The sequence below is a fragment of the Nomascus leucogenys genome, chromosome 8 (assembly GCF_006542625.1).
Source record: "Nomascus leucogenys isolate Asia chromosome 8, Asia_NLE_v1, whole genome shotgun sequence".
In the NCBI taxonomy this organism is placed as follows: Eukaryota; Metazoa; Chordata; class Mammalia; order Primates; family Hylobatidae; genus Nomascus; species Nomascus leucogenys.
Genome location: NC_044388.1, coordinates 6,030,129 through 6,102,217, shown reverse-complemented (window position 1 = coordinate 6,102,217; position 72,089 = coordinate 6,030,129).

Sequence of the window (72,089 nt, the reverse complement as noted above, 5' to 3'; positions counted from 1 at the left end):
TTTTAACTCTTGTGATGAAGTGGCAGTAAAATAGTTATGGGGAGAAACGGAGGAAGTAAATGTACAGTAGTTTGCTCTCTTACAAAAAAGAAAAGTTTCTGAAGATTTTAAACATTGGAAATCCCAAAATGTCTTTCCACAGTAATGGAGCTTCCCCAACTAGATGGTGGGAGCATTTAACAAAGTCTGTGATGTGAAATATGAGGCAAGCTACAGTCGAGGACACAGCCTGCCTTGACTGTGCTCCTCTTCTCCTTCCTTGGTGTTGGATACAGAATATAGAGAGGAAAGAAGAGGAGACAGAGAATCACAGGTCCTCAAATTGTGTCTTAGTTGTGGGGAGTTAGTCTGTAATCTGTGATAAGGGACAGAAAAATTCACTAACTGTATCAGATAAAAGAGAAATAAATGAACAAGGTTATTTAAAAGGTCAAGATTTTTAAAAAATGAAAGAGAAATCTACATTGTCACAAAAAACAAAAAAATCCAACTCAAATAAATAAAAATAAAAAAACAGAAGTAATTTTTTCAGATAGTTTTTGTTCTGTGGAATGAAACATGAATATGAATTCAATAGAAAGAATATATAGCTAAAATAGAAATAGAACAGAATACATATTTAAAATATAAGAAAAACACTTATGAACAAAATACATTATTATTAAAATGCTGAAAAAATTTAAATGACAAGAAGTGTAGAAATTTCTGAAAATTAAATTACTTATATTTAATTAAGACTCAAGATATCACTGATTATGTATAAAAAATACAAAGAAATTAAAGCTATCAGCAAGAAGCAGAATCATATGGAAGAAACAAAAATCTATACAACAGAAGCATTATTGAATTCCCAAGAAAAGAAACCAGAACATATGGATCAAAAAATAGAAATATAAGCAAATTTCCCTTCGGTAAAGAACTAATCTGTAGTTTGGAAAAGCATATCTAGTTCTAGAAAATTTTCATATATAATATGTAACATATTTTATACAAATTTGTTAAAATTTATTTATGAAGAAACAATATTTTGGATATTCATGTAAAGAAAATAATTATTTTAAGGAAAATAGTAAAACCAGAAGCAACATTCAATGCCCAATGCATTAGAGTACCAAATCTTTGTTTCTTTCACAAGAAAGAAATCCTGCTAAGCTTAGCTAGTGTGTAATCTTCATTTCCTAGAAGAAAAACTTACACAAGAAAGAAATAAAAAGTGATATCTAGCAAACAGGGTACAGTTCAATTATAAGGTAAAAGTGAAAGAATTCAAAGTAGCCAGGCCTTTTGGAGACAAGAAAATACCTTATTAAAAAATCAAAAGAAATGTGATGTGATCATTATACATTGTATGCCTGTGTCAGAGTATCTTATGTACCCCATAAATATATACACCTACTATGTGCCCACAAAACTTAAAAATCAAGGAAACAAACACTACATTAAAAAGGTGTGTGTAGACCATTTAATTTTCTAGAAAATAGAAGAAATTTTTATTAGTCCTGTGAATCCTGATCCACCACAAGATGCAAATATTATAAACTGGATTCTACAAAGCTGTAGTAGAACTAACAAAAAGTAAGAAGCTATTGTTCCACCTTTCATAGGAGGAAGTTAATAATTGCTGTCTATAATTAAAATTAATACTTAAAAACTAATGACCTCAATACCTTAAAATAAAATATATTTTCTCAATTTTATAAATACTTTTAAGAAATATATCTATTGGTGAGGATACACATAAAGAGTATATCTTATAGATATTTTAGAATTCTAAGAAATAATAATCAGCAATATAGAATGTACATTTATTATTATGTATGCTTATGCCAAACATAGCAAATCTTAGGAAAACACAGCACACATATTATTCACACTAACGAGGATCACACATAAGCATATGGCATTCTCATTGCAGCTAAGGAAGTTCAACTGCATTAGTAAGATCAGTAGCTGCCCCTTGACCAGGTAGTTCCTATTATGACAGAGTTGCTGAACTCTCTTATATTTTTTTTCCCTTGTTCATCTGGTTTATATAAAATCATATAAATTTCCTGCTAATTCTGAGCCTGTTCTGCTAACTTCTTATGAAGGCTATTAGCCTCCAAAATTGTTCTAAACATTTCCCCCTCACTTCAATTAACTAGAGCTGCTTTTATTTTTGGAATTAATGGACATTGAATCAACTGTAGTCCAATACTCTTTTTCCTTCCCAGTCTCTGAAGAGCCATCTCACTGAATTCAAAACTGTTCCCACAAATAATCAATTTCTCTTCCTTCTCCATCTCTAGGAGTAGCTTCTCATTTCTCTTGTGAAATAATGTGCTCCTAGAAAAATCTGGGAGGAGGTTTTTCTTCAGCTTAGTCCTTTCAATATCAACTAACTCATTTCTTCTACAACATCAAGAACAAGACTGTAAATCACTTTTCTACAGGTTATACACTTCTTCAACAGAAGTATGCTTATAATGCCCTTCAATTTTAGGTCAATAGATTGATATATATACACATCAATTATGGAAAGAAAGTTGGTGATAAATAGGATGAAGAGCAGATACTAAACTCTGAAGAAGAGGTAGATTCAAAGATAGGTTTTTGCATAGAAAAATGATGGGAAAACAGATCCTTCGAGTGAGCACCTATAAATAGTTTATCCCAACAGCTGATATAAGAACTAACTACTATTAATTGTCCCTTTTACTAAAATAGAAACATTGGATAAAATATTTGCTTACGTAAAAGTTAAGCTTATTTATCCGCAGTAATATATTGCATATCTTAAATAGCTTCACAATATTTTACAGTGACTAAATTTGGGCCCCAATATAACAGAAATGGGCAAGTAAGTTATCAAATTACACGACATAGAACATGGTTAAAATAGTGTTACTTCAGAAAAGTTTTCTGAAGTTGAAACCAAATTTTTGCGATTAACCAAAACCTCAGGGTGGCATTTATGATCCACAGCATCTCATACTCTATTCGCTTCTCCCCCTGTTCCATCCACACTGGCTTTCTTCTAGTTTTTTAACCATGCACATCCACTCTCCACTTTGTCTTGTGTGTTCACTTGGTATTGAATGCTTTTCCACTTTATTTTCTCATGATGGGCTTTCTTCTGTACTTCAGCTTTCATGGTCAACTTAACTTCTTCAGAGAGATATTAGCTTGACCCCCTATCCTAGAAAGCTTCTCAATCACTAGCACATGAATATTTCTCTGTAAAGCACTTGTCACCACAGAAACTCTTCCTGCTTACTTATATACAAATGTATTTACTTACCATCTGACTCCCCTTACTACAGTGTAAGAGTTTTGAAATTATGAGATTTTGACTGTCAGATTGCTAGAACTTAGAAAGATTTAATAAATATTTGTTGCATCAATGAACAAAATTAATTTTCAGCTATATAACACAAGTCCTCTCTTTAAGACAAATTCATTAGAAAATAACCCCCCAGAAACAAGAATATATTGACTTGTTACATAAAGTCTTTAGATATAAACCAGTTAAATATTGAAAGACACCCATCAAAAATATAATTATATATCGTTTAGAGTAGTTGATTTCTGGACTTTCTTTTGCATCGTATTTAATAGACTATACTTATTTCGGATAAGGTCATATAGTCCTCACTTATTAGAGTAAAACTATACAAATATATAAAGAGGGTTGCTTTTCCTCGTATTTCCTACTAAAGGGATGTGATTATAAATCAAGGGTATCAAGTGTTCAGCTGTTCCTATAAAATATTGTCAGTATCCTATTAGATATTTTTAAGATGCAGATTTCTCAGAATTGGTTTTGTAAAATAAGTTCACAATGAGCATCTATAACCAGGGATCATAGCGAATTCATTCAGCATGGCACATATTAGATCCTGGCCACCGAGTTCACATCTTAGGAAGGCCCATTAAAAGCCACAAGTCCCCTTTCTTGCTTTCGGAATAATCCGAGAGTTAACTGAGAAAGAGAACAATGTTATGATGAGATAGTTATGCCTAACTATGTCACCTTCTTCTTTTGTGGGACATTGGCCTTAGAAGCCCAATATTACAATTTATCTAGTGGAAAACGTGCATAATGAGCTAATTGGTTATAATGAAGGAAACAAATAATTGCCTTATTAAAAAGTATGATATGGTGTTGGACAAAACAGATATACCTAAAACAGGTTGAAATGATAATTATTGAGTCCATTGTTTAATGCTGTCCATAAATATTTCTAGAGGCAAGAAATATTTCTCAAGTGGTATATAGAGTTTGAAAATTTCTAATGATTTATACACTATTATAGGGTACAATAGAACTTATGTATGCATATTTTAAACCATTCAATTACATGGCACATAAACTCAGCAGAAGGGATGGTGCATAATAAAATACTGATGATGTAGTTCCCCCAAGTAAGAAAAAAACATCTAAAAGTTGGAAACAGGGCAAATAGGTAGATGACATGTATTTTCTATCTATACAGGAGGATGAGCCCACCCAAGGTTTAGGAAAATATAATTTTCAATTGACTGCATACTGTTGCTTAAAAGCATTACTCAGTAAAGTTGAATGGCTCTTTATTGATTTTTCTGAAATAGATAGCTAAATAATTTGCATCTGAAAGAACACGTAAATCAAAGTTAGTTTACTGCCCCTTTGGACATTAACCAGTTTTTAAGCCAATTTAGCAATTTTAACAATCTTTTATTAAATTGTCTATTGCTTATAAACAACTTGTTTCTCAAATGTTAATGTTTTCTACATAAATTAGTTGAATAAAATATTTTTCTTGATTTCATTTTATGTTTTTACATGAGTTTCATAATTTTTCATTTGAAAAATTATACTTTAACAGCCCTAAATCCACACAGCAAATTAGTAATACCTTCTTAATGTTTTACCTCCTTAAACAGCTTCCCCTACTACCAAATCCTAGTGCTTTATCCATGTTGCTATTGCCTTAAATCCTTTTTGCCTACAGCATAAAACCCAAACCTTTTGTGAAATAATTCTAGTCCAGAAAATGTAACTTCTGCCTACTTCACCAACATTTTGTTTTGCTGCATCTACCCTCATATTCTACGCTCAAACCTACTGAGTTGTTTATTATTACTCTGACCATGCCCAGCTGTTTAATGGAAACATTCTGCTTTTGCTATTATATTATTTTTGTCTGGAATGGTTTTCTTCTGAAGAGCTGACCCACCCCTTACCATTTTTTACAAAAATCTCAAATATAATTTTCTTAAAATACAATATTTATGGACTAATCACCTCACTTTGCCCCAGGTAAAACTGGATTTCTTCCACAGTTTCCTCATTCTAACTTAATAGCTCTCTGAGTGCACCTGAAATTCTTTATTACACTTATCTGTGTAAATGTATTCCTCCATTTACCAAGCTCTATTATTCTTAGGGAGGGTTGTGTGTTATATAGTTTTGTATATCTTAGCAATTCTGTTGCATAGTTCTCTGATGCACAGAAGGTACCTCATCCATGATTATTGAAAACTAAAACAGTGACAGATATGGATTGGGGAGACATTCACCCCATTTTGTTGTGTGGCCTAACATAATGGGGTGAAAGCTGGGAGGGATTTTATCCACCAGCTGGCTTAGAGTTTCTAAAGAAATTATGGTCTGTATGAGTAAGCCATGTAAATTACACATTTTAGGCATAAACAAAAGAACATAGAAAAATCTGTTTACTTGTTGAGAAACACTCAATAATGCCAGTCCTTCATTTCGTATGAAGTTGAGGCCCCCCAAATAAGCAAATTGTCCATGGCTATACAAATCCATTTACTGACTTTGGATTAGCTGCTTTGTCTTGAATCCCAAAGTATTCTAACAACTAGTACTCAGGACCTGAAGTAGGTTTTACAAGGTCTTTTTTGGTTTTGATAATGAATTAGCTTTGCCTTTAGAAACTGCGTTTATAAGCAAAGTGAAGCCTGCAAAGAGGAATATGACTCCCTTACACCACATTGCTTTTTCACCACCCCCAAAGACACTCTGACCTTTCCATTTCAGTTTCTTCACTCTCTATGACACACTACATCCTCCTCAGAGTAACATCATAGGGTCATTTCAGTTTTCTTCTGAGACAAAGTAACATTACACAGCACAGCTTTTGCTAATAACTTGACCTTTCGATTCAGTGATGCTCATATTGATAGCATAAGAGATTTCCTTAAGAAAGAAAGAAAAAAGGAAAATATCAAGAGGCTTATGTTATTCAGTTAGTTAGAAATTCTGGCCAATTTACTACCATGGAATACACTTAGAAAGCCTAACAAAGCTCATTTTCCTTTTTGTATGCAGTACTACAAAACATATTTTGTTTATTTTAGGCAAATAATGACTAAATTAAAAAAATAAAAATATTTGCCTGTAATCCCAGCACTCTGGAGGCCGAGGTGGGTGTATCACTTGAGGTCGGGAGTTTGAGACCAGCCTGAGCAACATGGAGAAACCCCATCTCGACTAAAAATACGAAATTAGCAGGGTGTGGTGGCGTATGCCTGTAATCCCAGCTACTTGGGAGGCTGAGGCAGGAGAATCGTTTGAGCTCAGGAGGTGGAGGTTACAGTGAGCCAAGATCTCACCATTGCACTCCAGCCTGGGCAACAACAGAAAAACTCTGTCTCAAAAAAAAAAAAAAAAATGCTCAAAGCAAACAGATTTTTTAAATAACAGAGTAAGGAAGAGATGATTGGAACAGTCTTAACAAATTGCATGGAGAAAAATGGTCATCATTATTTACACAACAATAATAATTACAGACCTGAAAGCAATTTGTGATGAAATCATATTTTAAATAATAAAATATTTTTTCAAAATATATTATACTAACATTTAAAATGTCTAATTCTTGGAAAGAAAGTTTCTTGGGAACAAAACATGACAATATTCATATTTTTTTTCCTTTTGAGAAACAGATATGGAAGGTAATGTGTTTAAAAGAAAGAGACATGTTTACCAACAGGTAGTGCAATTTGCCATTCTTAGAATGCAAAATATTTGTGATTCATTTTTCTTCTCTTCTCTCTTCCTTCTTTAATCCGACCTCTTTTCTATACTCCTAATTATTTAACTGTTCAAGAATGGCATTTTTGCTGTCAGTACATTTCCAGAGCAAATGAAAGGAGAAGGGAATAAAGAAACAGTAATTATTTTATTTAAGAGAATAATCAAAGATTTCACGGTTGCAAATATATTCATCTGTAAACTATTTATTCTGTTGGCAAGATACTAACTAAAATCTAATCATATACCACGGAGAATATTGGATTCATACACTGTGATGTAAGTGGATTTGTAAACAAGATTATTTTTAAAGTTGTATTGACTTCATTGATTTTCATAGGGTGTATACTGCCCTATGTAATGGAGTTTTTATTGCAATTTACAGGTAAACAGCTGAAATACCTTAGGGCATTTTTTTTCTTTCTGTCATAGCAGAAGCTAAAGGTGGAATGTGTCACCATTAACCTTGAGACTATTGTGTATTACAGGCTTGTATTTCAACCATCCATTATTTAAATATGTCTGTGTGGTTATAATATTTACTCAGCTCACAAAAGACATTATGAATCCTATATTTCAGGATTTATTTCAAGAGGCCTTTAAAACAAAGGATACATACTTTTTATGTGTTTTAATAATAAAAGTTACTTTTTGTCCTGTAATCTGGCCTGTTTAAAATGCCATCATTGATTTAACATGCGTGCACCAACATCCACACATTTACACACATACATTCCAACTGCGAAAGCCCCAGCAAATATTAAATTATTTCACCATTCTTGCTTTCTATGGTCACAGCCTTTTGAGAAAGAATGATTACTTTACTAGGAGGCTTCTACAACTTTAAGCTGACATCTAGTTGCTGAAAGTTGATTCTCCTCGCTCAGGCTCTTCTATAATTAAATATCTCAATATTTAAAGTGCTTTGGAATGAGACAAAGTGGTGGCTTTTAGATAATGTAATGATGGATAATCTGCTTGAAAACATGAAATGACAAAACCCCATTTGTTATATGAGAATAGAACATATATAAGAATCTGAGCTAGTAAGTCCCACCTTAATTTCAGCCAAGATACTGGGATGAATTATTATATAAGTAGTTTCATACCTTCTACTTTAACTGCTTCTACCTAAAGCTATGTCTTGACGCCCTGTAAGGCAGGACCAAAAATAAAATGGAAAGATCTGACTACCTGTGGACTTAGATAGCTAGATTTGTATACTAGGCTTAACTTTCTAGATGAACGCATTTCATTTGAAAAGTTAAATTATTTCCCTGAATCATTTTCCTCATCTATAAAATGGAGATAATAATAATTTCTTCCTCATAGTTATTGCAAGGATTACATTAATTCACATATGTAAAACACTTAAAAAGTTGCTAGTATATAGTAAGTGTCTAATAATATTTTTTGTTATTATTACTGTGGTAGGCAAAATAATAAACCTTCAAAGAGGTCCGTACCCTAATCTCCAGAAATGGGGAATGTGTTACCCTACGTGGTAAAGGGGACTTTGTGATATGATTAAGGTTACAAACCTTGAGATGGGGGTATTATACTGGAATCTCCTGGTGCGTCCAATCTAATCACATAAACTCTTAAAAGCCAAGAGAGAGGCAGAGGAACGCATCAAAGAGGTGAGAGAGAAGAAGGAGAGATTTGAAGCATGAGAGAAATTGACCCACAGTCATTTCCTTTGAAAAGTAGGGGGACTCAGGCCAAAAAAAAAAATGCAGGTGACCTCTGGAAGCTGGAACTGGTCCTGAGCTGACAGCCAGCAACAAAACAGGGATCTCACTACTACAGCTTTAATGATTATATCAATAATCCGAATGATCAAGGAAAAAAGTCATCCTTTAAAACCTCCAGAATGGAATGCAGCTTTGACAGCACCTTGATTTTATCCCAGTTAGATCCGTCAGACTCCTACATACAGAACTATACGATGACACATTTGTTTATTTTAAAACACTAAATTTGTGGTAGTTTGTTATGGCAGCCATCAAAATAGACACAATTACCATAATAATTATTTTTGTTAACTTTTAAGTTTGATCATGAGTAATTTGAATGAACACCTGCTGCTAGACAAACCTCAAGAGTCTGTATTTCCAGGGATACAACTGATCTGCAAATATTTGCTTTCAGAACCTGTGTTTTCTAATAAGTCTCCAGGTTTTGCAAGAACAGGAAGATATTTGTAATTCATGTTGATTTTATGATGTTCACTCACGTAGAATGAAGAGCAATGTGTCACATTACTAAGTCTCTTGATAGGGGCAGTATACTCCTCTCTTTTAATGTTATTTCTGCCAAATTTGTAGTCTTGTAATCTTCTCTTCATTTATGGAGAAATTAGAAACAATAATTTTTTTATACCAAGCAGCTTAAAAACACATGAGAATATCTCGAGAAAATAAAGTTGGACTATTTTTTATATACAGAAGCACAGTGCTAAATACACTATAACATGTATTGTTAGACTTCAGAAAGAATGGAGTTGGTTTCCATGGAGCTCATACAACATCAATTATTCATATTACAATTTTTCTAGGAAATCTTCATGAACTCACTTGTTAGGGGCATCCATTAAAGTGATATTTATAATTTATATTTAAAATCAGAAGATGGAAAGAATTTAAAAATCCTTTAAATATCAAAACACAATATATTATAGAGGTGAGTAATAACTGCATATTAGCTATCAACACATTTTATCATTGAGAATGCTAAAGCTGGAATAATTCTCGATTACACACACACACACACACACACACACACATACTAATTGCAAGGTGTCAATTCCAACATCACTTGAGTTTATTGGATATTCTTTTGTATGACTGCCATTGTGCCGAAATTACTAAGAAGCAGCAGCTAGTATATATAAACTCCTTTCTTTCATCTTTTTATGAAGACGAGACATAAAAAATATATTTTTTTATGTGAAGTAACTCATGTAACATTTCAATTATTTTTCTGTACTTAGTTTTAAGTTTAGCTATCACTTTTTACTATATGAGAAAAGTTTCCCACTTTTTTTTTCTAGTCAAAGTATCACTGTGTCTCCCAGGCTGGAGTGCAGTGCTGCGATCTCAGCTAATTGCAACCTCTGCCCCCGGGTTCAAGTAATTTCCCTGCCCCAGCCTCCTGAGTAGCAGGATTACAGATGCGTGCCACCACGTCTGGCTAATTTTTTGTATTCTTAGTAGAGAACGGGGTTTCACCATGTTGGTCAGGGTGGCCTTGGACCAGTGACCTCAAATGATTCGCCTTCCTCAGCCTCCCAAAGTGCTGGGATTACAGGCATAAGAGGGAGGGAGAGCATCAAGAAGAATAGCTAATGGATGCCGGGCTTAACTGTGCAGCAAACCACCATGGCACACATTTACCTATGAAACAAACCTGCACATACTGCACATGTACCCTGGAAGTTAAAATAAAAGCTGAAGAAAAAATAACATAAATTATCTACATTTAGTAATGTTAAGCCAAGTTTAATTTTTAAGTCTAAAACTACTTGTTTAGGCACTATAATAATGCTCTAAATTATTTTAAAGTATTAATACAAAGTAAGACGTTATACAAGGTTATATCAGAAAGAGCAGTTGAAGACAGACTAAGGGAAAAAAAGTAATATGTGCCCCTTTTGTTTGGTGATATTATCAAATCCCCACCATCACTGCAGATATCTACAATTTCTGCATATTTTTCCCAGTTTTAAACACACGAATACTTCAATTCTCATACAAATTAGCCAGAATATCCAGTGGTATCTCACGCAGAATAAGTACCCTCTCAATGTCCAAGTATCATTTGCAAAAAATTTATCAGAGGTCACAAACCCAATCCAATCCTTTGATAATGAATCAAAATTAGTGCCTATAAGTTATTTGCCTCTAATCCTTTTATTCCCTTTATTTGGCTGCAAACTGTTTGATTTTTAAAAGAGAAACAGCTGTGAATATTGCCCCTTTTAAAAATATGCCAAAAGTCACACTGAAATGTTCTTACCTAAAAATCTTTAATCTTTCATGATTATCACACTAAACAGAAGCAGAACTTCACAGGAGAGACGTTCGCTACTACATAGAAGAAGTCTTACTTATCTACAGAGCGACTTGATTTTTAATTCTCTAATCTGAGACGTTATACCATGCTACACAAGATTCAGGCAAAGAAAAGATGAAACTGTATCAAAAAGAAAAGCTATTCATTTACTTTTTTTTTTTTTTCCCCGAAATGGAGTTTCACTCTTGTTCACTCCACCCAGGCTGGAGTGCAATGGCGCGATCTCGGCCCACCGCAACCTCCGTCTCTCGGGTTCAAGTGATTCTCCTGTCTCAGCCTCCCGAGTAGCTGGGATTATAGGCATGCACCACCACACCCGGCTAATTTTGTATTTTTGCTAGAGATGGGGTTTCTCCATGTTGGTCAGGCTGGTCTCAAACTCCCAACCTCAGGTTATCCACCCAGCTCGGCCTCCCAAAGTGCTGGGATTATAGGCGGGAACCACTGTGCCAAGTTCATTTATAAATCTTAACCATTTCAACTATTGAATATCAATGATACAAAGTTATTTTTCATTACGCTTTTGGTCAAGGAATATTTTTGTATTTGACTATCTTATTACAGTGTGAAATAAACTAAGACTCATTTAGAGATTTACCTACAAGCTAAAATGAGTCTTATTTTACACTGAAATAAAATAGTCAAATATAAGAATATTCCTTGACCAAAAGTGTAATGAAAAATAACTTTGTATCATCAATGTTTAGTAATCCGGCATACATCTTTTTCCAGCCCATATCGCTACAAAATTTTGTACACAAAAATTCATACACCACGACATATAAAGTTTCTACTTAACCATATAAAATTCTAGAAATCAATGTTACATGCTTTCTTTCAATTAAACGGATTCTAATTAAAAGCAAAGTATATTTTTGAGAAGTTTGATTGGAAAACTGCAGGGAATTTACTATTTTTTATCATTCACTTTCTTTTACAGTTCCCCAGAGTCATTAAATATATCATTAGCCTTTCAAAGTAATATATTCCCTTTTATGTTGTGTAGCTATCAAAATTTTCATCCAAATTTAGTTTCTTTTCTCATATACTAATAAGTTGATAGCTAATCTTAAAACAATTCAGCATCTACAAGCCAGTATTTGCTGGCAGAATATTTGACGGTTCTTTCTCATTTGTTAATTTCATTATTTTCTAATACAGAGTCAAATTTGAAATTGAATTTAAACCAAACATGGTCCATATTTGTGTTTCACCAAATCTGTTTCTATCATTGCAGGTATTCAAATGAAATCTGAAAACTTTATGCCCAAATTGAGTTGAGTCCACATATTCAAACATGAGTTCATGTAAATGCAATCATGAAGTTTAAATGTAACATCTCTATCTTATTATTGTCCACAGGTTTGTCTTCACAAAAAATAACAAAATCTATAAATTTAATGTCATTATAATTTTAATTCTCACATAATACTAACAGTCTAAATAAATACCATCTTAAACTGCAAATCAATAACAGTAAGGGTCTTCAAACCCCACCCTCAACAATGAACAGAACATACAGACAGAACATTCATAAAAACAAAAAACTGGAACTTGAATTACATCTCAGAACAATTAGACCTCAAGGACATATATAGAACATTTCATTCACGTGGTATTTGTCTTTCAGTGCCTAGTTTATTTTGCTTAACATAATGTCCTCCAAGCTCATCCATGTTGCTGCAAAAGATAGAATTTAGTTATTTTTTTAAGGCTGAATAGTATTCCATTGTGTGTGTGTGTGTGTGTGTGTATATATATATATATATATATATATATATATCTCACATTTTCTTTTTCCATTTATCCATTTATGAACACTTAGTTTGATTCCCTATTGTGGCTATTGTGAATTGTGCTGCAATAAACATGGGGTTACAGATGTCTCTGACATACTAATTTCTTTGTACCCAGTAGTGGAATGGCTGGATCATATGGTAGTTCTATTTTTAGTTTTCTAAGGAACTTTCATACTGTTTTTCATAATGGCTAGATTGCTTTACATTCCTGCCAACAGTGTAAAGTGAGTTCTTCTTTCTCTGCATCTGCATCAGTATTTGTTATTTTTTATCTTTTTGATAATAGCCATTATTCATTATAGCTGGGGTGAGATTATATTTCACTATGGTTTTGACTTTTGACTTTTATTTCCCTGATGATTAGTGATGTTGACCATTTTTAGGTATATCTGTTGGGAATTTGTATGTTTTTGTTCGAAAAAATTCTGTTTAGCTCATTTACCTGGTTTGTTAATTTTTTTATTATTTTCTTTTTCTTTTTCTTTCTTTTTTTTTGCTGTTGACTGCTTGAGTTCCTTATATAGTCTGGATATTAATTCCTTGTTGGATGAATAATTTGCAAATATTATTTCATTCTTCTTGGTGTCTCTTTACTCTGTTGATTGTTTCCTTTGTTGGGCAGAAGGTTCTTAGTTTGATGTAAACTTATTTGTCTATTTTTGCTTTGTTGCCTGTGCTTTTGAGATTTTCATAAAATCTTTTCCCAGACCAATATCCTAAAGCGTTTCCCTTTGTTTTCTTGTAGTAGTTCCATAGTTTTTGGTTTCATGGTTGAGGCTTTAATGCATTTTGAGTTGATTTTTATATGTGGTGTGAGATTAGAGCCTATTTTTATTTCTCCTGTAGGAGGAAAAATATTTTCCCCAACACTTTTTATTGAAGAGACTGCCCCTTCCGCAGTGAATGTTCTAGACAGGTTTGTCAAAAATCAGTTGGCGATAAATACAAGAATGTATTTCTGGGTTCTCTATTCTGTTCCATTGATCTATGTGTCTGTTTCTATGCCAGTACCACGCTGTCTTGATTACTATAACTTCATAGTATATTTTGAAGTCAGGTAGTGTGATGTCTGCTGTCTTCGGCTTTGGTTTCTTTTTTTTTTTTTTTTTTGGTCAGGATTGCTTTGACTATCTGGAATCATCTGTCCTCCCATATGAAGTTTAGGATTGCTTTTTCTGTCTCTATAAAGAATGTCACCGGAATTTTGATAGGGATTGCATTGAATCTGTAGATCACTTTTGACAATATCATCATTTTCACAATGCTAATTCTTCCAATTCATAGACATGTGAGGTTTACTAATTTTTTGGTGTGCATCCTCTCAAATTCTTTCATCAGTGCTCTATGGCTTTTCTTTTAGAGACTTTTACCTCTTGGTTAAATTTAGTCCCAGGTAGTTTAATTTTTTGTAGCTATTATGAATATGATATTGCTTTCTTAATTTACTTTTCTGCCAGTTTGTTGTTGGTTTATAAAAATTTTTGTCTGTTTAATTTTGTATCCTGAAACTTTATGAAATGTATTTTACAGTTCCAAGAGTTTTTTGGTGGAACTTTTCAGATTTTCTCTATGTAAGATAATGTTATCTGCACACCTGGTCAATCTGACTTCCTCCTTACCAACTTGGATGCTCTTTATTTCTTTCTCTTACCTAATTGCTCTTACTGGGACTTCTAGCACTGCAGTAGAATCATTCTTCTCAAGTGCACATAGAACACTCTCCAAAATATATTACATAATAAGCCACAAAACAAGTCAACAAATTTAAAAAGATCAAAATCACATAGTTTATTTTTTAACTACAATGGTATAAAACTGGAAATCCATAACAGAAGGAAAACCAGAAAATTCACAAACATGTGGATATTAAACTAAATTCTCCTGAGAAACTAAGGGGTCAAAAAAGGATTCAAGGCCGGGCGCGGTGGCTCACGCCTGTAATCCCAGCACTTTGGGAGGCCGAGGTGGGTGGATCAGGAGGTCAGGACATAGAGACCATCCTGGCTAACACAGTGAAACCCCAGCTCTACTAAAAATACAAAAAAATTAGCCGGGCGCGGTGGCAGGCGCCTGTAGTCCCAGCTACTCGGGAGGCTGAGGCAGGACAATGGTGTCAACTCGGGAGGCGGGGCTTGCAGTAAGCTGAGATCACGCCACTGCACTCCAGCCTGGGCGATAAAGCGAGACTCCATCTCAAAAAAAAAAAAAAAAAAAAAAAAAAAATTCACATAGGAAATTTAAAAATTTTTGTAACAAATGAAAATAGAAACTGTATTAGCCCATTTTTGCACTGCTGATAAAGACACACCCAAAACTGGGAAGAAAAGGAGGTTTAATTTGACCTACAGTTCCACATGGCTTGGGGGGTGGTGTCTCACAATTATGACAGAGGGTGAAAGTCACTTCTTACATGGTGGTGGCAAGAAAGAATGAGGAAGAAGCAAAAGCAAAAACCCAGGATAAACCTAACAGATCTCTTGAGACTTAAGTTACTATCATGAGAATAGCATGGGAAAGACCAGCCCCCATGATTCAGTTACCTTCCCGTGGGTCTTCCCCACAACACATGTGAATTCTGGGGATATAATTCAAGTTGTGATTTGGGTGGGGACGCAGCCTAACCATATCATACTGCCTTGTCCCCTCCAAATCTCATGTCCTCACATTTCAAAACTAATCATGCCTTTCCAACAGTCCCTCAAAGTCTTAACTCATTTCAGCATTAATCCAAAAGTCCACAGTCCAAAGTCTCATTTGAAAAAAGGCAAGTCCCTTCCAACTATGAGCCTGTAAAATAAAAAGCAAGCTAGTTTCTTCCTAGATACAATGGGGGTACAGGCATTGGGTAAATACAGCCATTCCAAATGGGAGAAATTGACCAAAAAGAAGCAGTTATGGGGTCGACGCAAGTCTGAAATCCAGCAGGGGAGTCAAATTTTAAAGCTCCAAAATGATCTCATTTGACTCCAGATGTCACATCCAGGTCATGCTGATGAAAGAGGCAGGTTCCCATGGTCTTGGGCAGCTCCGTTCCTGTGGCTTTGCAGGGTACAGCCTCCCTCCTGGCTGCTTTCCTAGGCTGGTGTTGAGTGTCTATGGCTTTTCCAGGTGCATGGTACAAGCTGTCAGTGGATCTACCATTCTGGGATCTGGAGGACAGTGGCCCTCTTCTCACAGTTCCACAAAGGCAGTGCCCCAGTGAGAACTCTGTATGGGGGCTCTGAACCCACATTTCCTTTCCATACTGCCCTACCAAGAGGTTCTCCATGAGGGCCCTGCCCCTGCAGTAAACTTTTGTCTGGGAATCCAGGTGTTTCCATACATCTTCTGAAATCTAGGCAGAGGATCCCAAACCTCAATTCTTGACTTCTGTGCACCCACCAGCTCAACACCAAGTGGAATTGCCAAGGCCTGGGGCTTCCACCCTCTGAAGCCATAGCCAGAGCTGTACATTGGCCCCTTTCAGCCATGGCTGTGGAGACTGGGACACAGAGCACCAAGTCACTAGGCTGCACACAGCACGGGGATTCTGGGCTTGGCCCATGAAACTACTTTTTCCTCTTGGATCTTTGGGCCTGTGATGGCAGGGGCTACCGTGAAAGTCTCTGACATAACCTGGAGACAGTTTCCCCATTGTCTTGGGGATTAACATTAGGCTTCTTGCTACTTATGCAAATTTCTGTAGCTGGCTTGAATTTCTCCTCATAAAATGGATTTTTCTTTTCTACTGCATCATCAGGCTGCAAGTTTTCTGAACTTTTATGTTGTTTCCCTTCTAAAATGGAATGCTTTTAACAGCACCCAAGTCATGTTTTGAATGCTTTGCTGCTTAAAATTTTTTTCCGTCAGATACCCTAAATCATCTCTCTCAAGTTCAAAATTCCACAAATCTCTAGGACAGGGTCAAAATGCCACCAGTCTCCTTGCTAAAACAACAAGAGTCACCTTTGCTCCAGTTACCAACAAGTTCCTCATCTCCATCTGCGACTGCCTTAGCCAGGACCTTACTGTCATATCATTATCAGCATTTTTGTCAAACCCATTTAACAAGTCTCTAGGCGGTACCAAACTTTCCCACATTTTCCTGTCTTCTTCTGAGCCCTCCAAACTGTTCCAACCTCTCCCTGTTACCCAGTTTCAAATCACATCCACATTTTCGGTATCTTTTCAGCAGCTCCCCACTCCTGGTACCAATTTACTCTATTAGTCTGTTTTCATGCTGCTGCTAAAGACATACCTGAGACTGGGAAGAAAAGGAGGTTTAATTTGACTTACAGTTCCACATGGCTGGGGAGGTCTCATAATTATGGCAGAGGGAAAAATACACTTCTTACGTGGCAGTGGCAAGACTGAATGAAGAAGAAGCAAAAGCAGAAACCCCTGATAAACCCATCAGATCTCGTGGGACTTAAGTCACTATCATGAGAATAGCATGGGAAAGAACTGCCCGTTATTTAATTACTTCCACCTGGGTCCTTCCCAAAACATGTGGAATTTTGGGAGACACAATTCAAGCTGAGACCCGGGTGTGGACATAGCCAAACCATATCAGAAACACAATATGTCAAAACTGAAGGGATGCATCAAAAGCAATTTCAGGAGGGAATTTTGTAGCAATAAATGCATACATGTAAAAAAAAGAAGGAACTCAAATGAACTATCTAATGTTGCACCTTAAGGAACTAAAAGAAGATCAAACTAAACCCACATTTAGTAGAAAAAAAATAACAAAACTAAGGCTATAATAAATGAAATAGAGATTAGAAAAACAAAAGAAAATATCAATGTGAGTTTATTTTTTAAATATAAAATTGACAAATCTTTAGCTAGAATAAGAAAGACAAGACTCAATTAAACACAATCAGAAAGAGTAGACATTACAATTGGTACCACAAAAATACAAAGAATCATAAAATACTACTATGAATAATTGTATACCAAATATTGAATATCCTTTTCTCTAATAACAGGAGTAAGATACTTATGCCTATTCTTACCACTTCTACTCAACATACTTCTGGAAGTCCTAGCCAGAGCAATTGGACAAGTAAAAGAAATAAATACATTCCAATTAAAAAGGAAGATGTTGACCGGGAGTATTGGCTCATGCCTATTATTCCAGCACTTTGGGAGGCCTAGGTGGGCAGATCGCTTGAGGTAAGGAGTTCAAGACAAGCCTGGCCAACATGGTGAAACCCTGTCTCTACTAAAAGTACAAAAATTAGCCATGCATGGTGATGCATGCCTGTAATCCCAGCTACTCAGAAGGTTGAGGCATGAGAATTGCTTGAACCCGGGAGGCGGAGGTTGCAGTAAGCCAAGATCACACCACTGCACTCCTGCCTGGGCAACAGAGCAAGACTCTGTCTCAAAAAAAAAAAAAATGAAGATGTTATATTATTTGTTTTCACATGAAATGATCTTATATATACAAAACTCTGAGGTGACCACCAAAAAACTATTAGAATTAAAAAAAAAAACAGTAAAGTTGCAGGAATCAAAATTAACATACATAAACCAGTAGCATTTCTATACACTGAAAATGACCAATCTGAAAAAGAAATAAAATAAAAGCCATTTACAATAGCTGCAAAAAAAAACAAAACTCAGGAATAAATTTAACCATGGAGATTAAATATGTACAACTGAAAACCACAAAACATTGATTAAGAAAGACACAAAAATATCCCACTCTCATAAATTGGAAGAAATAATATCATTAAAATATTTATACTACCTAAAGTAATTTACAGATTCAGTGCAATCCCTCTCAAAATTCCAATATTTTTCACAGAAATAGAAAAAAAATTATAAAATGTGCATGACACTGCAGGAGACCTTGAATAGCCAAAATAATCTTGAGCAAAAAGAAAAAAGCTGGAGGCATCACACCATCCAATTAATATGTTACAAAATAATCAAAACAATATGCTACTGGCATAAAAGCAGACACACAGACCAAGGGAACAGAATACAGACACCAGAAATAAATGCACACGTTTATAGTTAATTGATTTCCAACAAAAATGCCAAGTACATACAATGGGGAAGGAACAGACTTCTAATAAATATTATTGGAAAAACTGAGTATCCTTATGCACAAAAATAAAATTAGATCCTTATTTGATCCCATCTACAAAAATCAACTCAAAATGAACTGAAGATTTAAACAGAACACCTGAAAGTACTAGAAGAAAAGGGAAAATTGTCATGACTGTCCGGCAATGAGTTATTTTGGATATTACTCCAAAAAAATGGGCCCCAAAGAAAAAAAATAGGTAAATGGGATCATATGAAACTAAAAAGCCACTCCACAGAGAAGGAAAAAACAGAGTGGAGACAAAACATACAGAATTCTGTCTTCCAGAACCTCCTTTGCTGCAGCTGAATAGACATTTCAGGAAAGGAGCTAAATAGACATTACCCAAAAGAAGACATACAAATGGCCAACAGATAAATAATACAATGTGCAACATTGCTACTACATCAGAGAAGTGTAGATTAAAACCAAAATTACCTTATGCCTGTTAGAATGGCTATTATCAAAAAGATGAACAATGACAAGTATTAGCAAAAATATGGCACAATTGAAATCTGTGTGCACTGTTGGTGGAAATGCAACTTAATCCAGCCATTACGAATCGTATGAAGATCCCTCAAAAAATTAAACATAAAACTACCATATGATCCACCAATCACACTACTGGATATATATCCAAAGGAAATGAAATTGTTATGCTGAAAAGCTGTCTGCACTTCCATCTTCACTGCAGCATTATTCATAGTAGCCAAGATATGGAATCATCCTAACTATCTATCAATGGATGAGTGGATTAAAAAATGTGGTATACACACATAATGGTATATTATTCAGCCTTAAAAAGAAAATCTTGTCATTCGAAACAATGATTAACCTGAAATACACTATATTAAGTGAAATAAACCAGATATAGAAAGACATACACTACATGATCTAATTCATATGTGAAATCTAAAAATATCTAACTTATATAATAGAAGCAGAGAGTAAAATCAGGGTTATAGCAGGTGGATTTAGATAGGAATTGGGATGATGTTGGTCAAAATATAAAAAACTTTTGTTAGGAAAAAACAATAAATTCAAGAGATCTTTTGTACAACATGATGACTGTAGTTAATAACAATGAATGTATACTTGAAAATTGCTAAAAGAGGCCGTGGTGTCTCATGCCTGTAATCCCAGCACTTTGAGAGGCCGAGGCGGGTGGATCAACTGAGGTCAGGAGTTTGAGACCAGCCTGGCCAACATGGTGAAACCCCACCTCTACTAAAAATACAAAAATTAGCCAGGTGTGGTGGTGCATGCCTGTAATCCCAGCTACTCAGGAGGCCGAGGTGGGAGAATCGCTAGAACCTGGGAGGCGAAGGTTGCAGTGAGCCGAGATTGTGCCATTGCACTCCAGCCTGGGCGACAGAGCGAGAGTCCATCTCAAAAAAAAAAAAAAAAAAAAAAAGAGAGAGAGAGAAAAGAAAATTGCTGAAAGTAGATTTTAAGTGTTCTAAAAAAAAAAAAAAAAAAAAAAAAAAAAAAAAAAAAAAAAAAAAAAAAAAAAAAAAAAAAAAAAAAAAAAAAAAAATTATAAAGTGTTCTTCTGCATATACTAGTTCTGTTCCCTAAACTTATGCTTGGGGAATGGGAAGAATGACTAACTCCATACTTGACATACTTGACAAAGTAAAATGCTATTTCAAGTAATAGTGAGATTTTAGTGAAAACTATTAAATAGAAAAAGAAAAAATCCATGGGATAGAGAGTCAGGGATGATGTGGTGGTTTCCCACTGTACTTTCAATATTATACCCATCTCATACTATTATTTTGACGTCTAATTAAGATTATGTAAAAGGTTAAGTATCATGCCTGTTTCAGAATAAGTGCTTAATAAATAATAAATATTTATTACATGTACACATAAATATCTATTAAATGTACATTTTAATATTAAATATCTATTACATATTGAGGAACATGGGGAGAAGATTCCAAATGGAGAAAGAGTACAAGCAAAAGAATGATGAAAAGAATGAAAGTCATATGTTGAGAAAATAGTGTAGGAATTGTCTTGATTAAATTGGAGAAACAATGAAGGAAATAAGTGATGGAAAGATGTAAGGTCACATAGATTTGTTAAAAGGTCTGTTAGACTGTTTGAACATTATTGACATACTTCACAAAGTAAAACACTATTTTAAGTAACTAAATTTCAAGTAGGAAAGCCTGTATTTGGGGTAAGATTTTTGTGATAACTATTAACATTTACTATTGTTTCTATTTTATCTTCCATGTTAAGCTATATTGGAAAACATAAAAGCCCAGAAAATATAAATCCTTAGAAAAATAATTTATAATTTCATCATTTTAATCAAAATAGACATTTTGGTTCATTTCCCCTATAGGACTAATTTACTAATTCAGTTGTTTAAAAATATTTATTATAATTGATATTATAATGTACTTATACCTTGGTACCTTATTTCTGTTTTAACTGAACATTATAATACAGGCATGTTCCCACGTGGCTGAATGTTGTAGGTGGCAATTAATTGTTCAATGGATTCATATCACCAGACCACTTTCTCTTTACTTTGTCTTGCTTCGTACACTTCAGTCATACCAATAGACTTGTATGTTTCTGAAGATTTTAAGTTCTTATGTACATGTTATGTACATGTCTATAATTTTTCTTTTTCTGACCCATTAATCAAATTATTTCCCACCTCTAACTTTCCACCCCATTTACTTATCATTTATTTAGTGTGGGCTTAAGCACCAGCTCCTCTGAGAATTATCTCATCACTAAGGCCGGAGTACTAAGCATCAACAAAGGAGAGACTAGTCAATTTTGTTAGAGAAGTTTTGAATGAAATGGAGTGATACATGAATAAATTGAGATATGGGGGAAGATTTTAGGTAGAGATACCCAATAAATGGAGAATATATGAATCATTAGCTTGAAAGAGTTTTTTTTTCATCATATAACAGAAATGGAATACATGGGGTCACACAGGCCACAATATTAGAGTGTGAAATATAAAAAAAAAGAAGAGAAAAGTAGAGAAAAAAATGATAGAGTTTTGGGAGATATTAACATACAGGAAGCTGATCAAAAGAAGAAAACCCCAAAAACGAGACTGAAAGAAATGGAAGGAGGGTTAGACTACTAGGATCTTGTGGTATAATGAAAAGCACTGGAGCATGGTTTTCATAAGTAAGTGATCCATAAAGCCAAATGTCACAGACAAGTCAAGTAAAAGGTATTTAGTGATGTACTAATTATATTTATTTTTATTTTTTGAGAGTGATGAAGGAATAAGAAAGATGATAGCAATCTGAAGGGCAACTGTGTGGTATTGAAGATTCATCATGTACTCTGATCTCTAATTCGGATTTCTCAAATATAAATAGTAACAGTTTGGGAAATTACCATGTGCCAGATACTGTACTAAGAAAATCTTTGTCGTAATTCATTAACTCAGCATAAGAGCTCTAATAAATTAGTTATAAAATAAATATATATTTTCCAATTTACAGAGGTGGAAACCAAGAGTCATGAAAAGTCTAAGAACCTTGTGAGGAAAACCCTATAATACAAAGGTAACATGTTTGAGAAACAATCAAATTTTCTTACCACAATTGACCAAGCATAAAGGTGTGGTACATCCCTTGCTGGACTTTTCCCTAATTATTCCATATCTGTGATACGATTTTAAATGCTATTGTGGTTTTCATTTAATTTTTAATTATTTGATTCCAGCACATAGGAACAAAATTGATTTTATATATTGATATTGCATCTGGAAACCTTGCTAAACAAACAATTTTGGTAGCTTTTAATTGTTATTGTTCTATTAGATTTTATATGCACACATGTCATCTCAATAACGACTCCTTCCTTTCCAAGCTGGATTTATTTTATTTCCTTTTCTTGCCTGATTATAATGCCTATAAACTCTAATAAAATGTTTAATAAAAGTGGTGAGAATAAACGCCCTTATCTTGTTCCTGATTTTAGGAGGAATGTTTCAAATCTTAAGAATAAAATTAACTATGATGCTAGCTATAGGTTTCTCATAAATGCTCATTATTGGGTTAAGGGCATTCCCTTCTATTCCTCATTTGTTGAGAATTTTTATCAGGCATAGGTGTTGAAATTTGTCAAATGCTTTCTTTGTCTTCTGGTTTCAGTGGTGAAAAACTCAAGCTTCAGTTACTCATACCCAGGGATAATTTGGATGGGCCTTTCTTTAGCAGGGGCTGTGAAAACAGGACCTTTGGATGTCATGCCATTAGCAGTAGGTATACCAATTATTGCTTATGCACATGTGATTTTATAAAATATATCTGACGAAAGACTGATACCAAATTGTCAGTCTCCCTACACAGACTTTATCATATATTTATTTTCCCTTTTTAGGACATACCAGAGAAAAGTTCTTTCTTTCTTGTGGTACTTCAGAATGTTCTTATTTATTAAAGGGAGCCTCTCTGCTTTAAGGGTTAGAAAGGATATTAGGACGGAAATATTAGAAAGGAAACAGCATATCCCTATTTCATGCTGTGCCTCAGCAATTGAATTCTCAAGGAAACTGCCTTTTCCTTATGGAGTCAGTGTATCTGGCTATTTTTAGTAGAATTATTAAATAACCAAAAAGCCTCAGAACTCTGAGTGCAAAGTAAAGAGATCAAAAGTCTTTGTTGCCATTTCTTTGCTCTGTAATCCTAGAAAAATCATTTAAGCTCTTTGTGCCTCAATATTTGGATTTATAAGATGAACTGGATTGAATATTTTAACAGGTCATTCCAAGTTCCTAAATTCTGTGATCTCTACTTTTGTCAATTCTGAGAGCACCTCTGGGAACCATCCCTCCTTAAAAATTATTTGCTATATAAAATTTGCAAATCCTAAAAGTAGTCCTCAAACAAAGGTAATGAAGCATATATGTGTATGTGAGATTCTGAAGCTTGGAATCTAAGGATAGCCTTTAAAAGCTGGTCTGATTTTTATGACCTATTAGTATCAACAATTCATTATATTAGAAGTGTCTCTAATGGGATTTGTGTCTGTATTTGCATCTTTGGCTGTTTGACTTCTTGGTCTTTGTATCACGGCAATTATGTTTTAGACTGAAATGTTGTATATGACACTTTATGCTCTTAGGATAGATTAGAAATGGAGTGGAAATTTTTGTTTGAGAAAGAGAACCTAAATACCAATTGCAGATATAAAAAAATGGTTGTTAATTTAACATTTTACCTATAAGGGAGGACTTAGGGAGGGAGATAGGAGCCTAGAAAAATACATATTTTCAGATATCTGAATTAACCTTTTCCCCCTTCTAAGTCAGCTTGCATGCAAGAAGGAAGAAAGTAAGAATTCTGTCTCCAATCCACAATTTCTGAATGTAAGACTTATTATAGTTTATTTACTTTAAAATGGATTAAGACATGGGATGGGGAAATTATTTGAAAGGGGTAGGACTGCAGTGAAGAAGAACTTTAGGCATTATTTTTCTCTGGCGTTTGTATGTCATCACTCTCTAGAATAATAAGTGGACATTTTTATTTTGAATTTCTTTTAGCCCAATAATTCCTATTCACTCTGCTCTTGAGGAAGCTGCCCCTACTTGTGTTCTGAAATTAATCCAAAACCAGACATTTTAGGTTTAGACATAGAACCTTATACAAATTGATCCACTAGAGTAACTAATGACCTAATGAGAAGAGGTAGTGTATTTTTGGTTTGTTTTTGTAGCTCTATAACACTGATTTATAAATTATCTGGACTATTTTGTCTTTGCATTTATATTATTTGATCTTTTTGTACAGGAGCAGGAACCTGAATGCAGAAGAATTTTTGAAGGTTTTAGCAATGTCACTTAGAAAAACTACAGTACTTGAATTTCAAAATTCTCATACTCATGTTTTATTGTTACCTAATGCAAGCAAATTGCTAAAGTGACAAGGATTTGGTCTTTCAAATTTGGCAACCAACATTTAAATTCTGACTCCACTACTTAGCTTGTATGAAATTAGTATTTCATTTAACCTCTTAGATCCTGAATTTCTGAAATGCACACATGCGGCAATAATAGCTTCTTATAAGCCACTGAGTGAATTATGTGAAAAATGCATGTAAATTAGTCAACAGTCTTTGGCAAGCCATTGGAAATTTTCAAATATTTATTCTCTTCCCTTTGCTTTTGGTCTTAATCATTTCTAGGTCTTTTTAACAGCATTTTTGTGTTACTAATATGGTAAACAGTAATTAACATGGAAGGCTTGGAAGACAACTGAGCAGGTAAACTTTTAAATGTTATTATTATTTTTTCCTATTTAAAGAAGACACAATTTGAGGTTCAAATACATTCAGTCAACTTGATGTTTTAAAACCTCCACCATTTCTATATTCTTTTCTGAATACAAGTAGATTTTTTTAAAGTCAAACTTCTAAAGCACCTTTACATAAATTGATTTGTTTATGGTTCTACCAACTGAGATTTGAAGAAAATTCTCCTGGCATTAGCCAAACTTCAAAGGTTTAGTATTCAACACTGCCATCACTTCTGACAACAACTGTAAGTTTGGGGGTTCTCAAACCATCAGCAAGTTCAATAATTCACTAGAAATACTCACAGAGCTCACTGAAAGCTAGTATATAACAGTTACTGTTTATTATAGGACAGGTTACAGGTTAAAATTAGCCAAAAGAAGAGACGTAGAGAGCGGGGTCTTAGAGGGTTCCAAAGGCAGAGTTTCTGCTGTCCTCTCCCTTGGAGTCAGGATGCCTTACCCTCCCAGCATTGATGTGTAACTATACACATGAGCATGATCTATCAGGGAAGTTCACCCAAGCCTTGGTGTCCAGAGATTTATCAGAGCTCTATTACATGGGCATGATTGACTGATTCGTTTCCCACATGATTGATGTCAGCCTCTAGGTTAACTGATTCAACATGTCCCAATGTCCTCACCCTAAATCATGTGGTTGGTATTTCTGGCACAGCCCACCCCATCCTATGATTATCACATCTGGCTGGCTTCACCCTAAGATCCTGAGTAGTTAGCCTCTGACCTAAAAAAACGCAATCCTATCAGATATAAAATACATTACTTCCCAAAATGTGAGGGCAAAGACCAGACATCTTTGGGGGCAAGGCCTAATTTTTCACTACCTAAATCTAAATATTTTTTTTCTTTCTTTTTCTCTTCTCTAGAAAGCAGTCTATTAGTTGCTTCACTCATTATATGTGGTGGGATTAAATCATAATTATTTTTATAGAACCCTTAAAATTCCATAGTACATTAATACCCTCTTAGTATTGGGAAAATCTTTTAATATATTTTATCAATTTTTCCGTTGTTTTCCATACCACCTTAAACATTTGGGGTTCCATATATTGGATTGCAATGGCAGAAATCAGTACAACCAGAATGAATGGATTTAAATGTCAGTTGAGTGGTAGAAACTCAAGAGGACTTCAGAGTTTCAAGAGAGTGATTTGGCAGACTGGTGATAAGAAGAAATCAGAGAATTCAGAGGTATTGGGAAGACTACCCAAATTGGTGTTATTCAAACAGTAAGTCATGACCCTTGGATATTGACTAAATTATTCCTTATTGTGGGTTATAGATAGAAATACTGCTCACCTTGCTCTGACAGCAAGTCAACTCAGTGAACCAAGAGAATGAACTTCCAACTTTTCCTGGTCTGTGAGCTCCTATGAGTAGCACTTTTGACAAGGTAACAGAATATTAGCATATATGTGTGAATATTAGCCAGGAGGAAGGAAGGAAGGAATAGGAAGCAAGGAGGTATGAAGTTCTGTAGTTCAATTATCAACTTGATCTAATTATATTCATTAAGTGTAGCAGTTGTTCTGCAATACCTGGAAATTCTATGCACATATTTCTATTTAAACTCATCGTGTTTTTGGTTTTTGCTTCTACTCTACTAGTTTCCAACCAGGACCTCTGTCCAAGTACCAAGGAACATCTTCACTACCGGTTCTTGCCCCAGTCTCAAAGATGCTTAATTACATGTCCAATCTAGCCTTGTATTTCCTTCTTCTTGTCTCTATAACATGGAGTATGGCTTTGTGTCCCAGCACACATTCTTTAGAGCCTGAAAGCCTTTCTTGCTGTTAACCTTAAGTTCGATGTTCCTCTAAAAGTTTCTAAACAACACTGTGCTTCACTGGTCAAAATTACGACAAGAGCCAATGTTTACTTTCTAAGAGATCGTTTTATCATCAAATAGTGTTATTTTGCAGGTTTATTACCTGTATTACCAGTTTTTGCTTTGTGTTGTATTGAGTTTATTACCAAGATAGAAGCATAAAACATCTTTTTTGAAAAAAGGATAACAATCTTGTTTTTTTCAGGTTAACCATAATTATTTCCAAATTAGTATTTGAAATGTAACATATTGACATGTTTTTATTGTCAACTGTACTCAAATTATTTGGTTCTCAATATCCTCTTTGAAGAAGACGAAGAAAAAAACACTAGTTATTTTCAACATTACTAAATAAGCTGATGACAACAAAAGAGAATATATTTCTGCCTGTTTGGGTAAAATACTATACAGATTTATATTATAACATGCTTGCATCATTTTTATTATAAAGCAAACTGACAGGAAAAAGGAACTATAGATTTAGACTAACAGCAGATTTCTGTAGTCATGTTTCAAGGCTTCTGGGCCATGTGTGTTTCCAATATTAAGTTTTGACTTTTGAAAATTAAAGGTGGCTAACACACTGTATATTATCTATCACTGCCAGCAGGGTTGAAAATAGACTTAGCTGAGCTCACAATATCTTGACAGTAAAAAAAAAAAAACGAATGTTTTCGCAAACTAATATACCTAAAAAACATACATAGCCTCACATTGGTTTAGGTCAAGTTTTAACTTCAAATATGTTTATCAGAAATTTATAAAACATGTTTGTTTTAAATATGTAATTTTTCAGAGACATAGAATCAACCCAGATGCCCAAAAATGGTGAAGTGGATAATGTGGTGCATTTACACGACGGAAAATGTGGTGCATACACACTATGGAACTCCACACTGCCATAAAAAAAAGTAAAATCGGCCGGGCGCATTGGCTCATGCCTGTAATCCCTGCTCTTTGGGAGGCCGAGGTGGGTGGATCGTTTGAGGTCAGCAGGTCCAGACCAGCCTGGCCAACATGACAAAACCCTATCTCTACTAAAACTACAAAAATTAGCTGGATGTGGTGGTGCATGCCTATAATCCATGCTACTAGGGAGGCTGAGGCAGGAGAATCTCTTGAATTTGGGAGGCAGAGGTTGCACTGAGCCGAGATCACACCACTGCACTCCAGCCTGGGTGACAGAGAGAGACTCCACCTTAATAATAATAATAATAATAATAATAATACCATCTCCTTAGCAGCAACAGGAATGCAACTGGAGGCCATTAACCTAAGTGAAGAAATGTAGGAGCAGAAAATCAAATACTGTAAGTTCTCTAAGTTCTCACTTATAAGTGGAAGCTAAACATTGAGTACACATGCACATAAAGATGGGAAGGATAGATAATGGGAGCTACTACAGGGGGAAGGGTGGACGTGGGATGAGGATTGAAAAACTACCTACTGGATATTATGTTCACTGTCTGCATGACAGGATCATTTGAACACCAAACCTTAGTGATATGCAATTTATCCATGTAAAAAACCTGCACATGTGTTTCCTGAAACAAAAATAAAAGTTGAAAAAAAAAGATATAATTTTGGAATTGACGATAACGGATTTTATGCCTATCATCAGGATTAATTTTTTTATTTTTGACAATATTGTTCTCATACTAATTCCTGATTATACTAGAGAATTTCACAGTTATGTTTTGCTTGTTTGTTATCACACCAAATCACTTCAACAAACTTGGAAATTTTGACAAAAATTAAAGAAATTCATTTGTTGTAATTCATATCGGGGTGCTAGGAACACAGCCATTATAAGAAATACAATTGAAAAGGAAAATATTTATATAATAAAGGTCCTATTTTATTTTTATTGTAAGTCAAATATTTTGTTATAATTTTAAACAGTTTTTTAAAATGAAAGGATTATACATTCATGTTAATGTTAGATTTGGTATGTTATCATTCTTTCTCAATTTTTACAGTATGTGGCACCAGTTGACCAAAGAGTTAAAATTTTAAGCATTGGCGTTGTCTATTTTGTTAAAACAATACCAGATGTCTTTACAGGGTATTTCTATATTAATTTTATGTAAAATAATTATACAATTGACTATCCCTTTGATATTGAGAGTATTTTTTAGAGAACTCTAATACAAAACATTTCATAATTTTGCAGACCCAGTTTTAACTGCTTTGCAGTTGTTATAGAATATCAAAGATGAGTTTGACTTAGTTTTTACCTGTGAATAAGATAAAATGACACCTATGTGGTAACAGGTTCCCATTATTGTGTAGGATGTAGGTGAACCTATCTTACTACTGAGATAGAAGATAAGATATCTGGTTCAACGACACGCAGCAAGAAATATTTCTGCAAACCACTTGACTAAAACGAAAATTGTTAAGAATTACAAGCAAGAAATAACTTAAAAAGTAATAAATATTTCAGTGCAAGGTAATACACAAAAAGAATAAAACAGTTAAGAAAGAGGTGATAAGGGATAAATGGAAACACTCCTAGAAATCTATCTTTTGACCAAGAGCGAAATACAGATGTTGCCTAGTTGGCTGTTCTTGATAAGTTGGCATCATCTGAGATAAACCTTTCTATGATAATGTTTAACACAAATGTTTTGTCATATGAAGACATAGTATATTTTAATGGTTATTTTTCAACGAATATCTGTTAACAGTATAATTAATAGTTACTAGTTAGAATGGTGCTACATATTAAATTACTGATTTTAATCTATGAAAATTTTCATCATTAATCTGATATCTGCAATGTTTTATTTTAAGGCTTCAACGAACCAAGATCATGTTATAATTTAATCCTAAATATGACATCTACAATTTCTTAAACATTTAGGACTAAATGAGATAATGTATGTAAAATGCCTGGTGACCAACAAGGGTTGAATAATTGTGATTTCTTTTTTTACACTAAAGATTATTTTCCCTAAGGATTTAAGATATGATCCTTAGTATGAATAAACATACACATAACTATTAAGCAACTTATAAAATATTAACCGCCTTAACAGAAGAAAGCTTTCTTTGCCTAGATAAGAACAGCCAGAAGGAACTTTGTATATTGACAAACACAGGTTACTATCTTAAAAGCTTTCATATATATGTTTAACATTTTTATGATTAAGAGATTACATTTTGCAGAAAAATTATTGGCAGATAATGTGAAGATTTTCACTTCTCAAAAGCTAAAAAGTAAAGAATTTTACTTTTCCTATATGAAGATGTAGAAAATGCTGTAGATTCTTGGGTTTGGTGAGAATTAAAACATTTTAGACAAATTATGGTGATTTTTATTGATGTTAGAAAGGTGATGATTTATAATTCCTTATAAAAAATCTCTTTCTATGTATGCGTACACATTCTGTTGTTTCTGTTTCTCTACAGAACTTTCACCAATACAGTTATTGACGTAGTTAAGTTGGTATTTTTTTGGAAGGGGTGGGGAGAAGATAAAGTGATTCAGAGGACATTATTTAGTTGAGTCCTTCAGGAAAGTAGAGTAAGCCTATTTCTTAGGGAAGCCTATATCATCACCACAAGGAAGGTGAAGATTTCTAAAGAGTGCTGGCATTTTTAGAAACCATAGATATAATTTTTGTCATATAAATTTTGTTTTTTTCCCCAATTAAATATATTCTGGAAATATATTTATTCTGCATCAAGAAAAATTTATTTTTATAAAATATATTAAATTTATTAAAGGTTTTCTATGGCCCTATAAGATTAAATTTTAAAAGAGAATTATGTAACTATGGACAGAGTATCTTTTACATATATTACTTTTTTGAAATATCAGAATATTTGTGTGTCTCTTGAGAGGAGATACATCCTAGTTGTCTTCAGAGTGGAATGGCATTTTTTTTCATTTATTGAACAAATAAACTTATCAGATTTTATGCTATATTATGTGTGTGTGTGGTGGTGGGGGCATATCTATATTTTCCCACACTTTCAAGAGTTTAGGGTTAGGTATGAAAAAAGATAATTAGAGCATAGCTACAGTGATGGTTATGTTTATGAGTCAACTTGACTGGGCCAGGAGGTCCCAGATACTTGGTCAAACATTATTATGGATGTTTCTGTTGTGAGGGTGTTTTTGGATGAAACTGATGTTTGACTTGGTAGATTGAGTAAAGCAGATTTTTCTTCCTAATGTGTGTTATCCTCACTTAATCTGTTGATGGCCTGAAAGAACAAAAAGGGTGATGCTCCTGCAAATAAAAGGCAATTTCTCCTGCCTGGCTGCTTGAGCTGGAACACCAGTCTTTTGCTGCCTGTGAACTCAAACTGAAACATTAGCTTTTCCTGTTTCTTCTGGCTTTCAGACTGGAGCTTACACTACTTACTCTCCTGGGTCTCCAGCTTGTCACATACAAATCTTGAGACTTCTAAGTCTTCATAATTGCATGAGCCAATCTCTTTCTATATATATGTGTACACACCCTATTAGTTCTGTTTCTCTACAGAACTTTGACTGATACAGTTATTGATACAGTTAAGTTGGTATTTTTGGGGCGGTGGGGGAGTGGGGGTCAAGATAGAGAAAGTGATCCAGAGGAAATTATTTAGTTGATTCCTTCAGGAAAGTAGAGTAAACCTATTTTTCAGATAAGAGGAGGCTACTCTAGAAAGAACAAGTGGTGAAGTTGAGATATAAAGGAGATGATAAAATTAGTGATCCAAGGAAAGGTGCATATCAAAACCAGAGTATGTTATGGGAAAGAGTTTGGTTTCATTCTGAAAGCCATGGAAGTCATTGAACTGTTGTAAGCAGGAAAGTGGTTTGTGTTTGCATTTTAGAAAGATGGCTTAGGCCATTGTGCAAGAATCAGTCAGTAAAGGGCTATGATCCCCCTGGAGCGGTGGTTCTTGCCTGTAATCCCAGCACTATGGGAGGCCGAGGCAGGTGAATCACTTGAGCTCAGGGGTTCAAGGCCACCCTGGCCAACATGGTGAAACCCCGTCTCTACCAAAAATACAAACATTAGCCGGGTGTGGTGGTGCACGCCTGTAATCCCAGCTACTCACAATTGCTTGAATATGGGGTGTGGAGGTTGCAGTCAGCCGAAATTGCACCACTGCACTCCAGCCTGGGCAACAGAGCCAGACCCCGTCTCAAAAAAAAATACAATAAATAAATAAATAAAAAATAAGAAAGGGCCATGATTGAAATCGAGGGAACAAGTTGGGGGAGTGTTGAAGAAATGATAACTCATGTTGAAGTACACAAAATTGGTAAAAATATTAAAATTTATAAAATAGATTAATCAGACACATGAGTGCTGGAACATAGTTGTTTACTGAAGGGATGCAGAGGGAGGGCAACATACAAGAGATACAAGGGAGGGAGAATAAACAAGTCACTTAGAAAGATTAAATATGCAGATCAAAAGAGAGGAATGATAAAAGATCTCTCCCATATTCTTGGCTTGGGGGTGGTTGGTGATGACATTCCTTGAGATATTGATAATATAGGCTGAGCATGGTGGCTCACACCTGTAATCCCAGCATATGGGTAGTCTGAGGTGGGAGGATCACTTGAGCCCAGGAGTTCGAGATCAGCTGGGCAACATGATGAAACCCTATCTCTACAAAAAATATAAAATGCTAATCGCCCCACTGCACTTCAGCCTGGGTGACAGAGTGAGATCTGTCTCAATCAATCAATCAATCAATCAATCAGAATAAAGTGATTTTGAAGAAATGTAAAGTGAAATTGAGTTTAGCACAAAATATGTTAAATTTGAAGTGCCTGTGGGACTACGCAGAGGTGATGTCTAGTATATTGTGATAAACTTGACAACAGATCATAAGCTCAAATTTACCTTTCAGTATCCTCAGAAGCAGTCAATCCCTTTCATAATAGCATGATCATAAACATATGCTTGTTCAATTGTTTTAATATGAAAAATTCAGGTGGTTAAGCACTGATGCTTCCTTTGTATCTATGAATATATATATACGTGTGTATGTGTGTATATATATGTATATACATACATATATATACATATATACACACACATACACACACATTCTATAAGAGAAAGAGTGCATTTTCTAATCCTTAGTTCAGATTCAATCATTGAAGAGGCTATGTATTTGCATAATGAGATGTAAAATTAATAACTAATTTATAATTATAATAATTTAAATAGAAGACTGGCACAAGAGATTCTTTCAGAAATGATTTCTCCAAATGGTTATCTTACTTGGATGAATTTCTGGGGGAAATACTCGAAAAAATTAACTTCACCTTCATTTCTCTATTGAGCTAAAATGAACATATTCAACCAAAAATAACAGTTCAAGTGTAAACTTTTATGTAGCATTTAAGCTTAGAAAGTGTATCTATTTCCCTCATTATGCAGTTTTTTTTTCATGTGGACTGTGGTACCTGATATAAAAGTCCCATATTTAGGTTGATGTCCTCAAACTATTTTGATGGCTTATATCTCCATCAAAATAATTTGAAGACTTCAACGCTAAGGCAAAAGATCAAGGGATGCCTTTAAATAATATTGTGTAGAGCTTCTTTAAGCCTTACTGTCTTTCCACCATTTGAAGGGAGACAAACTGCTGGCATCATTTTCTTTCACCATCTCTCTCTCTCTTCTCTCAAACCTGAAAGCAGCAGTATTCTGCAGAAAGCAGATTTGAACAGAATGGGACTTTCAATGGAAACTGTTAAATAAAAAGAAAGTTTTCTTTATCAATGTGCAATGTTCATTCATTTGAAAGCATATATTAAGTCCCTACCACATGTCAAATATTTTTAGATTACAATATATACAGCAGTGATGAAAACAGATATTATTTCTGCTTTTAAGCAGCTAAAACATTAGTGGGGAATGTAAGCACTAATGAAGGAAAAAAAAAGGCATCCAAGCACAAATCATCATGCTTTATTATTTCCCTTTGTCAATGTCTAACCTTCTCAGGGTTAACTTCTGATATCAAGGAAGTGGCCTTTCATTCCTGGGAAATCGTGGGTCTGGGAGAAGACATACTTCCATAAATTCTTGTTGCTGTAGCTATTTTGGAAATGCATTATTTGTTTTAAAGTGATTTGTTTGGAATAAAGTGGTTAAAAGAATACAAATCAAAAGAATCAGTGTATAAAAATATTTGCAATTATTTTATGCTATAAGTGTTTTGTTTAATTTTTATAGGGAATTGTGTTAACTTTGTGCACTATAATCTATTTTATAAATTTTAATATTTTTACCAATTTGTGTACTTCAACATGAGTTATCATTTATTTTCATTATATCTGTATTTATTTACTAATATTTAATACATTTTAAATATTTTTATCTAGCAAAAATTATATTTTCTGAATTCAACTCTGCAGAAATATAACTGGTGGAAAATTTGTAATTTATAAAAATGTGAATGTAGCCAATCTATTTTTAAGAAAGCAAATCCCTTTAGGATTAATATAAATAATCTTCCCCAAGCCAAAAATAAAAAAAAAAACTCTTCTGCAAAGGGCTTAAAAATTTATACAGTTTTGTGTTTACAAAAAATTGAATAAAAAATGTTACAAATTCTAATAGAAACAAAAAAATGCTGGCATTTGTTCTTCAAGTCCCCACTTGAACCTCTTCCAAGTGCACTTTCATTTCTTTCCTGCCCTAAAACATTGTAATTAACTTCCATTCCGGCTGTGATTAAAACAATGCAAAAATACTGAAATGATCATTTAAACATTGAAAAATTATCAATGGACCTGCCAATAGACAACTGTTTCATTTATTGCAAAAAAAAAAATAAAATCTAAGTATATCAAACCTCTTTCTCTCATAAGCCATTCTCATCTTTGGCTTGCTGTCAAAATATGCTGAGTATATAATTGTTTTTACCGGTATCCCTTACTTAATCAACTCATAGGGCAACAACTCACAGGAAAGTAATACATTTTTCTTAAAGTCTTAATATTATTTAGTCCCATTTTATCTATAACAAATTCCTCAAATTTTATAGCGTATGTGTGATTTTTATCTTTCATATTCCTAATTTAGATTTTTTTTCCATATTTGTGTTTTCTGTTAGCTCTCACCTTAGCTTTAGTTGATAGTGATTGGGGATGGGATTGGCAAGGGATCGGAAGGAAGCCTGTGCTCACACAGCTCTTCTTTCCTTGAATTTTTGCTTATGTCCTCATTGGAGAGTATTATATCAAACTGAAGAGCCAACCATGTGCAAAAGGCAAATCAGAGAGATTTTGAGAAAGTCAGTTCAAATTTGATTCTTTAACTGTCATGTTTTCTAGAAAGCCTTTCCTAAAGTTTACTGCTGGGGTAAGTAGCCTTTATCAGTTTGCACTCAACACTGTTTTTATCTATGTATCTGCTGCATAAACATGTATGTGTATATGCATCTACATACATAGAACACACGTACTACCTTGCTTTATAATTATCCCTCCTTAAACTATGAGCACTTTTGAGGTAGGGAGTGTACTTAATAATAATAAAATCATCAAGACCTAAAATAATATTTGAACATAGGATAATTTTCATGTATATTAGTTGAACTAAGTTGAATTTCATTTATACAAATATGGCAATTTCAAGCATCCCTTATCAGTATCACTTATTCATGAAGCATCTAAATTTATTTCCCATTTATGTAGTAGTCCATGTTTTTTCTACTTGTTTTAATGTGATTATAGTCAACAAGAGGAAACAGTAAGTATGAAGTATAACATGAATTTGCCACAATGTGTTGATAAGGGGAACCAGTATACTATTCTTTAGCATCAGCATTCAGTTTTGTTATGATTAATTATGTTTGCCTACCATTGATTACATATGATAATTTTCTATATTTGACACTTGTTTTATAATTAGAATTTAATTATATTAACAGTCATTAATAGCCTTTATAGACTAATCTCTGACTTCAAAGATTAATTTGAATGTTATTTTAGAAATACTCCATGTTGATGACTAATGTGTACTAGTTGATATGTAAAACTAATTACATAATCATATTTCTAAATCTTGAAACCTTGCTAAAATTATAATGGCACTAGCTAGAAATGGCTAATTGGGTTATTTTCACATATTATTGAATAATAAGATGAAAGGAAAGTTTTCATTTAGTTTAGTGTATTATAATCAAGCTTAAATTTAATGACACAATCAAAATAAACTTGAATTTTTTCATTTTCTAATTTAATACAAAAACCCACCTTAAAACATCTGTGAAAGAAGCTATGACATTTGTGATAAGAACATTCACTATCTACTAGAATATGGGTACAAGCAGACTCTAAACATCTGCTAAATTGTCCGAAAAATTAATGCAGAGGGCATAGATAACTTGGATTCAAATTGGAATAAAGTATAATGTATAAAGATAAGGTCTATTCAAATGGTATAAATGATTAAAAATGACCTTTCTTGTTGCTTAGAGAATTTTGGTGGTAAATAAGCAAGTAAATTTTGATTGCTATAATCAACGTCTTTCCCTTCCCTGATACGTTTTCTCCTATTTGTAAGAACAGATACATTTACAAAAGCTACCTCAAATATTCCTTGACCAGTCACTGTTTAAAAGGGCTTCTGGTAGTGATTGGGTAATAAAGAACTTAGAATCTTTATGAAAATTCAAGCACACATAAAAATATAAATGGCAATAAGTACTTAAGAATGATAGAAATAATGGTTTAGTCAGATTAACAACGTTAGACAACTTTGTTGAGGCCATAACAATCTCTTGCTGTGATATGTATAGACTTCATTACACAAATTAAATAATAAAAATAATATTATACACTTTTATTGAGTACCATGACACTGTATAGTATTATGCTAAACACTACTCTATGAGGTGGCTCCTATTATTTTAATTTTACTACTATAAAAATCAAGTAACTTATATATGAGACACATGGCTGATAAGTTTTAGAGTTGAATTTGAAATTAAGATTCTCAATTTTAATTCACTGACTTTAAATTTTAAGCTCTTTCCCTTGTACCATACTGACTCCCAATATCACCTTAAACTCAATTTATCTTATTCAAACAATGTAGTTTCATTTGGGAAATAATAATACAAGCTTTCAGGAATAAAAGCTTGTGACAAAAGAGAAAAAAAATGGGAGTTTAGGGTGAAGATCTCAAGTTTCCAGGCATACTGTTACAGCTACTGCTTAGATGACCTATTTTTCACTGAATACCAGTCAGCTCTGGACAGAATGGAATCAGCTTAGAATTGTATTTGGCCTGTAACAAAAAGGCCAGAAATAACTGTGGCTTAATTATGATAGAGGTTTACTTATCTCTTTTATACAGCAAAAATACAAATACGCATCCCATAGCTATTTTGATTGTTACGTAATGACATCAGTCAAGGATGTAGATTGCTTCTATTTTTTCATTTTACCATTCTTTGTGTGGGTCTTGCATCTTTAGGATCACCTCCAGATCCAAAATGGCTGATAGAACTCCAGTTATCATATCTGTGTTTCAGAAAAGAAGCAGGAATTTGGGAGCAGGTGTAAGCCAGATCTCTGCTCGCTTCTAAATGAGCTTTCTTCAAATCCTATGTATCAACTTTCACTTGTGTTTGATTAGCCACCTCTGGTTGCATGGGAGATTGAAAAATGTAGCTATTTAGCTATGCAAATTTCTAACTAGAGTGGAATCTGGGTTTTGTTACTAAGGAAGAAGTGAAAGATATGCACTAAATAGCTATCTGGGCCAAGCCAATGAACATATTCCAGACATGCATTACACATGCAATTTCAGAATCTTGGCTCTCTTATTAAGGTTAATTGAGAGTTTATGAAATCTCCATTGGGAGGGTCTCTAACTGAGTGATCTAGGAATTTACACAGTTGAATCAGGTGAAAAATTCAGTTAAACTCTTATGATGTGCTCTGCGTCACAAAGCTGCCTATCTACTTACATTTTCTTCTCAACCCATCAAAAGGAATTAACTTCATCAACAAGGTAAGTTCAAACTATATTATGTATGCAATTTAATATTCTAAACTTTCCAACCATGTAGATGCCATGTTCATGATAAATTATCAAAATCATGCTTATATTTTCAAGGTCCATTTTTATTTCCATAATTTACATTTATAAATATGTATTACATAATAGTAACATGTCCTAGTGATGTTCAGATATCATGCCCACAGGAAACATTTCAAATGACACAATTTCTAATAAGGAGAAAAATTCTGACAAGTTTACCATCACTTCTGTTTTTTTTTTTCTTTTATCTAAAGTAAATGAAATCCTTAGTGAGAAAAAAATATGTTACAGAGAAGTAGTATAGCACTGTAGAAAAACCATGGACTTTGAACTTAAATAATTTTTTTTTTTTTTTTTTTTTGAGATGGAGTCTCGCTCTGTAACCAGGCTGGAGTGCAGTGGCATGATCTTGGCTCACTGCAACCTCTGCCTCCCGGGTTCAAGCAATTCTCCTGCCTTAGCCTCCCGAGTAGCTGGGATTACAGGTGCGTGCCACCACACCCGGCTAGTTTTTGAACTTTTTAGTAGAGATGGCGTTTTCCCATGTTGACCAGGATGGTCTTGATCTCTTGACCTCGTGATCCGCCTGCCTCAGCCTCCCAAACTGCTGTGAAAACTTAAATAAATTTCAGTGTAAATCCTTTCTCAAACTATTATTTACTTTCTATGTGAGTTTGCAGAAATTGTGTAAACTCCCTTGGTGTCATTTTTTACTGTAATCATTAATTGTAAAATTGTGATCTCATTGTGTAAATATAAACTTGTTACATAAAAAGAGATATCTTTAATTGTAAAATTGTGATAAAAATGACATCTATTTCTCAATTTATATTAAAAATTTTAAACCGTATGTAAAATATTAGGTCAGGATGCAAAATCGTAATGGGATTTTAATAGTTATTTTCATAATGGTAAATTATATATGTTGCAAAGTAATGTTACTTGTGCAGTAATCATACTAATTTTTAGATACATTTATAATAAGTTTGCCCCACAAATTAGCCTTTGATTTTCTTCTTCCATGAAATATACAAAAACAACTTGTTTCATTTCTGAAGGATAAAAAGTAAATAATGTTTATTCCATAGGAAGATAATAATATTAACATTTTGACTAAAAACCAGTGATGACCACCATGAAACTAGTATGTCTGCAGGATAATGACATACAGTGGACAATGGCATAAATTTTCCATTTAAAGTTATTGAGGCCAGGTGTGGTGACTCACGTCTGTAATCCCAGCACTTTGGGAGGCCGAGGCAGGCGGATCATGAGGTGAAGAGATTGAGACCACCCTGGCCAACATGAAGAAACCCCGTCTCTACTAAAAATACAAAAATTAGCTGGGCATGGTGTTGAGTGCCTGTATTCCCAGCTACTTGGGAGGCTGAGGCAAGTGATTCATTTGAACCCGGGAGGCGGAGGTTGCAGTGAGCCGAGATCACGCCACTGCACTCCAGCCTGGTGACAGAGTGAGACTCTATCTAAAAAAAAAGGTATTGAAACTGTTTCTTTGAAGCAGCTTTGGCAAGTTTTCAAATTCTGAATTGTGAATAAACAAACACCCAACTAATGTTTTACCTCCTCTCTATTTCCCTAATGGCCTCAATCCATATTAATCTAAATCCTCACCCTTGACCTGAACACAGGCCTTGGTTGGCGTCCATTTGCTTGTGTATACATAAAGGATTATTTTGCCCCCAACAAGTCTATAAATTCCTAGAATTTAGGCCTAATGCAGACTTACAGTCTTTCAAAACAACAAGAAAAAATTGTCTTGCATTTAGAATGTATTTACTGAAAGTAAATTTGGACAATAATAAATATTCAGAACTGAAAAGACCAAGAAATGTCATCAGTGATCAAATAGCCTCTTTTCTATAGGTCACTTCAGTGACATATATGAGGACCGATATATATGACCCTTTATGTTGGCTACACAAGACTCTGGCTCCCAGATAAATCTGTTCCACTGTTTAATTATGTGGGTGATTCTGGTGTATAGCTATGCCCAAGGACCTCCTTAGTATGATACATATAAGAAATATCTGCCCATTTACTCAAATCATTAGCCTACCAACATGGCAACCTTTCTCTGTTACAATGCAACCCAAATTCCAGAAATTGGGTACCTGCTCTCTCAAGCCACCAGTTAAGAGATTCAGAGCATGAGTAGCAAATGTGTGGATTTGCCTGATTGAGCACATTCTACAGTTTGGAGTCAGCACACTTAGTCTTTCTAACTAATTCTTGTTATCCTGAGAGGACTGGGAATCCTGGACATAGCACAGCACCTATCAACTGAATTTGTTCTCAGGCTAGTCCTTCAAGTATCAGGAAAGGAACAGGCTGTAAAAATAAAAAATGAAAACAGCAAACAAGCAACGAAAAACTGTGTTGCTCCCTCTTGGAATATGGCAACTCCTGCTTTAGAACCTGTTGAGAATTCTGTAACCTAAGGGGGCAAAATACATTATCTGTTTTACCATAAAATACAGTGTCATGTTTTGACTCCCAAATTCTTACTTGAATATCTGGAAACTTGTGGAACAGCTGCTATACTCACCATAAAATGTAGAACAACTGAACAAAGCAAGTGATCATACCCATAGCAGAATGGCGCAGTATACTGGATATGCCCAACATGACCAGTTCAGTGAACTATTTGGGAAGAGCTTCAATACCTGATGCATGAGTGCAGGTACCCTTAGGAGTTAAGTACCCTAAAGTCATCATTTGAGAGCCTCCCAGAAAAATATACAGAGAACAGAAAATACAAGGCATTCAGAGTCGTGAAGTTAAACCAATGGGGATTATGAGCCAGTGAAATTTGTTTATACATGCCATGGTAACTAACTCATCTATATTTAGGCTTCTATTCAAAGTCTAGAAACCTAGTGTCTGTCAAATGTACTATACAGGAACTCATTTGTTAGTGAGCAGGAGTTGCGTCAAGATAAGCCCTGGTTACTTTGTAATCCAGGAGAGCAAATAAAGTAAGTTTTCTCTAAAAAGAAGAAGGGCTATGTTGACATGTTAGGGCTCAGGATCAGACATCACAAGGCTAAATTAATGAATCTAGAGTGTGAGTCAGGCAGTACACAAAAAGAACAGGTTGACAAATACAATGTGGTCACTTGAGAAGTTAAAATGATTGGAAATCAAACTGGAATTTATAAATGCACGGGTCCTTTCTTGTAGATAAGAGAAACCACACTGAGTAGAAAGCAAGAGGTTGAGAGGCAGCCAGTGTAGTCAACAAACAGAAAAACGAAGTAATAAGTTATGAGGCAGCAGATATATGAACAGATATGACCATGTTTTTTTCCATTTTTCTGACCACAAGTAGAAACAAATACTGGAAGGTTTGGCTGGGTTTCGTAAACAGTGTTTGAACATGAACCTTGTCTTGAATCTACCTGTAATTTTAGTTCTTTTAAGTTGAGGATACTACATGGCTATTGCCAGTCCCTCAGGAGGCTAGAATTATAGGACCTGGGCTCCAGTGACATTTATCCTGATAATTAACTGCAATAGATTTTTTAATGGCAACCATTTCCCAACCATCCAATATTTCCTTCTTCCAGATTCTACTTTAATTTTTTACCTGTCTGATGACATTCTCACACAACCCTTGCTAAAATTCTCTGAAGATATCAAAGTCTTGCCTGAATTTCATGATTTAGACTATGTCTTACCTGCTTACTTGACAAATATTAAGATACTGGATCTGCCTTCAAGTACCTGTTCCCCTATAGCATCTAGGTTCTATATCAGACTTTTTACTGCCTGTTATGATGATGTAGACCTTCCGGAGCAAGTGTGATTTAAAATGAACTTCATGTTTTAGTTTAAAGAACTGGAAAACAAAAAGTACACTAAAATGTAAGTTTGCAAAACAACAAAAGTCTTGAGACTTGGATTGCCACCTCAAGGTAACCATTTGCTTTAACGAAGTGGTAGGGAATCTGCCATCAGGCCATGTTTCTGTGTATATGACAGTGATTGAACAGCCATGAGCTCAGCCACACGGCAGTGTCTTTCCTCCAATCTTTGTCTGGAGTTGAACGATGATCTAGGACTTTTCACCTCTTGGAGAGTTTCTTCAGGATGTGGCCTCTCTCTATATTGCATACTACTGTGTTATTGAATTTGCTACCAAGCCAGTCCTTTTCTTTCTTATTTGAATTTGTCAACGACATCACCTCTTTAAATAGGAGCTGGAGTTCAATTTGAAAGTTATTAATCTCCTTTAAACATGCTTGTTTTGGGTTTACAGTCACTCCTACTCAAATAGAGGGAATATCTTTTTAGCTAGTATTTTTTTCATAACCACCACTTCCTCTTCGGTGTTTCAAAATAAAGTATTGACTATTTTCTATAAAAAACTTCATCTGAAAGCCCATTAAGTCAGCAACCAGGAACAGATGAGCTGGTTCAGCTAGCATCTCCCACCAGGAATTATGTGGGATCACCAGGGATCTGGTCCTCACATTTTTCAGGTTGAGAAAAATATTTATAACATTTTTGTAGATTTTTTCAGATTATGGAAGATGAACTCATAGTAATATAATAGACCAAAATGACATATTATTAGGTTACCTTGCTTAAGAAGTGGGTCTACAAAGAGTTGTTCACTCTGCCACTCAGGAGACTAAAGAACAAATCTGAAGGTAGTGATATGAGCATACAATAGAACAAGGACTGCTGGATGTGCCCAAAGTATTTCATCAAATTATGGGGTATGGATAACTCATCCAAATTTATATTAAAAGTATTCACAATGAATAACTGCAATTGGTGTTTTAGGTCAAGCCATTATAATTATCCTGTGAGCAACATCAGAAATTTCATTTTCCATCTTTTTTAGTTGCTCATTCTAGATTCCATTAAACTGAATCAAAAATGCCATAAACAGCACAATTCTTAATTCATGCATTTAAATATGAATATGATAGAGTTTTAGGGTCACACCCATCTCCCCTTAGTCAGATAGAGGAGATATTTAGATGCCAAGATATTGAGATCCCAATATGTTTAGAAACCTCCCCTTTGGATATGTAATTGTTGTCCATTATACTTTCAGTAGGTTAGATGTGTCTGAAATTATTCCCAATTCCTGAAGATAAACATTATAATCCCTATTGCACAAATAACATATTTCACTCACTAAAGAAGACAAAATAATATGCAATGACCACTTTCAAGGTAATTTATTCTTTTCTCATATATCTAGTTTTTATTTCCAAAAGTAGCTTGCCTTGAAGATTAAAATGTATTGGCCTCTATTCTTAAAAAGACAATGTAGTGCTCTGGCAGATTTAGGAATGTCCTTGCCTCTGTGGCTTATTGTCACTTGGTAAATTCTTGAAGCTGATTATTCTAATTCAAGCCGTGAGTCATCCTTTCAAAAGTATATAATATATGTAGTCCCATGCTTTATTATGGAAAAAACTAGAATAATTTATTTAAAATTCTCAGACCACAAAATATTAGACTAATAAGCACCTCTATAAATAATAACCTGAACCTGACTTACAGAAGGATGCATTATTATACATAATAGCACTCTGCAATGTGCTGTGTTTCCATTTACTGAAGACAATCTAAACTAATAGAGTGCATGAGCTTTTTCCAAGGTGTCTTTTACATTTTTCTGCATTCATTTTGTAATCCTGGTTATATTTCTAAATCAGAGGGAGAAACAGAGAGTGTTCACTTATATAATTGATTATTTAGGCATTAATATTCAATACTTGTCAAGAGCTGAATGATCTAGTATTTTACCCTACATTTAAGCTGAGTTACCTGCCACAGTTTCATGGATGTTGGTAGATAAGGGTTCCAATTGTATTTCAGAGACTTAAAAGGCATCTTACTCAATAAAGCATATTTTGAAAAATATATCTGTTTTTTCAATCCATGGGTAATTATTTAGATGTACTTTAAGCATATACATTTCTTCTAGTTAATCTATTTTCATTGAGATTAAAGTGCTGGTAGTTTATAAGTATATGATTCAGATTTGCCAGGTACACTTATATTTTATCATAAAGTAGAGAAGTTTGGTAACTTTGCTGCAATTAATTTTATGAGAGTTGTAGAAAGATGAAGTATAAGTATTAAACACAAATTAAATCTGAGCACTTTCTGTAATCTTTTTTATTCTTACACGGTTTTGATGATTGACCTTATTAAAACATTAACCACCTGGGGAACAGTATCATGTCTATGTTCTGACAAACAAAAACAGAACCCTAACTTTATTAGCCCACCTGTCCTTAAGCACACAATTAATTTCCATTTACTGAAAACAATCTAAACTAATTTGCATGAGCTTTTTCCAAGGTGTCTTTTACATTTTTCTGCATTCATTTTGTAATCCTGGCTGTATTTCTAAATCAGAGGGAGAAACAGATAGTGTTCACTTATATAATTGATTATTTAGGCATTAATATTTAATACTTGTCAAGAGCTGAATGATCTAGTATTTTACCCTACATTTAAGCTGAGTTACCTGCCACAGTTTCATGGATGTTGGTAGAAAACATGACATTCCTGGGTCTGAGACAAAGGACTTTTTTTTACAGAACAACAAAATATTGTATGCTCCCTGTTGCTTTAGTTTCCTTTGCCTCTAAGTCTGAGCCGGGGGAATATGGAATAACCCAGATGGACATTGCATACACAGTCATTTTGCATCATAGCTGATACAAACTTAAGCTTAAGCTACTGGAATGTTTCATAAAGCGTCTGCCCAAGCTTTTCCCTAGAGGGACACGTTATCTTTGTTATACCGTGCAGTAAACACATCTGCATTTTTCTCAAGAAGGAGACAATGTCTCTATCTCCCAAAGCTATTCCCTGTACAAAAATCCTTGAAAAGTAGTCTGGAGCAAAAGATACGTGCAAAGATCCATGGAGAATTGTCTCCCAACAATATAGAAATATATTTTTAGGGTGCCTAGTAGGCAAAATAATATTGACTAAGACGGTTTTATTATTTTAGATATAACATTGAGAGGCTTATTGTACAAATGGACAATGGGCAGGTCATATATGAAAACAGAACCCTTTTCGATACATGACCTTTGCAGCAACCAGAACCAGAAACTGAAATATTGTCTCTGCATAAATCAGCCCAAAACAGTTAGCATTTGTTCAATGCCTGCCAGCTTGCCTATTTTGTATCCTGGCTTCTAAGGTTCAACTAGAGAAAGCGAAATATGTTCCCCAAACCAGTCACATAGAATGTCCCGGTTTAAGTTAGCCTGCTCCCAGCTTCTTGTCAACAACCTCCAATTAGGCTTTAACTGAAGACTTTCCTTCTATTTACCATGAAGCTTTCCCATTACACTGACTGCCTTGAGTCTCTGTCAAATGCAAGTGATAGGGCTGTCTCCCTTGTTACAGCAGGCTCTAGAGAACCTCTATTTATTTTCATTACAGAAAGTGTTCATAATATACATACTTAATGGATATAAAAATTATAACTGAATCCAACAATAGCTTAACTTCTGTGATAGAGACCAGATTAAGACATCATGGCTATGTGTATGTATGTGTATGCAGGTATTTAAAAATCTTTTTTCTAGAAATAAAAAAAAAAACACTAAACAGTAGAATCTTTGTGGACTTGTATATAGTTTTGATGTAGTATGGATACTCAACATTTAAGAAAAAGCAAAAAATCTCAGTCTTCTTATAGATTCAGTCACTGGATATTTACAAAATGACATGTAGCTACAGACAGTCACTATGAATAGCTTTTTAAAAAGCCCTATACCATATCCATATAAATATTTAAAATCCATTAAAAGTTGTATTGCTTTTATAACCCTACTGCCCATGAAATGGTTTAGATAAGATAACCTTCTACACTGTTGTTCTTTAGTGCAAAGGGAGAAGCAATTTTGCAAGCAGCAGCTGGCCTTATCAACATTGGTGACATTTTGCAGCAAACTGAAAGGTAAGAGATAGAAAGATTTTAAAATATATTCTTGCTATAAAGACCAAAGAAATGTAATACAGAATGTGCTGTTCTTTATAATTTTGGCTGTGCTTCATAGATACTAGGTTTTAAAGCAATTTTATTTTAGTAGATGAGTGAGAATATTTTAGAGGTAGAGTAGTGAAGCCCTCAACTTGCTCTTACAGAATTGAACATCAAGGGAGAAATGAAGAGGTACATGTTTGGGTTTAGCACCCATTTTGTAGTGCCCTAACTATTAAATGAAATTGCATGGAGATTTCATAATCAACACTATCATCTCTGTGAAGCACAAATACAAAGGCTCTGCTTTCTGTACTTTCCTATACTGAAAAAAATATCTCCATGGCAAATAACATTAATGAAATAATTGGGCTAATTATGGACTCAGAATAATAGACGTTCCAGCTACAGATTAATTAAAAGTAGAATAATGGAGAAGATTAGAATGATTCCTGCTCATGCATCAGAAAATCTCATGGATGTATAGGGACCTTAGAAACAAGACTATTTCAAGACCCATATCTATAGCATTTCTGATATGTAATTGTCAGCCTCAAACTTCCTTTTCGAAAAGCTTATTCAAGGTAAAGCAGCCCATTTCATGTTCGAAAGGTTTAAGTATTAGGAATACCTGCCTAATAATGAGGTAAAATAGGCTATCGTATAATATCCACCCCTGTTTTTAACCTCCATGTAAAGATGGCCACCCTTTAAAAATATTAAAAAACTATCTGACAGGCCTTTTCCATATTATCTTTAGGTTCCAGAATAAGCATGCCTAATTAACTTGACCAATCTCTATGATGCCCTCTTGCCAATCTCTGAGCATTCAAATTATCTTCTTTTGGATGCCATTTATTTGTAGACATTCTTCAAAAGGACAGTGTTGCTCCAGGAATTCTCCAGAGTGAACTAATTAATTCATAACTTAATGGGACCACTAACACTCTTGATATGAACATTCTGCTCAGGTTGTATATATTAGCATTTTAAGCTATAAACGAGTACTACTTCAGATTTATATTAAGTGAATTTGTTCCATATTTATGCAATTAGCCTTTTAAATCTGCATTTTGAAATTACGCCTTTTCAGATTATGTATCATTTCCTTTTTTTCTGAATCCTGACTCCATGGTCATTGACTCTTGTCATTTAGTAGATGGATTATCCCTCCTACTTTTTGTTTCAAGGAGTCACCAAATGACTTTATTTTCTTTGTCTTCTGTAATTTATTTGATAAGAATGTAGAAGATAGTAGAATGATGAGTATTGCACCGTTTGGCAGCCACCTGAGCAGCTCTAAATGTTTCCCTACCCAGTGCACTCCACTCACATAGGCTGAGGGAACAGAAGCCTGTGGTTGGAACCTCAGGGTTCAAGCATGGAATGGTAAAGATGATTTTCAAAAAAAGGGGATAAATACCTTTCCTAGAAGATTGGTGAGTTTGTTTATTCATGCTTCTGTTAAAAGGATATCACAGAATGGGTGGCTTATAAACAACAGAAATGTATATCTCACCCTTCTGAAGGCAGGCAAGTCCTAGATCACGGTGCTAGTGAGAGGTGACAGCTTGTTGGCAGTCCTCAGAGCCCTCACTCGCTCTCAGCGCCTCCTCTGCCTGGGCTCTCATTATGGCGGCACTTGAGGAGGCCTTCAGCCCACCGCTGCACTGTGGGAGCCTCTTTCTGGGCGGGCCAAGGCCAGAGCCGGCTGCCTCAGCCTGCAGGGAGGTGTGGAGGGAGGGGCGCGAGCGGGAACCGGGGCTGCGCGCGCGGCGCTTGCGGGCCAGCTGGAGTTCCGGGTGGGCGTGGTCTTGGCGGGCCCGCACTCGGAGCAGCCGGCAGACCCTGCCGGCCCCGGGTAATGAGGGCCTTAGCACCCGGGCCAGCGGCTGCGGAGGGTGTACTGGATCCCCCACTGGCGCTGCGCTCGATTTCTCGACGGGCCTTAGCTGCCTTCCCGTGAGGCAGGGCTCGGGACCTGCAGCCCGCCATGCCTGAGCCTCCCACCCCCTCCATGGGCTCCTGTGCGGCCCCAGCCTCCCCGACGAGCGCCACCCCCTGCTCCACGGCGCCCAGTCCCATCGACCACACAAGGGCTGAGGAGTGCAGGCGCACAGCGCGGGACTGGCAGGCAGCTCCACCTACAGCCCTGGTGCGGGATCCACTGGGTGAAGGCAGCTGGGCTCCTGAGTCTGGTGGGGATGTAGAGAACCTTTATGTCTAGCTCAGGGATTGTAAATACACCAGTCGGCACTCTGTATCTAGCTCAAGGTTTGTAAACACACCAGTCAGCACCCTGTGGCTAGCTCAGGGTTTGTGAATGCACCAATCGACACTCTGTATCTAGCTTCTCTGGTGGGGCCTTGGAGAACGTTTGTGTCCACACTTTGTATCTAGGTAATCTAGTGGGGAAGTGGAGAACCTTTGTGTCTAGCTCAGGGATTGTAAACGCACCAATCAGTGCCCTGTCAAAACAGACCACTGGGCTCTACCAATCAGCAGGTTGTGGGTGGAGCCAGATAAGAATAAAAGCAGGCTGCCTGAGCCAGCAGGGGCAACGCACTGGGGTCCCTTTCCACACTGTGGAAGCGTTGTTCTTTAGCTCTTTGCAATAAATCTTGCTACTGCTCACTCTTTGGGTCCACACTGCCTTTATGAGCTGTAACACTCACGGGGAAGGTCTGCAGCTTCACTCCTGAGGCCAGCAAGACCATGAACCCACCGGGGGGAATGAACAACTCCAGATGCGCTGCTTTAAGAGCTGTAACACTCACCACAAAGGTCTGCAGCTTCACTCCTGAAGCCAGCGAGACCACAAACCCATTAGAAGGAAGAAACTCCGAACACGTCCAAACATCAGAAGGAACAAACTCTGGACACACCACCTTTAAGAACTGTGATATCACCGTGAGGATCTGTGGCTTCATTCTTTAAGCCAGTGAGACCAAGAACCCACCGATTCCGGATATAATATTATCTCCATTTTACATAGGAGGAAACAAGGCCTTATAGAGATTGTGTAATCTATGCAAAGACACGCAGCTGGTAAATCATAGATCTGGGATTCAACCTTGGAAATCTGAGCCCAGGAAAAACTACAAAAAAGGATGGTGTAAGTTACAGTGAGTATGGCAGTTCTACAGGTGAGTACATGGTTCCTGTCCTCAAGGACCTCACAGTCTCCTCTTGGTAACACATGACTACAGCGTTCATCTTAACACGGTTGATAAATGTTATTCTGGAAGGAAGCATAAAGCTATGAGAGCATATAAGGGCTACATATACTCCATGTAAATGTTGAATGCTTTTTCTTAACACCCCAAAATTGCTTTTTATCATTACTAAAGCAATATAGATTCATTGAATTGGAAGCCAAATACCTGTGTAAATAAAGTGAAGACACATTTTACATGAACAAACAAAAGTTAATAAGCCTACCACTCGGGATGCTATTGTTCTCTTAAATGTTTATCTGTATAATTTTATAGAACTGGGATCACAGAGCTCACACCCTGGTAACCAAATGCTCTGGCTCAATGACTCAGGCCTTTCCACATGTTTCCTATTCTTTCTTCTAAATTTCGACTGGCAAGTTTTTACTACTACTTCAGGTCTCAGCTGAAATTTTAGCCTCAAAATAAATTAGTTTCCTTGTTAAACCCTTTTATAATATTTTTCATCATTGGACTTATTGTAGTTATATAAATAAGCCATTTATATTTAATGAAATATTTTTGTACTTACTACTAACTCTTCACTAGTGACTATTTCCTTCATAGTATATCGGAGCGGCACGTGTTGGAGAAGTGATCACGCATTAGCAGCTCCACTTAGAGGCTTGTAAGCTGTTATATTTAAATGTTAGACACTGAGTGTTTTAAGTTTCATTATGGGAGATTTTCCTGAAGATATTCTATAGCAGAAGTACTTGATAAATACATTTAAACTAATAATAATTGTTGAAAAAAACTTAATTATTTTTCCACCTTATCTTTAAAGTCTGAATAAAGTTTATTATATACCTACACCCGAAAGTAGTTATTCTCTATAGCTGAACATCTACCTTGTTGATATTTTTATGCTATATATGCATGCTACAATGATAAAATGCCATACTTTGTGCCCAATAAAATAAATAACTAGAAATAGAATGGCTCTACATAAAGATATTTACATTTTAAGACTATTGACATCTGAAACGAATGTAACAGAATACCTTTTAGAGATAAATAAAATAATGAAGGGTCATTTATTCAATAATTTAAATTTATTATCCTGGACAAACATTCCTATCTAATTGCATTTTTATCAGTTACGTTCTACTTTTTTCCCCGTTTTTGTTGTTGAAAGTCAAGTTCAAAAATAGAAAGAATAGTGAAGTAATAGACTCAGTTATTCATAATTCATTTAAAACTTGTCACATTAAAGTCATGTTTATATTTTGAAAGTATAATCTACCTTTTCTCATACCAAGTTATCTGCAACACATCTATAAATCTTGAGTAGTTGGTATTGATTTTATTTGGCATTATAACAGTGTTTTTGCATGTCTAACAGCTTAAAAGCAGAAGTTTGAGTATGGTTATGAATTACTATAATACAATTATCATAAATTAAATGTTGTCACTACTTATCTTGCTTTATCATTAATTCAGGCTAGGGTTAGATAACTATACATATAATTCGGGAACGCTTATCTATGTAACCTAATTTTATACCTAATTTTTAAGCATTGTTCAAGATTTAATAATTTTAAAAATTAAGTAATGTGGTTAAGATCACTAATTGACTCCTTACAGCCCAGCCTCCTTTTTTTTCTTAGTAAAACTATAATATTATTTAGGATAAAAACGAAGCAACGAAGCCTATTAAGATAATAGATTTCTATGGCTTTCTGGAAGCTAGTTGTAGTTGTATAGGTAAGTTTTGCCCTATTAAATGTAGGAAAAAATACTGTCTGTGACTTCCACTAATTCTCCTCCTCCTCTTATTTCTACCACTTGCTGCCTTGAGCTTACGCAGTCATCTTTGACTGTGAGGGGATGTTTTAAGTGGTGGCTACTTACAACGAAGCCCAGGAACCAGTCCTTAAGTGTGTGTATCTGGATTTGTTTCTACAAGTATTAGTCCTTGTGTTGGAGCAAAGTCATTTGGTATGTTTTGTGTATGCAACGACATTTAATCGTAAGTGAAACATATTGATACTCATCTCAAATATCCAAACTTACTCAGAAATCAGATTGACAGTTCAATTGTCCATTGCCTATATGAAATGTATGTGACTTCCTCAACTGTAAATTCTAAAGTAGAGGAGATAAGATGCATTTATTGCCCAACGCTGCAGATCTGAAAGGAGCTCCTAAGGACCTCAATGCTTTTCTTCCACTCACACCATTATAATATTATCTTCTAAATACTCATCTTTGTTTATTATCTATTACTATTAATCATCTGTTAATATACAAGAAATTACCACAAACTTAGTGTCTTAAAACAACATATGTTTGTGATCTTGCAGTTTCTTTAGGTCAGGAGTCTGGGCATGGCTTTGGTGTGTTCCCTGCTTCAGGGTCTCCTCTGAAGGCAGCAATTGAGGTACCAATATGGCCACAGTCTTATCTCAATGATCAACTGCTTGCAAACTTACATGGTTGTTGTGGAATTCAATTCCTTACCGGCTATGAGAGTGAGGTCTCAGCTCTTTCTTGGCTGTCAGCCAGAGGCTGCTCTCGGTTTCTGACTGGTTTTTCATCAGAGGTCACCTTCACTACCTTGCCACATGGACTTACTGACTACTTACTTAGAACATGACTACTTACTTCATGCTAGACAGCAAGGAAGAGAATCTCTACCAAGACAGTTGTTACAATCTTATGGTGTTTATCACAGGTTGAAACAATATATTTATCCCAATTACTGCAATGAACCTCAGAAACTTCATAGAAACCAGAATTTGATTATATATGCTCTTAAAAGTTGTTTCTCCACATTGTGAAATTGTAATGACATTTTAGTCTTTGAAAACCCATTCAATGATGTACACTTATTCTTATCTTTTTGGTGCTCGTTTGATTAAATATGCTCTTAAAAGTTGTTTCTCCACATTGTGAAATTGTAATAACATGTTTGTCTTTGAAACCCCATTCAATGATGTACATTTATTCTTATCTTTCTGGTCCTTACTTCTTATCAAGCATTTCATTTTAAAAATCATTTATATTAGAATTAAATTATTCCTCTACAACAGTATAATTTTTGAGTTTTATGGTTATATATTATCTATTAACTGCAAATATCAGTTAAAACCAGGACTGTATTTATTTTGAATTTTAAAAATATTGGATGCTTTCCAGTATGTTTATTTTCTATCAGTGCATATGTATAATTTGCCTGAGAAGAAATTTACAACCTAGATCCTGAGCTATGACAGTGATGTGTTAAGTATATGGTGATTATAAAATTAGCAATATCTGTTCCGTAAAGTGGATTTGGTAGCATATCACAATAAATATGTGAATTCCCTTGGTTATTTGGGGAATTACATAAGAAAAATGAAAAAATCTACTCTCATTTAACTAAATCTTGAAAAATGTTGAAAAAAATAAACCAAATATGATGAAATAATTAAGATAAGCAAGAGTTCTCTAGGCAGTTATTGCATATGAAAATTTCTCCAAATTTGTATTCTAGTCATGTTACAGATCTGAGTTTTTTACTAGCTAGCTGAGTTAAAGCAGCAAATCATTTAACAATTTCAAGTCACAATTTCTTTATTGGCAAAATAGAGATACTAATACTGACTACATATAGATGTTATAAGGCTTAAATTGGACAATGTGAAAGCCCATCACAAATTACTGGACAAATGTTGCTCATTAAAATGTATATGATAATACTTTGTCCAATATGAAACACCATTTATGCACAAGGTATTTTAACTGAAATGCAACATACAGATTTTTTCTATAATAGTGTTATTGGTGTATATGTTGGAAGTTTGCTTATTCAGCAAATATTATGCCTCATAAGCACATATTTGTTATGGGGCCGTAAGAAGATACAAGTAATTCTTACATATTTCTGTTATTATCTATATTAATTGTGATAGGCAGAATGTACCTAACATAACGGAGGTCTGCGTAAATGCTGTTTTCAGCAGGCAAACTGGCTACAAAACATGAAAAAAATGCTGAGTTAGCTGAGGACTTCTCAAAAGGAGGGTTATACTTTTTGTAAGTTTATTTGTTATTCAGGTAACTATTTCCTCCTCTTAAAAGATTATTAGCTTGATTTCATTTTGTTGTCACTAATAATTCTCCCAGTAAGCAAGTGTCTCAATTGCTGTCTTCAATGTTCTTCCTTCTTCAGGAAACTTGGAGATTGCTGTTGAAAGAGTTGGTTTTCCTTTGTCTAATGACCAGTAGAAGAATGGTAGAACTTAGATCCCTTTAGAAGTAACCAGGTGAAGAAACACTATAAAAGATGTACAGAGAAGGAGGTAAAAAAATTAATCATATTTCTACATTGACTGTGGGTCAGTCCTCTGTGACACACAGTAAACATAGAAATATGAGCAGTTTTCCCCATTGTGTTTGTTTTTTTTCTAATTTTTAAAATCCATCTTTATTACTTGTGTAGGAAGTTTGTATGTGAAATACATTGAATGAAAGACTGGATTCAAAAAATGATTTAGATACTAGATGTAGAAACCTGAGCAAGATATAACTTTAAATCTTTGTTCTGCAACAATCAAATGGGAGGAAATAAAATTTGCTATTAAGTGTGTTTGGAGTATTAATCAAAATATTCTTTACTCAATTTTTTATATATGTCTTCAGCATTTTATCAAAACAGCACATGCTAAGGAGAACAATAATCTTTATGTCTGTATATTGAAAGAGTATTTTAAAATCTTCTTCTGAAATTTGACCTCTTACCAGCATTTGATTTTATTATTTCTTCCTTCACAAAACACTCTCTTCCATTACCATCCATGAAACCATACTTTTCCTGTTTTTCCTCTGCTTCGTAAGTCAATGATCTCAGTTTCAAAAGAGTCATTATCATCAATCTAGGCAAGAAATGGGGTTTCCTGGGGCTCTTTCTCTCATTCTTCTCATTTTGTTCTCTCCTCTGAGGTGATTTCGTCTTTCTCTATATTATTATTTATCATCCATATAATAATAATTCAACTCATCAATGTATATAACCAGACCAGATCTCTTTCTTTGGAGCCTCAGGTGTGTGTGTGTGTGTGTGTGTGTGTGTGTATGTATATATATATATATATATATATATATATATATATATATATACCAAACTTCAACTACCCTTGAATATTTCTATCTCATATTAAATTTGATATGCCTAAGACTAAACTGATATTACAAATAGCTTTCTCCTAAAATAAAGTAAATAAAAAGGCAATAATCCAGTATCATTCCTTTCGTTTAATCTGACATGTCATGTCTTGATAAGTTTCACTATATTCCGTCTGGGCATACAAGTCCAAAGCTTAGGAATTTTCATCAACGCTGGCTACTGGCTTCTCTCTCCTCACATACTTATTTATCATCAAATTCTAAACATTTATGTCTTCAGTACATGCCTTGTTTGTCTACTTCTCTGCCACTAGCACCCTAGTTCGAGCTACTATTTTCTCCCATTTAGACTATTGCAACCATCCCCTGGTTAAATCTCCTAGAGTCCACTCTGGCTCCTTTTAGATCTGCTCTTCAGACTGTAACTCTGTCTCAGGACACATTTCTGACACTGCCATGTCCCCCACCAAATTTATTGAAATTACTTAATTGGTATCTGCTTGTTTTTAGAAAAAAGTCTAAAGTACTTAAAGTACAGAACACTTACCTGGCTCCCAGTCTCCTTTTGTGCCACTTTGTATTGCTGTTTCAGTGTCTCAGGTTTGCTATCATTTTCTTCTGCCACAGGGAGCTTATACATGCTGCACTTTGTCTTGTGCATTCTCATCAACCTCTCCCATGCTGACTATTTTTTATGAATTCCCTCAATACTGGCTCAAGTACATTTTCGTAGGAAAGCTTGCTGTGGTGTTCCGGTGTGTTTAGGTTCTCTAGTTAAAAACTCTCATATGCAATGGTCCCTTCCTTTGTAACACTCTTCTCAGTCTCATTTTGTGTGTCTTTTTTGGTGTGACTATCTGAATAATGTCTGTCTCTTTCTGTAGACACTAGACTTTCCTTCCTTACTCACCTGCAGTGCCCAGAGCATGGGAGCCTAAATAAGTATTTTGTTCATACTTCTGTTAATGTAAAGAGCTCCACAATATCTAGGCTTTATAATAATATCGTTATTTTATGCCAACATATCTTTGTCATTGTCCATATTCACTTTTTAAGTTTACATCAAGTTGATTGGGAAGTTATTTTATGAAGTATTTTTAGTAATAATGATAGTGAATTTATATAGCACTTCTTTGGAGAAGCAATCATGCACTTCAGACAAAAATGATTTATGTGTGTGACTTTTTTCTAAATCTTCAATTCACCGTTCTTTAAAATAGAGCATTAAAGGCAAAAGTACCTTGACTTGTATGATACCTATAATGTTAAATGGAAATAAAATACCATTACACTGCCTTGTTCTTTAGGGTCTATCGGAGCATGAAATCAGTATCACCATTAGCTCAAGTACAATCAAATATTCTTTCCAATTTCTGTCACTTGCTGTCACCTGCATTTTGAATTTCATGACACTTTTTTCACACACCCTCTTTCCGCACATTTCTGAAAAATTCGCTCAGCCATCTAGATTTATCAAAGGGTCATCATTGAGCTGAATGGGATTAAAATTTGAATATGAGATATAATTCACGTAATGTGAGCATGATTGTCTCACTTTCCTTTTAGACTCTGCCTGTATATGCTGTTCTCATAGGAAAACAGGGTAGTGCAACAAAAAAATTCAAGTTTGTGCAACAGAATTCAGTAGTGTAATGATTTACTTATTGACAGCAGGGTGTGACACACTTGGAGAAGCTAGTCACTAAAATATACCAACCTGCTGAAATGAGGCAAACTTTAAGCATGATAAAACGTTATGCAGCCTGGTTTTAAAAGCTCAAAGGATTTGTAAAAGAAAGAGCTTAGGAACAAATTAGTAAGCTGAAATAGTGAGCTGAGATGAGAAAAATGAAAGGAAATTTAAATCACAGAATAATAGATAGGAATCATTATTTGTCAGAGAGAAGGTACTTAAAATAAGCAAAAGAATGAAGAGGGAAGCATTAAAAAATAATAATAACAACCTCTTAAACTCTGAGAAAAAGCCAACATTCTTAGATTGAAAGGATCTACCAAGCACTGAATAGAATAAATTTAAAAGAGGTTCACCTCTGGACATAGATTGGAGCAATTTTAGAGTATTAAGTATTAAACATTCCCTTCTAACCCCTTCCAGTGAAGGGTTTCTGTTCTAGGAAGCTAACAATAAGTTGTCATTCTAATATATTGTGACTATTCATCTGCTCACACTTAATCTTTCATCTTATTCTATGTGTTATACTAATAAGAAGATTAAGTTTTCCAAAATTTTAACACAAAACTTAGACACACATTTTCTCTCTATCCTAGAGTTACCTCCCCAAAATAAGATGAGAATATTAGTGCTCATTTACCTGTATTCTCCTTCTTCTCAAATGTTCTAAACCGCGCTCAGCAGAGACCACCTTATTATTTAGATCTTCTGGTATTTTACTTTAAGATTGCTATTAAATTTCAATTTGTTAATATAATAAATAAAAGTATGCTTTAGAATAGTTATTTTGTAAATGAAACTTAAGAGGGTTTATACAGAATTACTTCTATACTTATACCACATAGGGAACTGGTTTTGTTTTTTCATTTTGTTAAAATTTGTCCTTTAGAAAAAGGGAGGGGTAACACTTTTTTCTCAGAAATTTTGCTATGTTTCATCTAGTATTAACAATGAGATGTATGATGTCAATCTAATTTTCATATATATATATATATAAAACATTCACTCCTAAACCCTTCCAATAGGGTAAGGGGTGAATATATATATATATATATATATATATATATATATATATATATATTCACCCCTTACCCTATTGGAAGGGTTTAGGAGTGAATGTTTTATATATATATATATGAAAATTAGATTGACATCATACATCTCATTGTTAATACTAGATGAAACATAGCAAAATTTCTGAGAAAAAAGTGTTACCCCTCCCTTTTTCTAAAGGACAAATTTTAACAAAATGAAAAAACAAAACCAGTTCCCTATGTGGTATAAGTATAGAAGTAATTCTGTATAAACCCTCTTAAGTTTCATTTACAAAATAACTATTCTAAAGCATACTTTTATTTATTATATTAACAAATTGAAATTTAATAGCAATCTTAAAGTAAAATACCAGAAGATCTAAATAATAAGGTGGTCTCTGCTGAGCGCGGTTTAGAACATTTGAGAAGAAGGAGAATACAGGTAAATGAGCACTAATATTCTCATCTTATTTTGGGGAGGTAACTCTAGGATAGAGAGAAAATGTGGGTCTAAGTTTTGTGTTAAAATTTGGAAAACTTAATCTGCTTATTAGTATAACACATAGTATAAAATGAAAGATTAAGTCTGAGCAGATGAATATTAGAATGACGACCTATCGTTAGCTTCCTAGAACAGTCTGAAAACCATAACTTGTTTCCAAAGACATGTTAAACACAACAAAAATTTTTTACATAGGAAGTTTGGGAAGGGAAAGGAGGGGGATTGTGAGACAGAGAGAGAGAGAGAGTGTGTGTGTGTGTCTGTGTGTGAAACAGACAACAGTTAACTATCATCCAAAATAGAACTCAAGGCAAAAACCAAATTGCTACAATGAGGGATATTCCATATCAACTTCTACACTTAAGACACTTAATTATAAGGTCATTTGTAGCAAATTATCTTTTGAGAAAAACGAGATTAGATCATTAATTGAAATATTTTAAAAAATAAATTTCAAATTGAATAAATCCTAAACATATTTAAAAAATCATTAAGACTATAGAACTGGGAGTAGGCCTCAGGACTTTTAGAGCCTTCTTAAATATGAAATACCAATGCAAAGTGAAAAAATATTATTTTTATTGCATCATTTTTGAAAATGATAGGATAAAATACTCCAAAATATCAAAGGACATAGAAGTATATGAGAAGATAGTTGTAATACTTATAAGAAAAAATTAATATCTGAATGTATAAAATACTGCTATTTATTTATAAGAAATAAAAAAATTATAATATAGAAAAACTGGCAATGTAAACAAAGGTGTAAAACTTAAGACTATATAGAAAGAATATACAATATGTAAAGATTCTCAAATTTACTAGTAATCAGGAAAACAAAAATTTAAAAAACAATATGTCAAGTGATAACATTAGAAAATGTTAAAAAGATGCATAAGATCAAATGTGGGTTAGGTGGAAGGTAAATATATTTTCATATACTGTCAAGTGGGATTATAAATAGGTAAAGATTTCAAATGATAATCTGGCATATGTGAACATATAATTTAATCAATCATTCATCAAAATAATGGGAATATCTATTATACAGGAATGGTATGCCAAGTATGGCATAGCCACACTGTGGAGTACTAAGCAGGTATAAAAAGAAAAATGATAGATCTTTGTGTACTGATATGAAGAGCTCTAAGATGCTAAATAAAAAACAACCAAAGGTAGATTGACATCTACAGTATGACATCATCAGTGTAGAATATACTAACACACATAAACATATTTTTTATGGGTACTATGTAGACGTAAAACATTTTTTTAAAATCTGGGTTGATACACAGAAAAAATATATTAATGTTTGTATTAATATCTATAGAAGAGACTAAATTGTAATAAAGTAGTTATTAAAAAAGAAAATTTACTATTTCTGTATTGGTTAAATAATTCAATATTAGAGTACATTAGTAAACCATATTATATAATTAAAAATTAAAGCAAAATGGGCAAGATTAAAAATTAAAGGCAAAAAAATAAGTAAAATTTAGGGGGTTGAGTCATCGGTGAGGTTTGAGTCGCTCTAACTTTAAGGAGAAACAATGTCCCTAATCCTTGCAGTTAAGAGTAAAAGGCATTGACATTATAGAAAATTTAACAGCCAGGCGCGATGGCTCAGGCTTGTAATCCCAGCACTTTGGGAGGCCGAGGCGGGTGGATCACGAGGTCAGGAGAACGAGACCATCCTAACACGGTGAAACCCCATCTCTACTAAAAATACAAAAAATTAGCCGGGCGTCGTGGCGGGCGCCTGTAGTCCCAGCTACTCGGGAGGCTGAGGCAGGAGAATGGCATGAACCCGGGAGGTGGAGCTTGCAGTGAGCCGAGATTGCACCACTGCACTCCAGCCTGGGCGACACAGCGAGACTCCGTCTCAAAAAAAAAGAAATAAAATTTAACTATCTGTTTAGACTTGAGAAAGAAAGGGTTGTATACAGCTAGGAAAGAAGAAATTTGCTGTTAACACTTTTACATACAATTCTAAGTACACATATATTTTCAAGACATTGTGTCCTCACTTTTGTTATTCTTGACATCAGTTACTGTTATTATAGTCTTATAGGTGGTATTGAGTAAAAGAGGTGTTTCGACATTTAGAATTTCAGATGCAGAATAGATGCATAAGAAAACTCTAAAGTGGCCTCAATATGGAGCATTGTGATTTAGAAGTAAAATTTTTAATGTGAAGGTCAGTGTTTTTTTTTTTCATTGATACACCAAACCATCAACAACCATGCTTATACAAGCCATTTCATTTGGATGTAGAATAATTGCTTTATCTTTGAAAGCAGAGACTTATTTTGAACAAAGTGTTTTCCAAAAGACTGAATATGACATACAAAACCTATCTTACACCTCTCAAAAAATGCTATAAGAACTAAATGAGAGGGTATACATGAAAATGCATCCTAATATTAACTATTTGAGCATTCAATGATTTATTTGTTCAACAGATATTTACAAAGTACCATGCACTGGATTATAGGTTCATGGTATAGATTATAGGTTCATGTGCTATGGGTGAAAAGGGATGATTAAGTAACAACCTCTGTCCTTTTGATATTTGCAACTTAATTATTTAATAAAATATGTTCTCACATAGACTGTAACATGGCACCATGTACAACAGAAATATATTATGATAGAAATATTTGTTTGGCTTGGTGGTGTCTTTCTTTGAGGAGGTATTTATAAGCAAAGTTTTGAAGAATGAATAGGATGATGAGAAAAATATCAGAAGTAGAGACTCCCAATCACAAATGCTGCCCTATTTTTATACATATTGGTTTCCTACTCTTTTCTAATTTCATAGTTTTGATCAGATTGTTTTCTGTCCTTGAAGTGATTATCCTTTCACCTCGATGTCAACTCCTGTCTAGCAGTACTATCCAGCCACTCAGAGCCAAGTCACATGGAAATTCTTTATTATGACATCTCAGAATCATGATCTTCCCTAACCCCATCCCATTCCTTCTTTAAACAGTTTGTACTTGATATATAACCTGCACCTGTGTCACATTCTTTTTGGCTGAACATCTCTTTAAAAGCAAAGATTATGCTTAGTTATTCCTTAGTGACATAAACAAATCCTTGCCCAGTTCTTTGCACAAGTTTGACACTAAAAATATTTGCTGGATTAATTTTTCCTAACTTAAAGACTTATACTTTGAACATGATTAGACCCAGTATGAGACATTCATGTGTAGTGATACAAGGTACAAGTGTGTTTTGTGGGGGTGTCAAGTAAGATGGGCTCACTGTGTATGTATATAGACATAGGTTTTATCAAGTGCATAAAGAAGGGATGTTATGCCAATTAGAAATAAAAAGTAAGATATTGAGGGCTCTTTTATATAAAATAGTCAGTGTTCTTTGTGTACTTTACTAAGGGTTGGGAAAGACAAGATACAGGATAGTGAAAGTGCCTTTTAATGGAACGTTACTTTCATTCCACAGTGTCACGGTGGTCATGGCGTGTTTTACCAAGCCATCAGTTTACCTATTGCCATCCCCATTTAATACAGTTTAATCACGAACCTGACTGAGTAGCTCATACTAGTATGACTATTTTTATTCTGTAAATTATGTAAAGTTTTTGGTTTAATAATCATTGAGTACTCATTTGCCCTATTTTGGGCAAAATATTTTTAAGGAACTGCTATTCTTCAGAGTTAAGTGACACTCAATTTATTCAGGTTTCTCAAATACATAGTTAATGTTTATTTATTTTATTTCTAATTTTGGAAAGGTAACCACTCAATAAAATTTTCTATTACCTTGAGGTAAAATTATTTAATGTAATCATTCCCTGAGTAGAAAATACTATCAGGACACAATACATTTCTATTAAAATATGAGTGGTATAATCAAAGACATAAAATCATTCATTAATGCAAGGGCTACATCTTATCAAAATGTAAAAAATTCCCAAACAAAAATTTCCATGAAGCACGTAAAGTATCTGAAATATACAAAGGCTGTATTAGGAACAAAAGCATGGACTTTATTCTCACTCACTAAAGAACTATCTAGATAATTTGTTCTTCATAAACCTTTTAAACACCAAGAAAAAACACTCATGTCATTTTCTCTTCAAAGGAGTCTTAGGAAAGTAGGCTTTGAATCAATTTCTTTTTGAAAGTTGAGCTAAATAAATTCTATTCTAAACTTCAGCTGTGCTGTGGGTGAAAAGGAAAAGCTGTTATCTGAAATGAGGTCAAGTTCATAGCTGGCCCATAGGCAACTGTTCTCAAGTATTTGAGAATTTTATTCCTGCACCTGCAATATGATAGTGCCAGAATTGCTAACTCGCCTGCCCAGCTGTCCTGTCTATCAGATGCCTAAAGTCTGCTTGTTATTATAGCACATCTAAAAGGTAGCCCAAGAAAATGAAGAGAAGGCATTACCTATTTGATCTTGATTCACATCATTGTTTGCCCACTGGTGCGATGTACTATATTTACATAGCTATGGTATGTAAAAGGGTGCTTCTGGATCATATAATGCGGCATAACTTATGATCAAATGGCTTGGTAATGCAATCCACATTAATCAGCACTTAGCAGTGCTTAAGAAGGGTATGTACTGTCTTTGACAATTTTTTTGTGGTTTCTGATAAATAAATTTAGGAGACACTAAATGACTAAATCATTCATCTTGTGAAAACCAAATATGTTTCATTATACCAATTATGATTAAAGAATTATAGAAATATCAGAGTCGTAGCAGTATCTGAATATGTCTGCATCATGAACATTCATAGGCTCTACTTGTCCAGGATGAATGACCAGTGTATGTTAGTGACCCCTGCTGTCCTAAAAGGGACATGATATTCTATGAGAAAAAGTCTCTTTTGGGTACTTGTGATGAAAATTCATTAGTCAATCTGTGGCTGAATTAATCATTCACCCTCTAAGACCTACAACTTATCTAATTGTTTCTAAGCTGACCTCTGTGCCTGGTCCTAGACCTTGAGGTTATTTAGATCTCAATGTATTTGAATCTTTTTTTGCATCTGACTTTATTGTCCTCTCCTTATCAAAACTGCCTTCTCTTGGTGTCAGAGACATAGCATCATCCTGGTTGATTTCCTACGTTATTGACTGCCCTGTTCTTTTTCCTTCACTATTTTTTCCCTCTTTCTCCAAGAAGTGGGGGGCATGCAAGAAGGGAGTGTATTCTTCATGGTTCTGTAATATCCTTCTTCCTTCATTTTTACTTCTTTCCTGATGATGTCTCTTATAAAATTGTTTAAAAAGTCCAAACCCTTCCATCCTTCATGCCCATGTGTGTCAAATCATGCCCATGTGTGTCAAATCATGCCCATGTAGTTTCCGTGTATTGCTTTCTCTAGAAATTGCAAAGAACGCTATTTTGACATGTAATTACTCACACATCTGAATTTAGTTAAGTGGAGATTCTTCAGCATTATTTTTGTCTCTTTATTTTTCTAATCTCTAATGACTCCAATATATGAGATACTGGAATTTAAGAAGCTTCATTTTCCTCTTATACATTTTCCAAAAAATGTTTTTCCTGTGACCTAAGAAATGCCCTCTCTGTTTCTCCTGAGCTCAGCTTTCACTGTTCATTTTGGCTACATTCTCTCTGTGTCTACAGTTCACTGAGCCACACTGCAGGGGTGGTGATGACAGGGGAGCAGAGAAGAGAAAGAGAAAAATGCTGTTGTAATAGGAGTGAAGTTAGTGGTATAAGGTGAGATTCTGCAAATCCGCACCTTGTGATAGCAAAACTACTTCCTGTTTGTACACTGAATAAAAACATTTTTTCACTGTGTATAATTCTAGCTTTCAGAAAAAGAGGCTGTCCAGTTTTGAACACTGCTTGATAACTTGTTTTTCACTGTGCATAAATTTCTGAGCCTCTAACGCTTCCTGTGCAGCATTTTTAAGCATATTCTCTTCATCCCCACTTAGAAGTGAAGGTTTTGCTATTAGCCAGTTTATTACCTACACATGTAGGACATATGGACATAAAATAAGTTCACAATAACTGTGCATAGAATGAATGACAAACAATAAATAAATCAGTAATTATTCCCCTTCCTGGTTAATACTAAATAAGCCCCAAATTTTGCTGATTTCACTTATTCATGGAACTGTATATGGACTTTGTACACTCTGTTGAAATTAGTACAAGTAGAAAGAAATGTTGTGGTTTGTTTTATTCATTAGAGAGAAATCAGAAACATAATATGAATGGAGCTTGTTAAACAGAAATTGCCAGAGCAGCAGTTAATGGCCTACTTTGCCTCCCATGGAGTGTCATATCACTGTATTATTTTACTTTGGGTTTACTAAAAACGGTCATGTAAATTGTTCAGAGTGGTAGAATGAATGATTATTTAGTCAGTCTATCTTGGACAAAAGATTCTAAGAATAGTCTTTTGATAATTGCATGCACACATGCATGTATGTGCACGCATACAGACACACAATACCTTCCCAAGATTTCTGCCAAAAATAGATGAGCAAAGAGCTTTTGTATAAAGCACAGTGGATTTATTTATTTCCAAATCTCTGTCTTCAATGTCAACATGCTTCATCAATCCTGCTAAGTCTTTTTCTCTAGAGAAGACCTGTCAATATACACCTTAATGAATTGATACCATGTCAATAATTAGGCTTCTGGGACTTCTTTCTTTATCTGAAAGAATATGAAGATCTTTTGTAGCTGACTTGAACGGTCAGATTTCTCCCCATTCATCAACTATCTTACAAAACATTTATTTTTATTAAATTTCAGATGATCAAATAAAATTTTAAATATACCCTGATTAATATAACTACTGAAATATTTAAGACTTTAATCTTATTTCAAGAGAGGCTTGATTTAAAATGGCCTTAGAGTGTTAGTTTAATTAACATTCATGAATTTGGAAAGTTTGGAAACAATATATTCCTTAAGGCAATTCAGCACTAAAATCACAAGTTGTTACTTAAGCAGGAGAAAACATATTCAAAGAATCTTTTATTTACCTTTGAAGAACAACACGGTCTCCTGTCGGACCATGGGCAGTCTTTCATGCTCTGAACAGGGGACGATGATTCTCCCACTCTTCTCCATACTCAATGTTTTGGTGTTCTTCCTTGCAGTTGGAACTATCTTCTTTATACAAATATATATCACATTGGAATTGATGGTTTTAATCTTTTTTTGGAAAAGATGCCAGCAGAGATTAACTTCTGAAGTCCATATAGTCAAGGTCAGGAAGTCTCTATAATTCATTGGAAAAAAAGAATAGAGCCAGCATATTCATCATAAATGAGAATAATTGACAATATTTCTGCCAATGTGTCAAAACATTCATAGATTGACTGGAATCATGGTTTAATGTTGTAGGCAAGCAGTGGTGCCAAGTTGCTTAATTCTCATTTATCTATCATTATAACGCCACTTTGGAAATATGTGCTGTGTTACAGCCCATAATATTATGTTTAAAACCGACATTGATCTACCTATATTCTTTCAAAAAAGTGCAGAGCATGAATACAGAAAAAAAAACTTGTAAATAAGCAACGACTTATTTACTTAAAGGGCACCACTTCTTTAAATAAATAAGAAGATATTTCTGGTTCCTAATATTCTGATTCGTTAAATTGTTAAGTACCTGAATCTTAGATTTTTCACTTTTTAAATATATTAATATGATGAGAAGACATCTCATTCTTTTTTCCCCAGGCATTCTAAGTTGACTTTGATGAGATTAGCAATTTTCAGTAAAAAGACTTTAGGAACAAATTACTTGGGTCTGTTTTCTTAGCATGTTGGTATTCAGAAAAGTAAAATTTGTTACACCTTTGTTTTATAAATGGCAGGTAGGTGCTTGTTTCTCCAGTGAGTTACGAATTGTAAAGTCCGTAATAGCTATTAATTTAAAAGCACAAAAAACTTAAGAAACTATTTAGATAAATGAAATATATATATATATTTTTTGAGACAGAGTTTGGCTCTTGTCACCCAGGCCAGAGTGCAATGGCGCAATCTAGGCTCACTGCAACCTCCACCTCCCACGTTCAAGCAATTCTCCTGCCTCAGCCTCCTGAGTAGCTGTGATTACAGGTGCCTGCCACCATGCCCAGCTAATTTTCTGTATTTTTAGTAGAGACGGGGTTTCACCATGTTGGCCAGGCTGGTCTGGAACTGCTGACCTCAAGTGATCTGCCCATCTCGGCCTCCCAAAGTGCTGGGATTACAGGTGTGAGACACCGCAACCGGCCGATAAATAAAATAATTTAAAAGTACATCTATAAAAACTAGAATGATGAGTTTTTAAAAAGAGAATTTTTTTGGTCTCCTGAGACAAAGTGACTAGCAAAGCTGCTGACTTTGAATAGAGCCCTTTCATCAAGGCAGCAAGCATTGGAGGCCATTGAAAAAGCTGTGGCCCAGGCACTGCCTTAAAAGCCTTTAAAGTATGCTAACCTGATAGTTACAGGTGTTTGCAACCTCCACGGATGCTGGTTAGAGACTATAGTAACAAAAAAATTGCCATTTGGATGCACCAGCCTCTGAGTTTTGACCATACAGTTGCCTGAGGCAGCTACCAGATATATCTCTTTTAAATGGAAACTCCTTGCTTACCTGGGTACTGGTAGAGACTATCTCATGGCTGGAGCATCACCTGTACTGCTCATTACAACCCCATCAATAAAATTGGATAAGCTCAACAGAGCTCAATTAATACATGGAAATGGTACATTCAAGATGGGGCCTGACTGGGACCCCCAAGAGACCAGTAGGTTTCATGAAGGGACAAAGAGTTATAATTATTGATGACACAGAATGGTTTACTAATAGCTCTACAAAACTAAAAGTAGACTTGGTCATTTGGACTGGTGCCACCATCTGGCCAGTGAATGCCATCTTTTGAATGAGATCAAATATAGATATTGTATCCAATGAACCAGTCTACATGAAACTACATGAGTCACATGGTGATGACCATGCTTGCCACCCCATCACCATATTTTACTACATTTTCAGCGACTTATGTAATGAGTCTCACTGGATCCAGACAGGTTGGTAACCATTGCACAGTGAACCTGCTTCACAGTTACAACTAAACCAAACTCAGATAATTAATAAAAAATTAAATGACAGTCTTGAAACATACACACACACAAGTTTATGATGTGGTGATTGTGTCTCCAGAATCCTCCATTTTACTCATTGCATTGTGTAGGAGCCATTTATTTTGATAATTTACCCAAATCCAGTTGCTGGGCTGGCACTGGTTCACCTAAGTCAATCAGCTAATAGACAGCCTCATTGATTTGTTCAGGAGACGGGCTTATCACCTATGTTGACCCAATCAGAATAAAGCCCAGGAACTTCATTCAATAGTGGTGATGGTGGTGGGTGGTGCTTTCATCTTATTTTTTAAAATGCATGTTGTAGATAAAAAATAAAACTGTCTCAAGCTCTTTGCTTTCTTAAGAGAAGCCAGCTTGAGTAGAAAGCTGATAAACAGAAAATAGCAAAACATATAAAACTGCCAAGAAATGAATCTGGTGCCTGATCAAAGCATGCTTAGAGCTTACCCTGCCACTGGACTACTAAGTCTTCTTGATTACTAAAACCAGGCTCAGCTGAATTTTTTGCTACTGTAAGTATCTTAAATTATAAAATAAGTGAAAGTTCATAAAATATTCCCTGGCTTATCACATAAATCTGTAGCTATTATACAGCTGGGAGTTGTTTTCTTTTTACTGTTGGTTTTCATCCAAGTGCAGTCAACGTTAGACAGCCTTCCAATAATATACAATGCTCCATTCTTAGAGTGCTTCATTTGAAGAATTATTTTTGATACAGCAGTTGCTTAATTTATGTCAAATTAGTAAGAAGTCGATATGAGCCATCCAATCAAGAAGAGTTCTGAAGAGACAAAATTTAAAACTCTAGAAGAAAAGTTATTTTACATAGGCATAGGTCAATAATAGTACTAAAAGCCACATATTACATGCCAAGGGATTTACATGTAATAGATTATGACTAATCTTTATATCAACTTGGTGAGGGCTGCCTTATTATCTTCATTTAATAGCTGAACAAATTGAGACTCAGGATATTTTGATAATGGATCAGTTTCATCCAGCTAATAGGCAGACTCTTGCAAAGTCCAAATTCCTTTGAAAGGAAAAGCTATGCATTTAATCCACTTAAGGATTCTCTTTCACAAATTCACTTTCAGAAATGTTTACTTAGGGCCTGCTATATTCAAAGAGTGAGAGTTACGTGAAATCATGAAACATATTACCTGACAGCCAGGAACAATCTATCTCTAGAGAGAAAATTGATGACATTAAAAAATGAAAATAAATGCAAATAATTGAATTGAGGGCAAAAAGTAAAGGATAAAAAAAGGAAAAAAAACCCTGATAATTAATATAGAATGAATTCTAATTCTGAAATTATAAGTTTCAGAGACAGAGTTTTATGTGAGCTCAGTCTAAAAGGAAGAGAAGATTGCTGTAGAGATGGAGGGATGAAGAGGTCATTCTTGGCTGCAGAACCTTTGTGAGTCAAAGCATGAAGGCAGTCAAACTTAGAGCAAATAGAGAGCAGACTAATGAAAGCCTGACCTGGTGATAAGTATGTGGTGACAACAGAAACTAGAAAAAAGAAATGTAACAAGATTTTCTCAGTCCAGAGATTGCAAACTTAAGGTCCATGGCCTGTACTTAGTCTGTATGGCTGCTTAATGTAAGTCAAATAATGTTTTTAAAATATTTGAATGATTGCAATTTTGGTCCATGATCCTCAGCGCTCTTTGTCTCTATCCCTGCCTCTTGTCTGACGCTGAGCTGCTTCACTCATCCACAGTGTACCTTGACTGGGACCAAACAGGCACCTTTACATCTATAGTGAAGACTCTGAAAATCCTTCTGTAAAATGGGTATGGAGGACATGGACTTAACATGATCTCAACTGCTTTTACATAGATAACTCAAGCAGCAGTGTAGAGATAGGTAGGGCTACTAAAAAATTGTCGTGAAGGAGTCTAGTTAGGAGGCCAGTATAATAATTTGTTAAAAAAAATATAACAAAGCTATGATCTAGACTAGTGACATCAGGAATGAAAAAAGACTGATTTGAGAAATATGCAAAGTAGACTGAATGGGACTTTCTAACTATTAATATATTAAGGAAACAAACAAAATAAAGGGCCTTCATTGAGGGGACGCCTAAAAGGAAAATGGGATTCACACATACAACCACGAAAAACAATTTTTGATTTATGAGTGAGGATATCTCCGGTGGGTAGCATGGATTCTATCAATGGCTCTTAATTTTGGAAAACAAACTGAATGTTTTAATAAATATAATGGGGTGCTCGGTGAAAACTGGGACTTAAAATGGGCATTTTGAAAGAAATGAGAACTTTCTGCCTCTTGGAGTCAGGCTTATAAACATAAAATACATAGCTATATGTAAATATATAGAAGAAAGCGATATATTTTACATTTAGGGCAAACCACTCTTAGCATTATATAATGTATTTAATGTGACCATATAAGACAAAAATGCCACTATGTCATGTCATGTCAAGTCTTTATTCAAGATTTGAGTCAGATATAATGCAAATGTAGTTGCTTCAGATTAAACTATGGTGCCTTCACCTGTATGAATATGAATTTGTTGTTTCCTTAACAGAATTATGCATCGTAAGTGTAGAAAAACTCCCTCTTCCACATATGGATTTAGACCATTTTTAACTTGAAAATTATGTTTTCCTCTTTATATATGTGGCTGTGAATGCTCATCTAAGCATTTGGTCACAGGAGATTAAGAGTGGAGACCATGTAGTAATAGAGAATTTGTGCAAGCTAGAGTATCTTTTCATCTCTTGCCAATATAAAGAATGGAAAACAACTGTCCTGAGCTTGGAACAGCACTGCTTGGACTTGATTGTTATTGATTGTTGCTGTGGGTCACGGGGTGTTGAGACTTAATAATCCATATTCTTGGAAACATATGGTCAACTAATCTGATCATCTTTATCGCATGGACCACAGGACCTCAATGCTTTTTATGTGAGTGGGTAGCATTTTCCTTGAAGATAAGGAATGTTTCCAATGTCAAATCCAGGAAAAAGGTCAGTTGAGTAATAGAAAATAAAGTAACTTTTAGACAAATAAGGAAAAATACTTCTTTTCTTTCTGTGCCTTTGGGCAAACTGTGCCTGAGACGAACAGCATAGACATATTTTGAGTAGTTCTGAGAGTGGAAGTATGATTTTAGTAGATTTTGGTACCAATGTTTTCAGATATATATTTAACCAATTTTTCTATGGCATGTGGCCTGCATGTGCCATTCCCTGCTGATGAAATGGAGAACTGCAGTTCTGCTCCCAGCGACTTTTCTCTCTGGGAATGAATCAAAATGTGAATGAGGACTCTTGCTTGGGCTAAGTTCTAGCCTTCTATATTAGCTGGAACCATCAGATAATCTTTCAGAAATTTAAACTTTGGAACAAAAGCGACTATAACTAGGAGCTGTTAGAATAGAGTCGCATCCCTTGCAACCCAGATAAAAGGCATCTGAACTGTGGCTTGAGAGAGCCCTGAGGCTACTTTTCCTTCTTCTTTGTCATAAAACTCTTTTTTACCTCTGGAAACTTCATTGGTATCTTTTTTATCAATCTGTCTGAATTTACGAGGAACATAGCTGATTACCATAGCTTTCAACCCAATTAACTTTATCATAGCATGCAGTGTAGTATTTAATCTGATGGAAGGATTTAGTTGCATATTTTGTTTGCTAAGCAAATCCTACATGGTGTATGTGGGATTTGGGGAAATACACCCATTTTTATCTATTTACTTTTAGTATCCTTTTTTTTTTTAGACCGTCTCACTCTGTCTCCCAGGCTGGAATGCAGTGGTCCTATCTTGGTTCACTGCAACCTCTGCATCCTGGGTTCAAGCAATTCTCCTGCTTCAGCCTCCCAAGTAGCTGGGATTACAGGCACCCACCACCACACCTGGCTGATTTTTGTATTTTTAGTAGAGACGGGGTTTCGCCATGTTGGCCAGGCTGGTCTCGAACTCCTGACCTCAGATGATCCGCCTGCCTTGGCCTCCCAAAGTGCTGGGATTCCAGGCGTGAGCCACCGCACCTGGCCTAGTATCCCTTTTTTAAAAGACTAACCTTCTCATCTGTTTTCTGGATCACTTCCCGATTCATGAAACACTTCCATTCGTCTAATATACAAAAATATTTACTAATAATTGACCTCATACTGTCTCAGGATGGGCTGGATAAGCTTTAATAATTGACAACCTGAAAATGTGAATTACTTTTAAAAACGAAAACTGATGTCTCACTCACACTACATTTTTTTCATGGGTTAGCTATTGTTCTTATATGTTTCCTTAATCTAGATTATAGACTAACAGAGCTTCCTCTATGTGAAATGTTGCCAATCATTCTGGAAAAGGAGAAAATAGAGCAAAGTTAAGAGGTACTGACACATAACTTCTGTCCTGAAGTTGTGTATCACTTATGCCTACATTTCTTTGACCAAAGCGGAGCAGAGGGCTATGACCTCACACAAAAGAGCACTGAACACTGCTGAAGGGTCCCTCAGTCTATCCCATTTATTTTATGCCAGATACAGTAGTAGGCATTTATTTTCTATAAATTTCTTTATCTAATGTGTATTTAACTTCCTTTTATGACCGAGGAGCCTGAGACTTAAGAGAAGTCAAATACTTTTCCATAATCCAAAGAGCTAGCATATGACAGAGCTGAGATCTGAACAACATTCTGCTTGACTATACGACTCACTTGATTTTTTTCTTTCCTTCCTTTCCCAATTAATCACCAAGTATTTCTTCTGTACTACTATGTAGCTTATGATTTCATCCACTTCTCAATTTCCATTGCAATGAAAATAGTCTGGGAAACCCATGTATTATTTTTAACCTAGATTATTTCAGTGCCCCACTCACAACGGTTTAATTGCCTCTCAACTTTCTTCCCTACAGTTACCCTTATTTGGAAAGAAAAAAAAAATCTAAAACACAAGTCTGCAAATGGAACCTTTTTTCTTAAAAATTTTCGATGACTTCTCACTACCTTGTCACAGTTTTTGAAAAGTTTGGTGACTAAATAAAAAGTAGTTGATAGGCCGGGTGCGGTGGCTCACACCTGTAGTCCCAGCACTTTGGGAGGCCGAGGTGGGCGGATCACGAGGTCAGGAGATCGAGACCATCCTGGCTAACATGGTGAAACCCCGTCTCTACTAAAAATACAAAAAATTAGCCCGGGCGTGGTGGCAGGCGCCTGTGGTCCCAGCTACTCAAGAGGCTGAGACAGGAGAATGGCGTGAACTTGGGAGGCAGAGCTTGCAGTGAGCCAAGATCACGCCACTGCACTC